General features: G+C 39.9%; 3 protein-coding genes across 4 annotated transcripts; 1 reads left to right on the forward strand and 2 right to left on the reverse strand.

Moving 5' to 3' along the window:
- Positions 1–1,355: 1,355 nt before the first annotated feature.
- SCYL2 (SCY1 like pseudokinase 2) lies at positions 1,356–32,320 on the reverse strand. 2 transcript variants are annotated; one of them, XM_086470658.1, is made up of 18 exons: positions 32,144–32,320; positions 24,549–24,706; positions 21,506–21,650; positions 20,769–20,918; positions 19,940–20,161; positions 18,975–19,091; positions 16,616–16,741; positions 14,961–15,137; positions 11,392–11,403; positions 11,136–11,258; positions 9,774–9,887; positions 9,136–9,268; positions 6,167–6,285; positions 5,405–5,505; positions 4,583–4,649; positions 4,366–4,455; positions 3,201–3,320; positions 1,356–2,612 (listed from the first exon to the last, which is right to left on the reverse strand). In XM_086470658.1, exons 1-18 carry the CDS (start codon positions 32,318–32,320, stop codon positions 1,962–1,964), a joined length of 2,802 nt encoding a protein of 933 aa, XP_086326784.1. In that variant the 3' UTR covers positions 1,356–1,961. The 2 variants fall into 2 exon arrangements, with proteins under 2 accessions (XP_086326784.1, XP_086326777.1); XM_086470651.1 differs by lacking the exon at positions 11,392–11,403.
- Positions 32,321–36,862: 4,542 nt separating this feature from the next.
- Positions 36,863–49,444, forward strand: DEPDC4 (DEP domain containing 4). Its single transcript, XM_086470666.1, has 9 exons — positions 36,863–36,947; positions 37,844–38,270; positions 38,810–38,964; positions 39,511–39,697; positions 41,769–41,995; positions 44,825–44,967; positions 45,195–45,320; positions 46,751–46,829; positions 49,227–49,444. Exons 1-9 carry the CDS (start codon positions 36,863–36,865, stop codon positions 49,442–49,444), a joined length of 1,647 nt encoding a protein of 548 aa, XP_086326792.1.
- A 4,929-nt stretch (positions 49,445–54,373) lies between these two features.
- Positions 54,374–63,713, reverse strand: ACTR6 (actin related protein 6). Its single transcript, XM_086480081.1, has 11 exons — positions 63,512–63,713; positions 62,788–62,905; positions 61,034–61,102; positions 59,780–59,903; positions 58,853–58,988; positions 58,706–58,762; positions 57,919–58,017; positions 57,655–57,733; positions 56,779–56,950; positions 55,703–55,841; positions 54,374–54,902 (listed from the first exon to the last, which is right to left on the reverse strand). Exons 1-11 carry the CDS (start codon positions 63,577–63,579, stop codon positions 54,773–54,775), a joined length of 1,191 nt encoding a protein of 396 aa, XP_086336207.1. The 5' UTR covers positions 63,580–63,713; the 3' UTR covers positions 54,374–54,772.
- Positions 63,714–72,089: the final 8,376 nt, after the last annotated feature.

The following is a 72,089-nucleotide window of genomic DNA, read 5'->3' on the forward strand; positions in this document are numbered from 1 at the left end:
CCCTAACAAAATGTAGCTTTTGAAAGCTGACATAAAAGAAGACATTAGTGTGATTGAGAGTATAGAGTACTAGTAACCGTAAATGAACTTAAATAGTTTAACAGTTCTAGAATTGTCTTAAGTTTACACAGATATCTTAACATAACCTACAATGTTTACCATGAATTTTAACAGCACATAAGCATCACAATGTGTTAGGTATTGTTTTCTAAACCACAATTTCACTGGTCCCAGGTATTTTAAAATAATAGGACTAAGGCAGCAGCTATAATACATAAACAATTCTTTAAGAAATATGCTTAATGGTATTACCGCTTAGAACTGTGGAAATATAACAAAATACAAGTCACATTTACAGCATAAGGCCCTTTGGTTTCTTAAGCAGCAAATGAAAGAACAATTTCTTCAGTGAAAAGCTTTGAAAAATAAAGCATGTAGGCTTTCCATAAAAAAAGGTAACTAGCTCTTTCCTTCTCAAAATAGCCAGCTGTAGTCTTCAAAATATTATGTAAGAAAGCTCCTGAAATTCCTAGGAAAGAAAAAGTTAAAACCCAACAGTAGTATCTGGCAGAGCAGAGATTCTATTATGGGCAAGCTGAACATACACCTTCTGGGAAGTAGAGGAAACTACTGTTTGGTTTTCTGGAGAGCTTTATTAAATTTGCAGTAATACAATAAAAAGGATCTGAAATACCTGTGTATTTACCATATATCCTAGAGCTTACAAATCTGTTTTTGAGAACTTGCTTCATAATCCATTTATCCTTCGTAAGGACTTCAATTAGAACGAAATTAAAATGAAACAGTTTATTCTAGTCAAGGCAATTTACGGCAGTCTGCTTTTTCACACAACCACGTGCAACTTGTACGAGGCGATCCTTTTCCATCTTCTCAGTGGAGCCAAAAACTACGAAGTAATTCAAGATATTTCTGTGTAACTAAACGGTGTGTGTTTAGTTACACAGAACTGCTTAGTTACACAGAACTGCTTAGTTACAGAGTTGCGGCAGTCAACACGTGAATTTTACAGACAACATTCTTTTTAGGAGGTTCCATAACTACTCATATTCTTTTTTTCACACCAGTTAGAAGCAGTATCAAATTAGCCAAAACACTGGAATATATAATAAATGTGATCAAGTCACCACAAGTATTTTTAAATCCTGCTTAAGTGGTATGTTCCTTTTGCTATGGAGCTGGTAAGAAGGATCTGGCATTATAAACCAGCTGTAAACCAGCATGACCATTGGGAGCAGTGTTCTTACTCTGTCACAAACTTGCACAAAATTTTAAAACAACTTCTTACGCCTCCTGAATCTTGTTGTAGTTTATCACCACATTAATTTTAATTATAAGTGAAGAAATACAAAGTATTTTCTCAGCCTCTTACACAGTTACCGATTAGAGACCTTTCTATGTAACATGACTAACAAAACTTTTTGAGGCAGCGTAAGAATTTACTTTTTGCAAAGTGTCATATGGCAAAATGAAAGTTTGTGACAAATTCGGGCAACATAAATCATCCATAAGAATTCAGCAGACACTGAAAGGACTGGGCTGCAGGACTGCGTTCACTAGCGTTATTACCCCCTAAACATTGTTGTTGAACTTAAGAAACAAAATTTCATAGGAAATTTCATAGGAATTGATTGAGTACACTTCTGAGTAATTTTGAAATACTTAGCTGCTTCTTTTTCAGTTGAAAATATGCATCCTACCTTCAGTGCTCTGATGTTCGGTAAAGAGACAGGAAACCTTTAGCACGTAAGATGACTTTGCACTTAGGCCATTCCACTGCAGTACCAGGTGAATGCAAAGTCAAGTCTTTTTTTCCAGTGCAAAAGCCTTTACTTTGCTGGGTTGAAAGTTTCCCTAAGTCATGCTTTTACTAATCAAAAACCCGATGTTAATCAGCTTACCCATGATCCAAATTTTGTCGATCTTTGAAAGAAGAAAACATTTTACCCAAAAAGATCTTTTAAGTCATTACTAGCTGAGCTGCTGTTTGTCATTGTGTTTGCCGGTTGTGCAAAGTTCTGAGGAGCAAAGAAAGGATTACCCTGTATACCAAAGCCAGGCTGTCCTATCATGTTCATCTGAGGTCCCAAGACTGAGCTGCTCGCACCTGGGGACCCTTGTGGGGGTACAAACTGATTAACCCACTGGCTTGACTTCTGTTGAGCCAACTGTTTCATACTAACTTTGGGTTTTTGAGGACCAAAAAGATTATCTAAAGCAGACATATCTGGGGGTCTGCTTTGTTGTGTCAGTGGAGAGATGGCAGACGCAGCATTCATAGGACTGTAATTTGGCATACTGGCCGTTGGTACAATGTTCATCTTGGTTGTTCCCGTTGCGCTTGGACCACTGAAGAAATTCTGAGTGGTGGGACCAGCTCCCATACTGAATCCAGCAGTCTGAAAACCCATGTTAGTATTCAGTCCGTTTGTTATATTTCTCTTTGTGTTGTCAATAGGTGATGAAAATCCCATTCCAACACCCATAGAAGGGCCAGAAGAGAAGCTGTTTGAAGATGCAACTTTAGCTTTGTTGATAGAATGGCTAGTCAAAGATGACATATTATCTATCAAGGTATCTGTCAAGTCTTTTGTCTGCAAAATATGTAAAATGCAGTTAAATGCTTTTCCTGTACAAACGCTTTAGCAACAGTCTTTACCACTGCTCCTGCAGAAGTGGCATTCATTTTTCAGAAATTAGAATTTACTGCATGAATTGGGCATGCAATGTAATTACACACAAAAGCAATTATGTTATTTTCATTCTTTGCTACTTAGGATTAATAGTTATGCAGCTTTCATCTGACAACTAAGTACATGAAGTACTACTGTGACATTTGCTTACATGTCCCCATTCCTGCCCCCAAGCCCTTTATATATTTAGTTAACAAAATCTTCACTGCAAAACCTCTTCTAATATGTGCCTCTTCCTTATCTAGAACAGTGGCCTTCCAATAATAATTACTCCTTTGGAAACTCCTGCAATTTAAAAAGTGGGAAATATTGCTAGTGATGCAAATGGAAGGCAGATTATTTTTCTCAGCTGTGCCATGGTACTACCAGTACTACCACTGAAAACAAAGGTGACTCCCAGGAGAAAAAAAGAGCTAATGCACACAGCACCTGAAAGGGAAAAGCATCACAGCTCCAACACAAACACTGCAGTAGCTTGTTCTTTCTCACCTGCTTCACTGGAGGTGTTATTGCAGTTGCTTGTGGCTTAAGAGGTTGCTGGCTTTTCAGTTTCTGTGCCTGTTCTTGTTCTTTAGCTAACTTTTGCTTCTCTTCCAGTGTAAGTGATGCCTCCAAAAGGGAAAGTATTGACATTAAGTTGCATAGAATGGTTACTCTTACATCGATATTTTTCTTTTATAAATAGCACTGTCATTTCAATAATACAAAAGAGAAAGTAGATAAGCACAAAATCTACTATAGTATTTATCGTATTGCTAAAAAGCACTCAAAGCAAATAAATACAGTGTTAAAAGTAGCATAATTTTAGCTTTGTCTTCTTACTGTTGGGCATAAGAATAAGTGTTTTTCACAATTTTCGGGTTTGTTTTTATATGGTTACCAGCTGGCACTTGATACAGAACTGCAACTGGAGCATGGAGTTGGAAAGGGATTTTTATTTTAAGATTGCTTAAGAGGCTTTTCAGGATTTTAACTCTACTTTTGTTAATGCTGAAGGATAAAATCATAAAATCATTCCCCCTCAGTCTAAAATTAGTGAGAGGGTTCAGGTAACTAGAAATGGAAATGAGAAAATATATAGATTCTGAGGAGCCATAATTAATAGCATGAAAATAATTTCACAATATTTATGCTCATGTTTAATACTCTCTGTCATGTCATGCTTTTTATTTGCTTCTTGTATTTATCCCCATATTGACTGTTCATTTTCACTTAACTTTGAGTTGTACAGTAAATGTTAGTCTCTGCTGCTACATAAAATTGTGCATTTTATCTTCATCTCTGTTTGTAATTTTATCATAAAGTTGCCTTTTTTGATTTTCCTATAAATCTACTGCTGAAGTTTCAGTTTCATTGAAATATAATTAAGGAGGAAAAAAAATGACCAAAAATTTATAATCCTAATTGCTGCCTAGTTTGTACAAAGTGATTTTCAAGGAAAGGCTTTCACAGAAATTCAAGGATATGATTTGAACATTTTTCAGTGGACGTTCACATGTGACTATGTATGGTGCTGTGCTACATAAAACAAGTCAGTTTTTCTTTTAAAGCTTTAAATACCATAAATATTTACATATACTCTTCTTACGCAACCCTATCAGCCTTGGATTAGACAGGCGGATGTAACAGAATTCCAGAACAAAGTAAAACACACCTTTTTCTGTTTTGATGACATCTCATTCTCTTTACTATCAGATCCACTAGTTAGAAGGTCAGTTCCACTAGTATTAAATACCTTGTCAATCTGTTAAGTTCAAAGGAAAAAAAATTAGTTATTTGAAAGGTACTTTAAGGTAACATTAATATTGACCAAGTCATTTTAAAATTCTAATTTCTGTATGTAAGGATCGCAATAAAACGTTGTCGCTTACCTGATTACTTGTACTACTAGATCTTGCCTCTTCAGACACACTCATTTGGTTAGCTATATCCAAAGATCTATATAGTGCAAAGTATACATATTACAAAAAGACGGCCTTACAGTCACATCCACAATACTAATTCAGCAACATAGATTATTATTCTGCATTTAAATAATATCAAAAAATTGCATTATGAGAGCACTGCCATTTTTATAGAATGCCTGCAGGAGACTGGAAAATGTTAATGTTCTAAATTGTAAAAGTTTCCTAATGATCATTTCACACGGTCTTAGTTCCTCCTTTTGAACGGGGTGACACAGACTTTGGGTAGTCCCTGTTAATTTGACTCAGAAATCTCACCTTGTATCAGACTCCATAAAATAGCTCTAAATATCTTCCAATATCAGTGTTTCCTAAGAGGCTGCAATGTTTATGTTTCTGCAGTATGGTCAATGTTCTCAACAACTACAGAAAAGCAAGTTAGCTTATAGAAGCAAGACATAAACTGTACTAGTGGAGCTCAGTATGAACTCTTACATTTAATGAATTAATTAAAAAATATTGGCTTAAAATAATACACTCTGAACTGTATAAAAGTGAAGGATTTTACTCTATAAAAAAACCCACTGACATGACAATATTATTGTCGTTCTAGTAGTAACAAATCTTTGCTGACAACTCTGCTCAGCTGAGGTAATTCTCAACTACTGAAGTAAGAGTTACCTAGATTTTTTATTGCTATCCCTAGAGTTTTCTCACATTTGCTAAAAAATTAACTGAAATCTCTGCTCACTTGTTCCTTCTCTTATACACATATAAATAAACACTTACTTCTGTTGCTCTTGCATGACATGAAGTTGCTCAAGTTTTGTTTTATGCTCTGCCTCCAATCTATTAAGCATATCTTTTATAACACAAATAAAAGAATTAAACTGTAAAAGAAATATACGAGAAGTTTGGATTTTGCAGTGATGGAACTCAGACATGCATAACTTAAAGGGTAGTATCTCAGAAAACTTACAATACATAATATCAGATAAACTGCAGATTTTTAAATCATTAAATCCACCTTCACTATCTTCCATTAGATACAACTACAAGCAGAGTGTATACTGAAACAGTGAAAAGATGTATTACTAAAAAAAAAAAAAAAAAAAGGTGGGGCAACCCAGATAAAAAAAAACAACAGACAAATATTATCAGATTACTTAAAAAAATCCCCCAAAACCTATGATTGCACTTCTACACAATCTACAACATTTACAAACAAGAGAAAGGGAAGAAACATTAAGATTGTACTTTAGCTCTTAATTTGAATTGTAACTATGTTAGAGCTGACTGCTTTTGCAGGATATTTGGAAGGTGATAGTATTAATTTTGAAATTTTATACCAGATTAGTTAAATCCACTGAAAAATAACAAGCTTTAAACATGTAAATACAGTAATACCAACAGGGTTTTTTTTGTTTTGTTTATTTGCTTTTACAACAGCTACAGACATATAGTAATGTATGAATTTTTCTCTGATGACAGTTTAAATCTATTCTCTGCCAATTTATCAAGTAAAAGCACGAAATATAGTCATGTTCCTACCTGATTGAGATTAAGATTGTTCTCAATACTAAGAGGAATCAGATGGGGCAATACTTTTCCTGCAAGCTGTTCTTTGGTAATTCCCAACTTCTTATGAGTAAATGTACACTTGTAAATACCTGACATATAACATCAAAACAGCAAAAATTGTTAAGTCCGGTAAACAATGTGAACAAAGTAGCACTCTCTATGTGTATTGATCATCTGAACATACCTTGGCTCTGCGTGCAAGCAGGGACAAACATGATCAACAGAACGATAAAAGCTAAGTACTCACCCACAACACAAATATACTATAGCACTTAAGTTCAGAACACGAGGACGTCCAAAGTAACACTTTGCAGCTATGAAACACAGTATTAGGCATTGTATTGTCCTGGTCAATTATCTGAGAGTACGTGGCTTTGAACATAGAACCAGAGAATCACAGAATGTATTGGGTTGGAGGGGACCTCTAAAAAGGCCATCTAGTCCAACCCCCCTACAATAAGCAGGGACACCTCTAACCAGGTCAGGTTGCTCAGAGCCCCATCAAGCCTGACCTTGAATGTCTCCAGGGGTGGGGCTTCCACGACCTCTCTGGGCAACCTGTTCCAGGAATCCATCACCCTCAAAGAACTTTTTCCTAATGTCCAACCTAAATCTACCCTTTTCTAGCTTAAAACCATCACCCCTCGTCCTATTGCTACAAACCCTTGTGGACAGTTCTTCCCCTGCTTTCTTATAGGCCTCTTTCAGGTACTGGAAGGCTGCTATAAGGTCTCCCTAGAGCCTTTTCTTCTTCAGGCTGAACAACCCCAACTCTCCCAGCCTGTCCTCACAGGAGAGGTGCTCCAGCCCTCTGATCATTTTCGTGGCCCTCCTCTGGACATGCTCCAACAGGTCCATGTCCTTCTTGTGTTACAGGCTCCAGAGCTGGATGCAGCACTCCAGGTGGGGTCTCACCGGGGCAGAGTAGAGGGGCAGAATCACCTCCCTCGACCCACTGGCCACACTTCTTTTAATGCAGCCCAGGATGCGATTGGCTTTCTGGGCTGCAATTGCACATTGGTGGCGCATGTCCAGCTTTTCATCCACCAGTACCCCCAAGTCTTTTTCCACAGGGCTGCTCTCTAGCATGTCTTCTCCCAGCCTGTATGGATACCGGCAGTTGCCCTGGCCCAGGTGCAAGACCCTGCACTTGGCCTTGTTGAACCTCATGAGATTCACCTGGGCCCACCTCTCCAGCCTGTTCAGGTCCCTCTGGATGGCATCCCATCCCTCTGGCATATCGACTGCACCACCCAGCTTGGTATCATCAGCAAACTTGCTGAGGGTGCACTCAATGCCACTGTCAGTATCATTAATGAAAATATTAAACAACACTGGTCCCAGTACAGACCCCTGAGGGACACCACTTGCCACCATTTTCCAGCTGAACATCAAGCCATTGACTACTACTCTCTGGATGCGACCATCCAGCCACACCACGAACAACTGAGTTACCACAAACTGACAAATCACGTCTGAGAAATTAAGCTGCGTTAACTAAGGATGTGTTCTCTCCTGGCATACTGAAGTAACTATCAGAGTAACTATCACACTGCTATCCAACTGCATTTTACAAAGATTCTTACCTAAATGTTTGGGGCTGAGTTACACATCAGAAATCATGCATAGCCTTTATCTGTTCTAAAATCCCTGTAAAAAGACTACTGGCAGGCATGAGGGATCCAGCGTGAAGCCTACAAGTTCTACAGTGTTTCTGACAGGAGGATTCCTCTGCTTAGGTAGTGCACCTCTGGTGGCAAACACTGAACATACTAGCATAAAAGAAGCAGCAGCTTTCCTCACTTTCTAATACTAACCACAGAATAGAGCTGTCAGCTGGCCAAAGAAGATACCACACACAAAATGGAAGGTATTATGATTCTGGAAAAATGGAGAGCCCAAATATATAAAACTGACTTCAGGCCATCATTTCCAAACTAGAGTTTACTTATCCACCTTATCCAAGCAGAATTCGGGAGTAATGCACCTAAAGTAAAAGATACACTGTCCCTCATTCTCAGACAGCAAATACAAGTCAAAGCTGCAAGAATTAAAGGGAACAGGCAGCTTTAAATTAGTACTGATAGACGCCCTCTTGCTGATTTTGAGCAAATCAAAATAATGCTACCATCATACATTATCACAGTGTTTAATGAGGGCTGATGCCAGTACAGTCCAGCTTGTTAGAAATGGTCTTCTGTCTACTACTTTGCTGTCAGTAAGAGAAATGGTGACTCACTTCCAGACTTGGCCATACAGTCACACCTCTTTCTTGGCAGTGACTCTGGTCATCTGGTCTCCCTGAACCCATTCAACTTGTTAAAATCACACATCCTGAGTTAGGCAAGCACCAGAGTGGCACAAGGAAAGCACAACTGGGAGTGAGGCCTCTCCTTCCAGAAGTAACAAGCCACTAGGTTTTGTCAGCTATTTTGTGAAACCTCACCCACTGTGCTCCATTTCAGTGCAAAAGCAGCCATGTTTGCTTAAACGTCCAACAAAATGAGTCTTAACAAAACCTGCAGTGAAGAGCAGTAGATTTGTAGCCAATCATTTATAGCATATGACATGCAAGAGCAGTAAGAGAGGGCATAACATCTTCAAAGCTCCAGCAGCATCTGAAAGAAGACACATCATGTACTCCTCTGAGGAAAACAGCCTCTCTGGCTCTGGACCAAATGGTCCGCGGAAGCGTCACAGCCCAAGAACTGCAACGAGTACTCAGAACTGCATTGGGCCTTCACGACTACAAATATATGTACTGGTGTTTGGAAGTACCAGCAATACACAAGGTAACTGAACAGGGGGTGCTTAAGAACCAGAAACAGAAGTTTTTAATAGTCATTTTAGCAATTCACTATGTAAACGTTATCAATGATAATACAGAAAGCTTTCAACATCAAAGCACAAAAGAGGAGAAAGTTGACAGTATCAATTACCTAAAATTCCCATTAGCACTGCAGGTTCCTTGGATGGAATTTGTTGTAGAAAAGGCAAAATATCATCAAGCACAAACCATTTATCCAAGTACTCCAAAATCTTGCCTAAGCACACTAGGGAGTTTACCCGGACCTGTGAAGTATGATAAGAATTAAACAAACTCTATACTATATTTTTTGCCTAAGGAAAAAACCCAAAAACTTAAAAAAAAATAAATAAATCATAGTTAGAAGAAAACAGGTGCTACTGAAACTACAACCCTCATATCTGAAAAATCAAGACAAGTTAAAAAACCCCTTGTGTGTCAGGAAAGGAAAATACACATAGTTATACACCGCTCACAAAATCTTGGCTTTTCTGCAGGACAAACCCCATTAACATATATTATTGTGGAACACACTTCAACAATTTTTACAGTATTATTATCACAATTAAGTTGTTAACATCTTTAACTTTTAGAGTAAAAAAGTAAACAGTACTTTTGTATTTGTAAAAAGTAAAAAAAAAAACAAACTCGGAAAGAAATCAGGGCACGTTGACAGGCTTTTCTTTAAAGACACCACATCAGAAAAACCAAAGTAATTAAAGGTAATAACATTTTCTGAGGACTGAGAGATGAAATTATTAGGATACTTACAGCAAGAGAAGAAGTTTGCAAACATGCATTTTTAATTCTTGGAATTAAAGAATTTTTCATTGATGGGTAATCTATTAAATTGGCAAATGTGGGAATTATGTTTAGGCAAAGCTCCTATAAAAAAAATTCCACATAAGTTTAAAAAGCAACATGTATATTTATTATAAAATTAGTACTAATATTACTCAAGATCAAAATTAGTTTTAAAATGTCTTCTTTTGCCTTCCTTTTAAGGAAATACTTAAGGAAATATCATATTCAACTAAGCTGACCTTAATCTATCAGACTCACTTAAAAATAGCTAGAATAATAAAGCATCACAAGATGTATATAGAACCTTGGGAAAAGGATTTAAAAAAGACTATTCATAAATTTATAATAAAATATTTGGATAGTAAGAATATCTTGCATTTTCACAAAACACCTTCATAGAAAAATCAACTTCTATTACTTCAAACTGTAACATCTTCCTACATAAGTCAAGCAAATCTGAGTAAGCACTATCAACAACACTGCAGCAGCACAAGGATAGGCCGAAAGATAAAAAAGCCTATCAAGATTAAACACACTTAAGCAACAGAGTCAAAAAAACAAACCCAATTTCAGCCTAATCTCAAAAAATAAGAGAGACAGGAATATTAAATATATGTTGCGAGTAAATACCCGAGTAACCAAACTACTGATGCAGAAAAAAACTCATGCCAGGTATTTAGAAACAAAGACCTTTCTCCATAATATTGCAAAGGCTTTGCAAGGGTAAAAATCACATCTGATTATCCAAATCCTTTAAGAAATATTTTGCCTGCTTATCTCCTCCTCCCACTCCTGAATATCTTTGGGTAACCGGAAGTTAATTCCAGTAGAACGGTTTAAAAATAAAAAAGAACCTTAGAAAGGCAGAGAAAGCGTAAGGAGAAAAATCAAAACATGGATACATAAAAACATCACCAGAAGGTATATTAATATGATTTTACAGCAAATCGGGTCTTCCAAGGTAACTGTCAACACACATGTTCTTACCAGTAGGAACTCAGAATAAGCCACCTCTCCTTGACTGGTAAAAGCATGCCTGCCTGCACAGTTTCATTCACTTTTTGCTATGGCGGCTAGTAAGAATTTAGGATAAGAGCATTAGAACAACAGTCAAGCGGTTACTCCCTGGAAAATAAGGGAACTAAATTTTATATTACTAAAACAAAATTTCTTTAATAAAACATTCACCTCTTTCAACATTCAGGAATATTGCATAGCTTTATCATTTTTTTTTTTCAAGTAAACACACACGAGTATAAAAAAAGTTGGCACATCAGTTTAAAGAAAAGAGAAAAAAATTGTTTTAGATAAAGACTGCAATAACTATACCTGGATCTGAATTGAAGGTGCTTCCAGGGCTCTATAAACCATTGGTAGGACACTGTTCTTTATTTCATCTGGTGGTGTTTTGGTTAGAAGCAAGTCCATTTTTTGCAAGAAGATCAACAAGATCTATGAAAAGAAGGACAATTCAGAAGCCAAAAGTTTTAACTCCAGAAACACAGACTTACAATTTAACGTGTGCTGTATCATATCATAAAAAGTTCAGAAGTTTTCTTGTAACTCAGTAAATGTGACCACTTACCATGTTGCTTGCCTGAAGGCATGAAAGACAAAAAAAACTTTGACATATTATTGCATTTTAAAAAAAGCAAACACAAATCAAACAAAATATGCATGTTTAGACTGATCCTTCTGAAATAAGAAATCATAATGGCTAAGGAAGGAGTTCTTGTTTCTATTTATAACATGGTCTTTGGTTAAAATCTACCCACAGAAAATCTTTATACATCAGTATTGAAAAAACTAAACTTTCAAGAAACTATGGCTTAAATGCTGTCCTCCAAGCATTTGACGACAACTTCACATATAAAAGCTGTATTCCATCTGTATCTGGGAAAAAAATAGGGACAGAATGAAAAGAATATTACAGCTACTATAGGGACACAAAATACCTTTATTCTATTTCACATGGAAACTGTGTATCATAGAATGAAAAATCCCAAGCAAAAAACATTCACATCACGTTAACCTAAAAAGCAACACTAGAACAGCACATTTACACAGTGGGATTCACCTCACTTAGGCTTAGCCATCCAAAACTTAGCTGCTATTCTATGTTACCCATCCAGGCTCAGTCTCCAATACAGAGAGCTACATAACTCAAGACTGATGTCTCATCTCAGATAGGTGAGACAACTTGCTACAGGTGACACTGACTATCCATTGGTGTGTAGACTCCTTTTGAAAAATCGGTTAGACTAGATGGATAAATTGTGGTAAATGGTATCATATTAATAATAAAAAGCCAAGTGTTTTATGGAAGGAAAATATTTCAATTTTTAAGTCTAAAAATACATAGCAATCAGTGCTTGTATGTTTAATAAATAGAAGCATCAAAGTGTAGAAACACAAGTCTACCAAGACCACATTCCAAGTTTCCCCCTTTCATTTGCTTTCCTTTACAGGGAAAAGAAATAAATTCTCTTACACTGCATCTAATCTGTGTTTTCTATTGTTTATTTATAATTACCTAAACTGTAGACATACACACACAAACTCATTCATTTATTCCAGGAACACTGATTCTGATGCAACATCCCCAAATTTGGGAGAATTAAGGTGAGATGGACCAGATCAGTTTTAGACTTTGTAATTATTCTTGAATAAAGAATTTTTATTTGTCCTAAACTTGGCTTTTTGAAGCCTACATGCGCTCGTAACACTGTTCTCTTGTCTAGCAATCCTGTAATACTGTGGCATGACAGTTTCTGTACTAGTTAAATGTATAGTTTTGGAGAAGGATCAATTGATATTTTTTGCAAATTTGAAAAGGACATGAATGAAACGTTATTTAACTAGAAAAGCTCCTTTGAAATAAGAACCAGATGTTGAACAGGTAAGAAGCTGATTTTAAGTTAAACACTGTACTGTACAGTCATTTAGATTTCACAGAAGCAGTTCATCTGTTTTCCACTGGCTTTCAATGCTTTTCAACTATGATAACATAAAGCTGAATCGTTTTTGATCTCTCTCTCTAAATGTTCCAATGAACCCCTTTTATTTTTAGCCTTCTACGGCCATATGTAATACTTTTTATCTATGTAAGTAGAACCTACGATGTTACAGTCACAGATTCACACACCCCACCTAATAAGCAAGCAGCAGCAGTTGCACTCTCAACAGTAATGCTAAGGACATGCTTCATTGAACAATACGGTACTTGCCAGGATACACTCTGGTGTACTGAATTAGAATATGAATTTACAGCTAACTCACTGTGGATTGCCCTAGATATAAATTAAGCACTGAGAAGCTATGTCAGAGTAAGCTAGGATGTTAATTTACAGCACATGTTACTCCACGCCAACTCCCAACTAATTCCAAGACATGAATGAGCAGTTTAACTAAATATTCCATTTCCATATTATACATTCCCTTGTGCAAAGACATTGTAAACATTGGATAACAATTTCTTCATACTGAATTACAGCAGCTTCCCTATGATACATTCACTTCCTAACTCAACTATCCTACGAAAGCCAAGCAACAGGCCCCTCATAAATCTAAAACATCTTGAGAGGGCGTTCGGAAGAAACACAGACACCTTCCCCATCCGCCCCTCTTCATGAGTTACAAACACACAGGAACTGGATGTTTTTGCCTTGCACAAAGACAGTCAGACCTGGAATTCTGTCCTCTGGCACTCTGAAACTTTGTATTTTTTTCCAGAATTCCTGGTACATTAACTGTCCTAGATTACTTAACCAAACTTTGCCATACTAAAAACACCACAGAAATAATAGTGGAATAACTCATCTAGTATTTAGTGTGCATTAACAAAAAATTAACATAAGAATTTAATACATAGTGTCTAGAATGCTACAGAAAAACTTCACAAAGCTCACGCTTTATGAGTTGACCCCAAGTCTGTATTTTGCTTCCCTCGTTTCTCAAGAAATAAAACAGCTCTTGTGCCTGTTATACTCCAGATATAACTCTGAGACAAACTTCTTGCAGTGAGGATTGTTTCACAGATTTGACGTTAAAGGTAGCAAAACACAATGTTACCTTTTAGTATGAAACAGCACAAATAAGATGTTCACTGGCTTTTGGTCGGTTAGATGTTTAATTCTTTCAAGACAACAACAAAGGTAACATAAAGCCTAAGTGTACCAAAAATAAACTGCATTAAGTAGTTCTATTTTATGAGGTATTCTCAGTTACACAGTTGTCCCTTTTCCCCCCTTCCCAGTATAATGAGAGTTTTATGATCCCGTTTTCTGAAACCCAGAAATAAAAGGTCTACTTGCTTATTCCTATGTGTATCTTCCCCCTTAAGTGCTCTGCAGAGAAATAATAGCATCCAGCAGTAAACCAAGGTGAGCTAGAAAGAATGTGTAGCTGCCTTTTATCTGTTGAGGCACAATGCCTCACTTAGTGACAGAATTCTCAGGAATCATCATGCACATAGTGTTGACAAAGGATGAAAGTGTTTCATTCCTTTACAGTAATGATAATGTCTTACTACTTTTATGCATGTAAACAACAGAAAAAACCCAATATTTTACTTACATAATACCTTTGCCAAATAAAATGAAACAAATTTCACAAATTCGTGCACAGCCCTCAAACAAACACTGGTTTATATCATCAAAAAATAGCACTCTTAAAAGAGTGTCAAAGTTACAACTTTTCCACCTCATGATCCCAGTGTCAGCAATCTGGATACAAGGAAAAATTATAAAAAATCATAGGTTCAGCTACTGGTTGAATACACGCAAATATTGTACTGTACAACCTCGCTCAGATTGGCTAGATAAGTGATAAAATGTTTACAAATAACCTTCTACAACCAATCCAAAATAAGAATTGAGTGATAAAACTAAATGTTTTCTTTTTCGCCAATCTAATATCATCTATAAATGCAAATACACCCTCAGAAATCTCATCTAAAAAAGCAGGGGTAGAGGCTTTGTGAATTTCCTGGAAAAAAAAAAGCATTTTATATGAGTCAAGACTGACTGCCTGGACAGCTACACAGCAGGTTCGGCAATCTGTGTGAAGCTGGAAAAGGGAAATAGAACAATTAGTCATTTTCAGGGAAAAAAAACATGGAAGAAAAAAAATGTAATCTGAACAATATTAACATACCTGGATTGGTTCTTGCTGCTTAAAAACAGGACCAAGATCAGGCAGAATAAGCCTGATATATTCTTCTTTGGTGCATTCCTCAGCAATTAGGAGAACATTAGGCAAGACAAAGGGTACCATATCGGGATTCACAAATTCAGAAGTCAAGCAAGGCAAAATTCGCTGAATGATAACGCGCTAAAAGAAAAAAAAACAAGCATGCATCACATTGTACGGCATTGCGGTAAGTTACTACCGGGCGTGCCAGCTCAACTGTTTTTGTATTAACCTGAAGTTTACAAAAAAGCAGACAGACAATTTTCAGTTTTGATCTCCTATTTTCACAGTATACTCTAGGTAATTTACACTGTGCTACTTTGCTTACATTTCCCTCTTTGCACTCAAAACATAACTGGAGACTATAAGGTCAACAAAAGGCAACTAATTGTACAGGAAACAGGACTCTCAGCCACATTCATGAACTAGTTGAACCTTATTCTGTATGCTTTCTTTAAAAAAGACCCTAAAAAGACCCTTAAAAAAGACCCTATCAGCCCCCTGCCCCGATCAGTTTTTCAGTACCCCATCACTCACTGAACAAACACATAATCCTACTATATACCTCCCTGTAAAACTCCAGGTACATTCCCTAAATGCTATTCTGCTGATGAAACAGGTATTTACAATGTGAATGCCTATTGTAGAGTTAGACATCCTTAAATGCTTTTAAAGTCAATAGAGACAAATACACAGCTCAAGGGCACAGTCCCTTCCCTCATAACTTATAGTTTCAAGACAGAAAAAAAATTCATGCCCTAAAGATGATTAGGTCAGTAGTATCTGTCTAAAGTTAGGTGATATACATCCCACCTATTTCCAAATTCAAAGTATCCATGATTTGTGATCAAAGGAAAAAAAATACTAAATTAAGAAGAAGAGAGAATTAAACATGGAAGTCTGAATTTTGCACTGTGTAGTTCAAAACAGATTTAAAAATAAAGAAATTTAATGCAATTGGTTGAGAAGCTCAGCTATTCTGTTATATATTAAACTAATACTATTTTTTTTCTATCACATCTGTATTATGCCTTATATAAATTAAAGAATACCACAAAAGGAAAAGGAGTCAGTCTAGACATAGGGTCTAACACTACACAGAAGTCTCTAATGACAGACACTTGCCCTTGAGGTTTCTGGGCACTGCTAGCACAAGAAAGCACTTTGTTGAGGGAGGGAAGCTTTGCATTATTCAACGTTAAAGTACTGTCTTGCTATGAAAAAACTTGAAGCAATCTTACTGGGAGAAAAGGTGGGAAGATGACTTCAAAGAGCTATGATAGCATCTGGAAACACAGGGAAAGCCTTGCAAGTGGAGAGAAGACAACTCCCTTTCAAAGCGGGATGAACTACAAGGGAACACGCAAATGATGGTTCCTTACACACACTGATAGCACAATTTGCCTTTTTCCATTTAAAGAATTATTGATGGCTGAGTAATATTTCCACATCAGTTATTTTCTAATCTCCCCTTCTTTCCTACTACTCTATTTGGACAGTCTCATGGCAGTCTATTACGGCACAACGCTATACAAAGCCCAGCATTCCAGGATTTAGAATGTTAATAGACGGTCACATATTTTTTAAACTCACTATTTCAAGACATCATACAGACATACCTTAGGTAGTTTTGGCAGAACCTTTGGTAGCCCTTTAAAAAACTGTGATTTCTGAAGGTTATCCCTTTGAAATAATGAATCAAAATACTGAAGCGTCATCGCTCCTACATCATCAAAGAATGGTATCTAAAAATAGGATAAAAAGCTTGTGATCTGGAGGGAGACAACATTATCACTGTTAAAAGATTCCAAAAGATAATAATGTATTTACCTTTTCAATGCACTACAGCAAACCTTTACATGCCTGCAACTAACAATTAGAAAAGTACATTTTCACATACTAAGTAGTATAATATTCACAGATAAAGGTTGATTATTAAGACAGAATTTTCCTAGCATTTTAAAGAAATGCATGAATGTTATTTGTACCTAAGTTAACTTACTGAATATGAAATAATATTTTTCTACAAAAAATGAAATAAAAAGTAAAATCCTTGATTAAAAGTTCTCCTATGAATAATTATGCTATTTAATATTACAACAAAGGATTACCTAGGTAGGCCATCCAGATCTAGCTACCACCCCTGGAAACTTACAATGAATCAACAAGCATTTATATGCAATAAATGTGTAATTATATAAGTTTCTCGCCAATGTTCAGACCCACTTGTATATCCTATCCGCTACACTCTCTCACATGATCTCCCACATTTGTGTTACTTCAGCAAACAGGGCAGAGGCCTCCTTAAGTATTGCGTAACAACGTATATATAGACTGGGCTTATAAAGATGGCACCAACGAAACACCAGGGGGTTTCATCGATAGCTGTGGTATATTATATTAATACTGATAGAGCTGCTTCATTGTTAATGGAAAGACTGATAAAAATGCATGATGATAACAAGATCGTTTATATAAAAATCCATCCCCTAATATTCAACTTTCAGTTAGCAGATGAACGGAAAGAGTAGACAAGTGTCTATCCCAGACGTACACAGACTGGAATAAAAAGTTCTGCATTAAAAAACTCGCAAGGGTAAGATTCCTCCTTCCTGCTAGCTCTCAGTTTTAGGGAGGGATGTATCAAACCTCACAGGCTCGCAACAGGTAAGCTAAAAAGCACAGACTCTCAGACTCTTTAGACACTTGTTTTCAGTTGAAAAATTTGCGCAAAAAGAAAGGATATGAAAATGTTTAAAGAAGCTCTGCCTTAAGGCACAAAGGGAAGCCAATAAGAGTTGGGCAATAAAGAGAATCAGAAAAGCAGATCAGAGTAGAGCAATACAGAAGAAAAGAATCTATCAGCCGGGAATTCAAGCTAGTCTGCACTGTGGACTTACATTCTGTCTTCTAGACCACACACCAAAACGTATGTGACCGTGGAATTCTACAGAGGTTAACACAACCTAGTTAAAACTTGCAAGGTAAACTTGCCCATGTCAAGCTCCATTTTAGCTCACGTTGTGCTGGCCATTACAAACTGCTTTTAGAACTACCCTAATTCAGTAATTCAGTCTGCAGTGCAGGCATGGTAAAAGAGACCTAACACCTTTATAAAACCATACTGCTCAATACAACCATTTACAGATTTGTTTGTTGTAGTCCTTCAGACAGGTAGTTGATACCCGAGTAATATTTGCCAATTTCCTCACTTCCCATCTTTCAGCATACATGTCAGCAGAACCATTACCTGCTCCCCCTCCCTTCTTCATTCACTATTTCTTCCAACTGTTAAGACACTGATTTCTCTCTCTGCATACAATCTTTTTATATGTCAGGAAAAGAAGAAAATTGTTCAGCTAAGCAAATCTGTAAGTAGGAACCTGAAAGGCTATCAGATATGAGAAAACAGGGTGTAAGACAAAGAAAAAACCATGCTTTGAAGTTGTACTTTCAGATAGGAAAGCAGAGGAAGAGTTTGTCAAATTGAAACTTAAATTACCCTACTTTGCAATTAATTTTTGCTTTATTATGGCAAGTAACCTCCGAATATATTTTAAGCTATTCTTCAGCATATTTAAGAACACACTGAAAATCATAAGCCAAAAGTTAATCCTTGAGTTTATTGCCCTTTATCATTTTATGGCTTTAAAATCCTTCCAATACAGTTTTAAAGACCAAATTGTATTAAAACATAGCATAGAAAATACTTCCAAATGTACTGGAAAGCAACAAAATAGTGTTGCATTGAAAGATTATTCTAAATTCTGTCTCGGCACCCACTTCTTCCATAGTAATAAAGGTCAGCATAAGGACAACTTTTTGGCATCAACATCATTATTTCCAAAATAGTTAAAAAATATTTAACATTTCAACAAAAATTAAACAGAAAAACACTTTAAAATAGCTCTATTTTTTCTACAAATCAAACAGTGTTTTCCCTCCTTCCTATGGCTACGGTATTTTCCATGAACTGACCTTGGTCATTTGATCTGCGTCTGGTCTGACTGCTGGAGCTACATTTAAGAGTAGCTTTACATGTTCACGCACCTCCTCTGGTATATTCTGAAGAGTACTGGCGCTTAAACGGCTCAGCTGCATAAGTAATTTAAGCACATGACCATGAAGTCAGAAAATCCTGCATATAACTACTTTCAATACACAATAGGACTATACTTTGTCCTCTTGACGCTTTCTCTACCCACACCTTTGATATCCCTCCCTTCTACCCTTTTACAACAGATTTGCTTCAGATCCCTCATAGTCTTCTTTCTGTCTCCCAACAGCCTACTTGCTTCAGGTCACATTCCCCCACTTCCAACTTCTCATTGTGTTCACATTATCAGAGAACACAAACCCAGTGTTTTTGAACAGATACATATTGTTATGAGGTGTTGCCTACAGACATGAAAACAAAGTACACACAACTACAGCAATGGGCACCCAAAGAAGTCATGACAAAGAAAACTTGCATATGAACTTACATTACATCAGCTGATCCAAGTAACTGTCTTGTTAATACTCACAGTCCACAAAGGATGTAAAATAGCTAATAGCTAAGTGGATACCAACTACAATGTTAAGTGATCAAATCACTCTGAACTCAGCCATCTTCAACGGTCCTACATAGGTCATTCAGTGCCTTGTGTTTCAAATTGTTCAGCCCAACAGGTACTTATTCCACAAGACCAGCATTCAACAGGTTTACAGAGAAATCAGGCAAAAAAATTGAATTTGAAGTTTATAAAGTTGGTACATGTAAACTTCTCTATTTTTCTAGGATACTTTTTTCTTGTTATAAAGATAGCATGCAAGGTAAGATACTGTTACTGCATTGTTTATGTTGGAGCACAAATATTGTGTTCCAAATATTTAAATCTTTTAAAACAGTAACCTTTCAAATATGAAAATCAATGAATAATAGTCACAAATAGAATAAATACCTGATCCAGTTGTCTACTAAAGCTTTTATAAATATCCTGCTTGTTGACCTCAAAAATTGGTTTCCCTTTATTAAACACTGCATACATAACAGCTCCTAGAGAGTACATATCACTGGCTGTCTCACAGCTCACAGAGAGAATATATTCTGGTGCCAGATATTCAGGATTTGGAAGACACAAGGATGGCAAGTTTGGATCCCATTCCTTACAAGGGAACTTCGGCTACAAGGGAAGTAAAAGAAAGTACATTTATTAGAGATTTTTAAAGAACATGTTAAACAAGAAACTCGAGCAGCAAAAAATAATTAAACTATTCAAATTCAGTTATGAATGAAACAGAAATAGAGTAAGGCAAAACTGTTTAAATCCTGTGTCTGTAGCTTAGAGTGATTAGCTGATGCAGTTAAGTCTGAATATTAGAGCTGGGAAGCGTAACGTAAAATCAAAGCACTACAGCAAGAGGGAAACATGAGCTATGATGGGAACTCATTTGAGGAGGTAGCAACCAGGCACTGAGTGGATGCAACAGACTAAATTAGGTAGCTTTGCATGTCATCCAACATGCACAAGCGGCACAGGCTTCAGCCTCTGTCTGAAACCATCATGAGTCTATTTTGACTCCACTGAGCCAACTCAGGCTCTTTTTCTGTGATGACCAAAGGCAGCACTTCAATCCAGACCTGTGCCATTTGTTCAGACTTCCTGCCAACAAAATATAGAGGTAAATATGAAATAAATGATTCTGTACTGAAATGCAAGGTCATGAAACTGGTTTCAGACAAAGATCTGAATGTGAAATTTAATGATGATAAATATAAAGATCTATTACCTCCTGTTCAGAAGGATTTGTTGACTGGATACAAAAATCAAAACCCATGATTTTCCATGCTCCACTCTTATTCAAAATTATGTTTTCAGGAGTAATATTTCCATGAACCATTTTCACACTGCTATGCAAAAAAGACAAGCCTTCAGAAACCTGTTAATAAAAGATTATTTTTTCAGGTTAGATGTTTCCCCAAATATCCTAGAAGACATCTACAAAAACTCTGTTCCTGTGGTCATGGTTAAATTGGAAAGTCAATTAAGAAACTATTTTTCACCACTATTTTAGACTATGTCTTAAAAATTATGTATGAAGAAAATGAAACACAGATGGGTAATCAGCAGATGAAATTACTAATGCCAATTAACTACCGCAGCATAAGAACAAAAATGCTTTTCAAAGCTGATCAATATATTCACCAAATAAAACCTGGGAGCTACTGTTCCTCCACAGAAAGTAAAGAAAAGATTCACATATGAGAGGCAACTGTAGCATAGACATTTACATGGAAAATAAAATTTATTTGCTTTTGTATTTTCCATGCCACAATAAGCAAAACCAGCAGCAAGTTAGAGCCTCCAGTGTTCATCCTCTCTCATACTTACAGTGATCAGGGCACTATTATCTCTCACTTCCCAATTGATTTACTATAGGCAGAAAAAACTTTGGCAGTTTACAAACTTTATAAAACAATTAATACTAAAACCACAAGAAAATTGTAAGGACAACTTGTGTCACACCTGAAGCAAACCATATTTGGTCTCCACATCATAAAGTTTGTATTCTTTAATGTCCGTTGGTAAAGGAGAAGGTAGATTGTCCCAGCTGCCAAGAACGTTAGCTAAACTTGCACAGACTGGTTCTGTACAAAATGCCAAGCAATCCCTGTAGGGGAAATACATAAAAATATTTCTTGTAAATAAATGTTATAAATCTCTTGACTGTGAATAATGACCATACAAACATCATATTACACATTACCAGAGCACTTGGTGCTACCTAAAACTATGTTATATTTCAGGTTTTGAATTCTTTTAAGTAATACTATATACTAAAGAGAAATACATAAATATCTGAAGTATTAAAAAAATATTAGAATTAATTTATTCTCTAACATTCATATACATCACTAATGGTGGACACAATGCTTCGTAAAAAGTGTAGCAAAACAATGCTTTTCTTGTCCTGATTCAGGAAAATCAAACACATAATTCTTACTATTATTAAAACTTGTAAAACGAGGCTTTTAGTTGTGCCTAAAACTGTCACGTCCCTGACTGAAGCAATACTTAATGTGGTCAGACAACGATCAGAAACAAAATTAACAAAATGTAAGGTAGCACCTTATACATTTAGTTACAGTTAAGGTATGGAGGATAGAAAATACCTAGGGAACAGTTATTCAGTGTTTTTCATAACATAAACTCTCTGAATTCTGTTGTTTTGGGGGAATAAAAAGATGGTTCTTTATTTCTTATTTTAGGAGCTAATTAAATAAGGACTTAAACCAGAATAACGGAAGGATGGGCCAAACCAAATTAAAGCATGGAATACTGCAGATGCTGATGTCTGCCATACAGTGCAGCTTCTTTAACAGTTCCCTGAACAATATCAAAATGAAATTCAGAGTAACATAATAAAAAGAAAACAAGTTAAAAATAAGTGATGGCCAAAAATGCATACGCTTTGGGAAAAACTGCAGCATATGGAATGTCTAGTAAATTAAGTATCTGCGACTCTTCACACTACTACTATTTTTAATGGGTAGTAATGACATTATGAGTGAACCACTAACTTGGTTTTTTTTTATCTTTTTCTCCAATAACAGGTTAAACACAGAACAATACTGCTCATCTGTGGTGCTAGTTGAATTCAAGTCCAGCTTAAGTAAATGTATTTATATAAAATACTTAGTATAAATTAAGTTATTCATTATATAAATGCATGTAAAAATGTAAACATCTTAATATATATAAAATATATACATTAAATATATTTAATTTGGAGTAGAAACATTCTATTAATACTTGAAAAGCTACCTCCACACTACGGTCAGGAAGGTACGGCCTTTCTTTCTATATTCACTTCAGCTGTGCAGGTACACCAAGTATCCCTTTGCCTCGCAAAGGAGGAATACGAGGTGATTTGCAAACAGTTCAACACAACTGTATGTTACTTTGGAGACGCAAAAAAAAAGCAGGTACAGTCTAGCCAGACAGAGCTCACAACAGAGTTCTTCAAGAATAAGCACTCTGGAAAGACCCAGCAATTCAAAAGAAATCTCACAGCACCCTTGCACAAGGTTACACACATAAATATTCTAAGCAAACTTTTATGAAACCCCTACAAAATCCGTTACACCAATTTCTGGCACAACAAGCAGCTGGACAGGTTTGGTGCTACTAGTGTTTTTACCAGTAGCTGAGTACAGAGAGAAGAACAATTGGAGCAAAGCATAGGACATTTCTATAAACTTACAAACAAGAACTCTGACATAACTACACTGTTTATGTTATTCAAAAGGCTTAAATTCTTCACAAGAAGAACACCAAAGCTTTCTTAAAACACCAAGGTATGAAACTAAGCCTTTTCTTCCGAAGTGCACAGTTCAGGGAAAAAAAAAATTACAGGCGCAGTTGCTGGGTCAACTGAAATAATATGACAAATTTAGGAAGAAGCCTGGGGTATACTCTAGGATTCACTTGTACACTATGACTGAGATCATCCTAGGCCATTTAGCATGTAATACTTTATATACTGTTGTAGGGTACTGAAAGTTCTCTTCAACTACCTAATTAATCTTCCTTAGGCTTTTGTGAGGGGCATACTGAACCACAGGGGCAATGACAGCTTTGAACTTTTGTTAACACAAAACGTGTTCAGTGCTGGAGGAAAGACATATATGAATACGCAAGTGACATTTAATCCAAGAAATCTTTCCCAAACTAGGCATCACAAAGATGAAGAAGCATTCCTACAGCATTCTCAGCTTCTAGAAGCCACTACATTTGGAAAAATGCAGGTTAGCAGACACAATCAAAAATGTAGACATTCGAAAGGTAACGTACACAAATCTTTATTAGGCTACCATCTAGAAAAAAATACTTCAGAAAAAAACCTCTAAAACCTTCATGATCTTCCTCGGTAGGATCAGGAGCAGCTTTCTATTTTAATGTGAAACCTTCATTTTGTTTGTTAGATTTCAGTGTGCCGTTATCACTACAGCTGAATGATAAATCTGTAAGACTAACCCATTATTGTGCCTAGTGACCAACCTTGCAGAAATCAAACAAGCACTACCAAAACACACTGAATTTTGTCTCCCTCAATTGCCATTTGAGGACCTTTTAAACATATGTGGCCACAACACATATAAATTACTAAAAAAATCTCCAACTTCACACATACTAAGTACATACCACTCATAAATGGAACAAATGTATGAACAACCTTTTGAAAGAAAACAATTTTAAAGAGTTCTTTAAAAGTTGAATTAATTGAACTACCAAATTCTCATCTGTAAGGGTCATGCAGACTTATAGGTGCAACTGGACTAAGATCATGCAATAGGTTATTAACTAGATCCACCAGATTCCTATCAGAACTGCATCCTATGGCATGGGGGAAAAAAAAAATCTGAGGTAAGGTGAATACCATTCTCACACAAGTCAATACAGCGAACTTGAGTTTCACCAGACATAAGTGTTGGATGTTCCAGATATTTTACATCCAATAACAAAACAATGATTAAGAAAGTCTGTTCTCAACTTCACGACAGCTTACCTGGATTCTTCTAATGGATGTTGAACAGTCAGTAGTCGAGGGTGTCGAAGCCTGGTTAGCTGTTGAACACCTCGTTTTAAAGAGTCAATAATCTGATCCTTTTCAAATTTTTGATACTTGTCTATTAGCTTCTTATCAAAGACAAAAACAGCCACTTCCTAGAAATAAGCAATGAAATCCACTCGTTATGTAACACAGCCAAAATCCAAGTCTATAGACAATTACATACACAGACATTTTTTGAATCAACAGTACAATCCCAACAATGCAATAAGTATACGCATACCGTCCTTACTTTGTCCCAGTCATAATCACAAAGGTTACTATATATAACCTCTGGAATATATATTTTAAGAGTTAAGGTACTACTGCTCCCTAGCTTACAAACAATAATACATAAACTATAACCACTATCCACACAGGAACAAAGCAGCAGATCCACAAGACAGAAATCGGCTTGATTTTAAGTAGATGAACGCATTTACATCAACAATGAACGACTACAATATTCTCAGCATATACGCACCCATTTGGCATTAAACGTATCAAATGGTGCTTTACTAAACCATGCACTTTCTCAGCATTCTGCTCCAAACCAGTACGATCTGTATTAAACTAGACATTCAAGAAAAATAATTTATAGTCACAGTAATCAATTAATCTGATCAGATCACTCACGTGATAGAACATTAAGAATTTTTTAATACTTAAACATGTGTAAAAAGAAGTCCCAGAAATGTAGTAGATGTTAAAAATAGAGAAAATAGTTATTCCAACCAACCTCTCCAAACGGAGTAGGAGAAAATTAAGAAATGCATATGAAACTTTGAAATTATAGAGATGGATGTGAAATAAAAAATTAGATTACATCACCATCTTGGAAGCCATTAGAGAGAAATAAATCAATTGAAGAAAATATGAATTAAAAATTATGCAACAGAGACTTTCTTATACTCCTACAACAGCATTACGAATAATAATAAAGGTTAGAAACCAGTAAGATATAATATGAAAACACAGTTTTCAGTCCCAAGAGGAAGTCTATGCTCTTGTACTGCACATTTTATAACCATTACTCTAGTTAAAATCTCACAGAATAGTTGATTAAAAAAAAACCCAAAAAACTTCTAGAAATAGGCTATATAAAAAAGAAAATTGTCCAACACACCAAAAATTGGTTTATATTTTTCAGCCGGTACCTTTTTCATTAAGGCATTAGGAGGTGAACGTCTATAACTAACACAACGAAGTACATTTTTCCTGCTTCTCTCCATACCAGCTCCCTGCTCCAGCCCTTAAGTGTGATGGATCAAACACTAACATTGACACAAGGCAGGGAGGAACCAATGACAGGGGATGGAAGACATACATTATATTCACTATTTAAAAAATACACATTTTCCAGTACAAAATGTGAATGTATTGAGCAGCATGTGACCAAGAAAAAAATTTCAAACTCAGCACTTCTGAAAGCACTTCTGTTTAATGACAAGTCAAAAGAATTAGAAAGTGATTTTTTTAAATTGGATAGTATAGGACATCAGCTATGGTTTGCATATTTTATGATGGCTATAAATAAGTCCTATTGGTGCTTGCTGCAATCCTGCATAGTTTGTTTGAAGTTTGACAGAATTTTTACGTATCCAAAATTAGGTCACGTATAAGTATATATATGAAATTGTAGTATTCTAGGTGTGAAAATGATTGCTATCACATTGATTTTGTAGACTTAGTTATTGTGGACTGCCAAGAATCAAAATAATTTGAGCTGTGTGACAACTTGTTCTCAGTACCTTCATCTAACACACCTGACACAAGAAGAAAGCACACAGCCATCTCTGTCTGCTCATGGACACTAAAATATTCAATGTGTTCTAACATTAACAATTCAAAATACGTCATTCTGAAATTCAGTTCCATAATCCACACTAATTTTTATATGCAGAATGCCGTATTAACAGTATAGTATCTTAATCCCCGTAAATCACCAGATATTATTGGACAAAAGAATGCAGAAGTAGCTGAGTCATGGGCCATAGAACACAGCCTCAATGCACAAAAACTACTGAAACTATATAGTACGCTTGGAAACATTTTAAAGTGTTCAAGGGTTTATGCTGCATGAACCAAAGAACACTGTCAAATTTTGACACATTATTTCTGTTTTCCCTTTTCTGTTTTTGAAGAACTGATATTCAGCCCCAAAAAGAAGGGCTACTGACTGCAGCTGATAGGGATTCCATTTCCTGCAATTACTTTCATGAAAACTTACTGAGATGAGAGCCTGCAAAACTTACATAGTTACTACTTCTTTCCACAGAAAGGTCTAGGGGAGCTTCCACTTTATTTTCTCCACTCCATAGCTTCGAAGGAAGAGTAACTTCCTCCTGCAGATGACTACTTGTTATTTAATTCTGCAGTTGTGTCACAATTCCAACTTTATGATAGAAAAAGAAATTCAACAGAAAAAGACTAAAATATATTTAAAAATATGACTGCTCTGCACAAAGGAAGTGAAAAACTAGAGATAAAACAACCCTTACCTTTAATGACACAAATTTTCATTCATTATGTGATAGGAAGTATACACACCTGGCTCAGCACGCTCTTCTCTCAACACAGTATACTGGTAACGCTACTACCTGGGTCAGGAAGCACGGACAAGCATGAGGGGACTAGTCTGGCCACTCAAGAGATCAAAGTTTAACTCTCAGTTCTGTTCACAAACATGAGATAGTCTGCACCTTCTGCCTCACCTCCCACAGGTTTAAGCCAAGTGCTTTACTTCTAAGTGGTGTTAGGTAAAGCTCAGTGATTACACTGAGACAGTTGTATGTTATGATGTACCAAGTAAATATTTGCCAGGATGAAGACCATCATGAAAATATCTGTTGTTACTGCCAAGAATTTAGATTTTTTAACATGACTCACTGAAAAGATCAGTCTTTAAGTTCTACAATGCCTTTGCCAAGAAATTAAATGTCATCTGTGCAAATAGGAGTAAGCATTGCCCACAACATGCAAGATATGGGACATGGTTTAACTGGGCTATAATACATCTAGAATACTTTTAGACACTGAACAGAAAAGTGTAAATCAGTTCTTTCTGATTCTGCTTGTATATTTCAGGGGGATCCTGTTGACCATTGTCCCAAACACCTGGTATTTACTAATACAGCCCTTCATAAAGTTTTTTTATCCTTGTAGTTCTAATCACTAAATACCACAACTTCCTTTTCTCAGCTTCTTTGGGCTGTTTTCCTTCATACTGGGTCTGGCTGAGATGCAGTTAACTTTCTTCATAGCATCCCACATGGGCTGTGTTTTAGTTTTGTGGCTAAAACAGTGTTGATAACACACCAGTGTTCTGGCTGTTACTGAGCAGTGCTTGTACAAGGTCAAGGCTTTCTCTTTTCCCTGCTCTGCCCCCACAGTGAGTAGGCCATGGATAGGCAGGAGACTGGGACGGGACAAGGCCAGGACAGCCAACCCTAACTAGCCAAAGGGCTATTCCATATCATATAACATCACTCAGTGATAAAAACTAGGGTAGAGGAAGAAGGGGGTTTTGGGCTTCCAAGGTGGCTGTTGTTTGGAGACTAGCTTGAGCATCGGTCTGCCTGTGGGATGCGGTGAGCAATTTCCTTTGGTTTGCTTGGTTTTTCCCCCACCTTCCATCACCTATTAAACTGTCCAGACTTTGATCTATGACTTTTCTTGCTTTTCTTCTTCCTATTTTCTGCTCCCATCCTGCTAGGGGTGAGGAAGTGAGTGAGTAGCTGCGTGGGTGCCTAGTTACTGGTTAGGGTCAACGTACCACATCCTCTGTCCATTTGCAATCCTGCATTACTTACGAAACACACCAGTTTGAAACACACACCGACAGTTTAAAATTCGTGTCCTTATTTACCCACATAGACACATTATAAACCAAAAAGAATGCAAAACTCCTGCTCCTATCTTAGCCAATGCAACTCCTAAAAAAAAGGGGGGGCAGGGGAGTAAGGGGGAAAGAGAGAGGAAAAAAAAAAAAAAATTCTCCCTAAACAGAAAAAGGCAGCCAAGGCATGTCACACTTTCTCTCCTGCCCCCAAGAGGAAGGCAAGAATTCAGAAACACACTGGGTTCGCATGTCAAAAAGAGATGCAAACATAACTATAAAGTATTCCTTAAATTAAAGGCTCTAAAAGCTGTGGAAATGTAATGATAATGGAACAGCAATACCTCTTCCTATTCATCGCACTGCATAGTGAGAAATTGTGTTAACAATACCTGTAAAACATTCAAGCACTACAGTGATGAATGCTACAGAAGCTCAAACGCTTCTATTTTCAATGACACATTGAGTAGTGTGGAGTAATAATGCCAGAGACTAAGCACAGAACAAGGAAGGAAAAAAAACACAAACCATAAAATGTTTAATAACTACAGTTCACCATGTATCCTGTGAACTCAATGATCTAGTACTGTCATGAAAAAAATTAAATCATGAGACTAAATGATGAACATAAAAGTAAAGGAAATTTTAAGGTAGCAGTCAAGAGTGCTTGAATTTAAAACTTTATGTTTGTTTTCCTTTTCATTTTTGTTCTCTATTTTACCCATACGCACTCACGCATTTTTTTAATGAATACTCAAATTTAACTCAATATGCAAACACATGTTGTTTTACCAAAGCCTCCCACTGTGCAAAGCAAAATAGTCTCTGAATTAAAATACTGGAAAGCATTCCAGTATTACTCCGGTCTTTTGCCAGAAAAAGATTTTCTTCCAGCTTTTGGGAAGCTTATTATTGGAAGCTTGTCAATGTTTTTTTACAACCCTACTTTCCCAGCAGCTTGTTGCAGTCATAAGGTATTGTCACGAATGAGTGCACTCATTCACGACAGGTACATGATACAACTATTTCAGTTTTTAAATGAATTAGCCTTTAAAGTTTGAATAGTAAGAAGCTCTCATATCAAAGCTACTATGCACAGACAAAACAACAGAAAGCTGACTTACCTAACATTAATATATTTCATACTACCTCAATAAAAGTTAAACACAACAGTGTAAACCATTATCTCCTTAATTCTGTGACCTTACCCTATTTCTTTATGATTGCACTCTCTAAGCAGAAGTACAAATGCCATATTATGCCCCAAAAAAAAAGTGCACAAAGACTAAGTTAACAAATCCAAGATGAGCAGAAACACATACTGTAAAATTAGCAACGTGTTACTTCATGTATACACATTTAATCAGAAAGACTCATAAATCTTTCAATAAAAACAGAAGCAAATCAGTTATCAAATAGCACCAGTCAAACATATGCACACAGGTGATTTCCTCACATTCTGTTAGATTATTATGCAGTCACCTACAAAGTAAGCAAGAAAAGACAAGACACATTAAAAAAAAAATGTAAACATTCAGAAATGGAGGAAAACCAGCAAGGCAGGAACCAGGCGGAACTCTGAAAAGAGGAATAAAATCATACATATCTACTGTCACAGGAGACGGAACATTTGTAACTGTCCACTGACTTAAAATAGGAACCAAATTATTCTTAACTTTGTGACCAACTGACCAAAGCTGACCAACTTCTCTAAGACTGCTGACCTCCACTTGTCCTGAGAACAAAGATTCCTGATCAGCTCTACTGCTGTAACGTTAAATTTAGCTGTTTTATCTGGCTACGACGACTTAAATTATTACTTGTGGTGTTGTAAAGTAACAACAACATGGGCAATTAAGATCTTACATCTTCCTCATCTGATTATAATACACACTTTAGGTAAAAAAGATAAGCGCTCATAGTTTCAAATTACATATACGCACTTGGAATACAGCAAATATGTGCATTACTTCACAAAAGTGACTGCTACCATCAGAAAATGACAGCCAGCCACTTCCGTATTGCCCAGCCAACATTGAAAAGTACATGCAAAAGAAACACAAAATAATGATGAAGAACAGATATATTGCAATACAACACAACATAAACTGTCTGTACTGCTGCGTAGTTTTATTTTGCAATGGCAAACTGAATGTTGACATGACGTTACCTGACTGATAATATTAATAATGAATGGTAATTGCATGTCAAATCACCAGCCATTTAAAATTCCCTGCAGTACAACTGCTGCTGTATTTTTAAGGAGTAATGATGTGGTACAAATGTACAGAAGTTAGTCAGAGTTTACAGAGATAGTGTAGGATCATATGGCAACACTTGAGCTAAAACTCTGCAAAATCAGTGGCCAGACCACCCATTCGAAGCTTGAAAAACACGACCGACAGGAAATATGTTACATACACTCTGTCAATTAGGCAGTGAAAGAAACTTGCTACAACTCTCCAGACCTTAAAGCTACACCTGCTACAGGTCAAATGCTTACTGGGCGCAGAGATTGTATAAAACCTATCAAAACTAACATATTTTCAATGTTAGCACTTCCTTGTATAGTTGAATAAGATTAAATACCCCCAAAACCTACTGGTACATTGGGTAAATTCAGTAAATACTAGATGTATAGAGTTCTGCAACAGCTAGATAGATGCTTGAGAATATGGCAAAAGTACCTGCTTAATATTATTCAGATTCTGTCACAATCAGATCACACATCGTCCACAGATTATTTATGCTGTATAGTACATTTCTTCTCTATTTGCTGCAGCTTGTTTTCCTACCATCTAACAGACTGTATATATATTTTCCAAAGTTACTCCTTTGTGTCCATTTCTTTTTGGTACACCTGTAGCAAGCTAATTCATTGTCTAAGTGGCTTCACATTACTTCAGCATCAAGTTTAACTGAAGGCCATAACTTATTAACACTCCTATGTACTCGTTGAAAACTGTATTTCCCCTCCAAGTCTGAAAAAAGACTTTTCACATTTCTCCAGTACAACAAAATCATTTTCTATAACAGTTCTTAAACTCTGTCTCTGACAAATCTTCTTCCGAAGTCACAATCCCATCTTCATTTACACATGTGACTTCAAGTGAGCCAAAAGTTTATATACTGGTGCTCTAAACCCTAATACTTTAAGGAAACTAAAAGTGAACAATAGTGATCTGAAAGCAGCACAGGGAAGGCACAAATCACTTCCTCCAGAACCTCCTCTATCCCATGCCTTCCTGTTACTGCATCGCATGACTTTAACCCCTCAATTTCTGTATGGCAGCTGAGCAAAAAACTAGTCTCTTTTGCTGAGAACAAATGATGGCATACTTCAAACTGTAAAAAGCCAGTACTGCTGCCAAAAAAAAGACGCAAGGTAAAACAAATCACGGAAATGATCCATGTTAAGACAAACTTCTTCCCGTCAGATCACTTTTAACTTGGATTAATTCTTGATCTTGGTCTCAAATCGCATGCTATGAATGCAGAACCACTTCTTTCCCCAGCAGCGAAGGCTTAAAGCAATTATCACCTTCGTAGCTGAGAGCATTACATTTAAATAATGTTGAGTTCTCCATTTCATTTTACTTATAGTACTACCCTTAGCATTAGTCTGCCCAGTTGGATTTCAGTTTTAAATGCCACTTACCAACTGCTACCTATCGGTCTAATGCTTATAAACTTAGGTCTTTACTTGACAACCCACCTGTTTTGTTGATTTTTTAGTTCCGTTAAATATCTTCCAAGCAAGACCATTACCACCACTGGCAATATGTCGGCCAACATCAAATTCCCTGGTAACAGGATTTCCCATGACTGCACTGGTGACATCAGCCGTTACCTTTGTAACGGTACTCTTCAATTTATTCAACATGGACTCCATTGTCTCAACTGTGCACCACGATATTATCCTACAAAGACAAGAAAAAAAAAAGCTTCACAGTCCTCTCACAATTTCTGTTAACATAAGACACACGTTGAGAACTATCACATCCAACCAAGGATCCAACAGGATACAGGAGCAACCCACAGGAAGAATACCGAAAAACACCTTCCAGGGCTTTGCAGTTATACATATTCACACTGCATACGCATATCTGTGTGTGCAGGCCCGGGGATGTCATTGCTTCTACCCCTTCTCAAAAACTTCTGAATCTCTTGATCATTCTTCATTTGATCTACAAAGCAATTAAGGACTGAGAAATTCAACCATTTCTTGAAAACAGGCAATTGGATAAAGCAGAGAATCTATAAACTGCTCCCATGATGGGAAAGGTTCACACCTTGTCTATCAATATCAATCAAGAAAGAGAACCATATCTGAAAGAAACCAGGCTCCTTTCATTCCAGTGCTCATGGAAGTGCACGTTTTCTGAAGGGAAGGATTGCTTAAAATCCCAGACCAGCAAAAGAATAGATGTGCGTTACACAGAAGACAAGTGTTCTTTCCTGCACTCTGCTTGTCAAAATACAAGCTCAAAATTCAGTATTTTACCCATCAGACTGCTGACATTACTATTTGTATGATCGAAGTATTAATAAGCTTAAGTATTAATCAGTTGCTGCAGGTGAAGGAAACAAGAAACCATCTTTTTACTCTTTATTTTAACAAAATTGTACAAGGAAATTTTTTACATCACCTTGCAAATATAAGAGCTAAGACTGTGGAAGCTTACAATTTCCCTGCAGTGTGTACTTCCACAGTTCCCTAAATTGTCATAATTGGTTCCAAAAAATCTGACTTGCTTATTCTGCCAGATAGAAGTTCTGAAGCCTAGGCATCATTTATACAATTGTCTCTCTGATAACGGATACACAAGAAAGAATGAAGACAGGATACAAACAGTGGGGAAAAAAAAAAAAAAAAAAAAAAAAAAAAAAAAAAAAAAAAAAAAAAAAAGAGATGGACATTCATCTTCTTTATCAGTGTGAGCAAAGATGAAGAGAGAATGCAAGAAGAAATTATTTCCTGGAATATTACATGGTATATTAAAAATTAACATTTAAGGATATTTCTTCATTCTCTCTTTCAAATAAGGTGAAGAGCACTATTTCTTCAACCTATAGTAAAATAAACCTAAGCTAGCACATGAGCAAATGTACTGACACCTTCAGAAATACTATTTTCAATTAATGGCTTTATTTGTCATTGACGTGCAATTTGTGTAAGACTACTTCTTTGAAAAATAGAGAATGTCATTCCTATGCAAATGGTAGAGACAAGGTTCTGTTGTGATAAAGATGATGTTTGCGAAGTCATGGTAAAAGAAGACCAAAAGAAGCAAAAGGCACTAACAAATAATCCAGTGAGCATAGGGACTAATCAGCCCCAATGTCCTTCTGATCAGATGTGAGGTGCTCACTTGTACAAATTAAAGCTCTTCCCACTGTATTATATACATTTATAAGGCAATGTTCTGGTCTACATAGACCATCTGGCATCTACTAATATATGCATTTATGCCACAGCTTTTTCTGCATTCAAGGCACAGGTGGAGTTTGTTTCCTCTTCACAGCTCCTCAGTCTCAAAAACCTGCAGCAACTTATTTTTGACACCTGTATACCTCAGTCAAACTTGACTGAAATCAACCACACTAAAGTTATTTAGACTTACACACCTTCTCCCCCTGGTACTAGAGATCTGATTCCTTTAGAAATCAGGACAAGTAATCTGATCAGTACTAAATTTGAGAGACAGGCTTGTTTTCTAAAAGAAGTAATAAAGATACTAAACAAAACTTCTTAAAAAGTTATATGAGTTACTGAACAATTCACTCCAGTGCAGATGTGTGTAACTGTATTAACGTAGTCCTAAGCAAGGTCTTAAGAATAATTATCTACTTGCTTGGTATGTATTGTTTTGTTGAAAACACAGCTGGAAATAAATTATGGAAACATAGAATTCCATTATTAAGTAATTTTACTACAGTATGTGACATTTTATTACAGTATATTAATTTTACTTTATGAATCGTGCTATGGAAAAATGCACGCCATTCCTAAACTGTGCAGCACAAGACCAAACAGCTCTTAGGCACCAGCTAATATCCCTGTATAAAGGAACTTTTCATTAACCTGATAGATAGGTAGAAACAAGGATCTTTATATAAATGTGAAAGGGAGCTTCTCTATACAGCTGGTGGAAAAATGGTGTAGTATTGACTAAATCAGAAGTGCCCTCTGCTGTGGGTGACAGACTAACTGCAGTGAGAAGCCTGGAAAAGCCACTAGGTGAGAATGTTAACAGCATTCCAGTGTCTGAAGGGGTAGGATTTAAAATCAAGCCTGGTAGGCCCTGTCCAACCTGTTCCTCTCCAGCTCGACAGTATGCAAACTACTGTTTAATTTAGCTACTGAGTAAGCAGTACTGAGAAACTTACTTCTCAATAAGAAGCTTGGGTTTTAAGTTGACATCCATCTAACACTGCACATTTGTAGAAATCTTCACGTCAACATTGGACTGTCATCTAAAATAGTGTATTTTGCTTTATAAAAACGATTGTTATTACCAACTTAAACAAAAACTTAATATATGTCAGCAGGAGCAATGTACCTAGAAAATCCATGCCACAAGAAATGTATCTGTTTTGGGTAATATCTGTAATATCACAAATCATGATGGTTTAACCATATCAGAAATATGGTAAAGTTGCATAAGGTTCTCAACTGTACGAAAATTGATTTGTTCAGTCTTAAACTCAACTAGTATTTATAGTAAATCTAACAATCAGGGGATAAAAAAGTCAATCACCCACAATGAAACTTTCATTTCAAGTTAAAAGGTGATAAACGAGAAAAGTACAGGATCTTAAAATCTTTTATTTCTTCCCGTTTGAACTTCATGGCTAATACTGATTCTACTGATACTAAGTCCATAAAACCTAGAACTAATCCTAAAAGAAATCTGGATGGTCAATGTGTTGTTTTCATGAATTCCCCTCACAATCCATAATGGTCTTTATGCTGATGTACATCAGCAAGATGACGACTTAATCACTTGGCAAGGTAGTAAGCAACGGCCAACACGGCAATAAGAAATGAGGCAAAACATTCAAAATGTCAAAATAAAGGTAAATCCAAAACAAAGATTCCTCCCCATTCTTTAATTCTCATTCACGTGAAACAACTGCATGATTTAAAACTATTAATTTATCATTGAATTAATTCATAGCTTCAGCCAACGTATGGATATGGGTGCACACTGTACAGCAGTGCCCCATATACTCTGCCAGCATTTTGACCTGTAACAAGCTGGGATTCCCGTTTGTGAACCAAGGCAGCCGGCAGGTGCATGCTACTTCATGCCACCCAACCCAAACTTCCATTCCATCCATCTGCCCCCCAAAATGATGAACTCAGAAGAAACAGGTGCTAGAACAACCGAGTGTCACCAAACAAAAAAAAAAACAAAAAAAAAAAAAACAGGCACAATCAACCTTTTGCGTTTGGTACAAAACCCACGGAAGGATCGAATGCACGACGCACTGTGCACGGCGCAGCTGCCCTCAGAGCAAGTCACCTTCATGATTTCTGTTCAGCATTTCGGTACTGAGCTGCAACTGAAACCCTACCAAAACCTCACGGAACGAGACCCATGCAGGGGGATCTCTCTGTCGCCTGCTGCCAGGTGAAACCTAACCTACACACCGCACGAACCCCCGGACTGTCCGTCTCTTGCGGGGCCAGCCCTCCCGGACGAAGCATTTGCTGGTATTTACAGTGAGACCGCACTCGCGCCGCTCCGCCGAGAAACCCCCGCCGGCGGCGCGCAGGGAATCCCGTCCTTCCCGCCGCCCGCGGGGCCGACGGCCGCGCTCACAGCTCCGCGGGGCAGCCGGGAAGGAGCCCGCCTGGGGCGGGCGGCGGCCGCCGTCAGAGGTGAGCGGCGGCGAGCGGCCTTTGCGGGCAGGTGATCCGCGATCCGCCGGCTCCGGCAGCTCCCGCCAGGCCCTGCTCAAGCAACGATGGCGCCCTCAGGGCGACCCCCCATTCCCCTCTGCCCCTCAGCGCCGGGCTCCCGGGACGCGAGACCACCGCCCCCCAGCCCCTGCGGAGCCAGCGGGCCGGGCCCGTCCCGCGCGATGCCACTAGGCCACGGGCAGCCGCTCCTACCCCCCGCCCTGCCCCGGGGCGCGGGGGAAAGGCCGTTTACCTGAGCCCGCGGGAAGCTGCCGGCGCAGCGCCCGGCTGCCCGTTACCCTCTGGGCCCGGCGGGCCGCCTGTCACGCCGGCTCCGTCTGTCGCCCCGGCCCCAGCTCGGTCCCGCTCCAGCTACTCCATAGCGACGGCCACAGCCACAGCGCCGGGGGAGGGGGCGGCCGGAGCGCGCCTCACTTCCGCCCCGGAGGGGCGGTGTTGGGGCGGCGGCCGGGGAGGTGGAGGAGGGCGGGAAGTGATGCACTCGGGCGGCTTCCGGCCGCGGCCATGGCGGTTTATTTGACTCCGCGGTTCAGGAGGCTCCGGAGTCAGAGCGAGCTGGAGCCGCGGCGGGGGAGCGGGCGGCGGCGAGGTGGGGCGAAGCGAGTTCTCCCCGTCCCTCTGCTGCCGCGGCCGCTGTGGGGCTGGCGGCGGCTCCGCGCCTCGCCGGGGCGGCGAGTGCCCGGGAGGGACCTCTGGCCTGCGGCGGGCGGGCGGGAAGAAGCTAGTGCGGGGTCTCAGAGGAGTGAGGAGCCTCCTCTGGCTGCGCCCCTCGAAGCCGTCGTTAAGGGAGGGCACCGCTGCCAGGGCTGGGCGTGGAGCGACGCCGAAGCGTTTGGAGCGAAAGGCTGGGGGACGGGGGCGCTTCGGGTATCGCTAGTGTTGGTTTGTCGCCTGCTGAACTGAGGGGTCGTAAGTGGAGGGGAAACTGGGGACTGGAGGAGCGTCTGCCCTGGACGAGGCTGAGAGCTCAGCCTGGAGGGGAGAAGGCTCGGGGGGTTCTCATCAATGTCTGCAAGTACCCCAGAGGGCGGAGCCAGGCTCCTCTCGGTGGTACCCGGAGACGTTGTGGACGCTCCGCCTTTGGAGATCCTCAAAAGCTGTCTGGGCAACCAGCTCTGGGTGGCCGTGCTTGAGCAGGGGAGGTTGGACCAAATGGGCTCCGGAGGTACCTGCAAGCCTCAGCCATTTTGTAATGAATTAATGTGTATGTGTACATACATACAGTATGTGTGGTAATAAAAAAACTTCACGTGGTTTTGGGGTTTTTTTTTTTTGTTCCTCTCTTGACTCTAGTGGGTGTGAGTCAGCTTGCAAGAAAGACTGATTCATGAGGTATTGTCTTTCCCTGCCTCTCTAAAATTAAGCTGATTTCTGGAGAATTTTTAAATATATACGTAACTAATTTCACAGAGTAAAAATATTTTTTAAAATGTTCAAGTAAAGCTTTATAAATATCTCTAGAACTTCTATATAAATATTTTGTAGATTGTGATGGTCCTTTTCAAGCAACGCAGCTGTGGAATAGTATTATTCATGCTCTTCACAGTCAGGTGGAAATCAAAAGACGTAGACAACATCTGAAAACATATAGAAACTGTTTCACCGGATCAAATGCTGTTGATGTGGTACTGAGCCATCTTATGCAAAGCATGTACCTAAACTGCAATGATATTTCTCGGCTGAAGGGAGTCCGCGTATGCCAAGCATTAATGGATCACAAAGTGTTTGAGCCAGTTGGAGCAAAGCTTTACATATTCAAGAATGAGAAAGAAACGGAGTTTGAAGACACAAACACTAGTCTCTATAGATTTGTAGATAGCAGTCTTACTCCTCTTCTTATGAGAAAGAATAAAGACAATAAGAGCTTGTCTCCTGAGCAAAGCTGCAAACAGAAGACAAAAAGACGTTCCAAGTGAGTTACTCTGAACTATTCTGATTTCCTTTTTTTTTTTTTTTTTTAAGTGAAGGTGGGTTAGCTGTAGATGAAGTTATGTCTGTCTAACCCAGGTATTGGAAACTTTTGAAAACTCCGTGCCAGTTTTGAGAAATACAATGCCTACATATCAGATGCTACCTAGTATTTCTTGATAATGTTAAAGTACTTTTGATCTGCCCTTTGTTACTTAGAATAGAGTCTGGCACAGTAGCGTAAGCCTAGGAATCATTTTGTTTTGCAATCAGTTGTGCTGAAATCTGAGAATTAGTGTGAATGAGCTACTTGCTGGAAGCTGGTAAAAGAAATGAAACTAATAAACAGTATGTGGAATCAATATCCTTGCCGATTCCACAAAGTGGATATGGATGATTGTTTTTCTAGCAGCAGGATAGACCCCAGGTACAATGAAGTCCTAAAGTCCTGATTTAACAGCAATTTTAAAAGTGACAGAAAGGTAAATGTGTCCTGATTGTATTTATTATACATCGGAGTTGTTGGTTTTTTTCCCCCCTAAGCAGAACGAAGTGTGAAACAACACTTTCAAACCCCTTAGCGTTAGAAGCAGCTGATAAAAAGAGGGTAGAGGAGCTTCTTCTATCAATAAATGTTCATGCATCTTTACCTCCAAAGATCATGGTTAATGAACCAACTCATCTGCTTTCAGAAAGAGGTGAGGATTGAATTTTTCTTTTTAAAACTTGATTATTCTTCACTGTAGCTACTTGGAGTAAGTACCTGATTTCTGTTAAACACTGTCCCTGAGAGTCCTAAATCTAACGTGTCACAACTGACAAATTAGCTAAATGAGTGCTAAATGGGTAAATGCTCTTGGTAAGTAAACTGAAGGAAATAAAACAGGATTAAGTTTTTGCATGATAGTGCTATTTTATTTATGCAAATACCACTTCAGAAGGAAACAGATTTTAAGACTAACTACATCTGTATTCTGTGATTCCTTTGCTAGTCACTTGTCATTTCTTGTACATATTACTAATTACAGTAGGTTATTACTAATTCTAATATGATGGGGGAGAGAGATGTTCTATTTAAAGCCTTCTTTCTTAGCATTAGTATTTTGATCCCTTCTTCTCCAACACTGCTGTTACCTTGTTTTCTTTGAACTCTTAAAACATTCTTGAGTGAGTAAAAACAAAGGTTAGTGTTTCGTGTAATATCTCATATCTGAGGGTATGTGTGTGTTTGTTTATGGTATCAGTAATAGAAGAAGTCTGGAAACAGCAAACTCTGCTACGACTGCTGCAGTTAATTGATGTTCCGCTTCTAGAAGATATCTTGGTGTCTTCAGTGAAGACAAAACCAGACTGTTTTGGCAAAGAAGAGGACCTGATTATCTCAAATACTTTCCTGGACAGAGAGGTTGCACATAGCTTAAACTTGCCTGAGTAAGTAATAAATCTATGAAATAGATTTGTTAGTAAATGCTTTATTTTGCTCTTGATCAAAGAATTTTAAGTGAACAAGATAGAGATTGTTGCACTTTACTTGTAGACAGGGGTGGCATTAATGTACTTTCCTTTGACTTCTTTTTAGAAGCGGTAGGGGAATTTGCAAAAAGTGTATGTTTAGGATTGGACACTTGAGGATTTTAAGTGTGCATTAAAACTTTAACCTCAAGTGTCAAAAACACTCCTAGTTTCTAGACCAGACACTTCACTCTTAGGTCTCTATAACAGATATTAGAACTTGAAAAAATTTATTTTGAGGCTTTTTGTTTTTCTCACAGTTCCTGGTGGTGGTGGTGGTGGTGTGAAGATACAAAGTCAATGACACATCTATTGTTAGAAAAGGAGAAGCTAAGCTGTAGCACTGAAGAATGCTTATATCATGAGAGTATAAAAGTGAAAGCGGCTGCATGTCATCAGTGCTTTTTTCCTCAAATGTTCTCTTATTTTTGTAGTGTTCCTGTTGATTGCGCTCACACTGATTTCTCTCTTGGCATGTACTTTTAGTGAATATGTCAAGGCATGTCTTCTCGTGTGTGTGTGTCTGTTTTGCTTATTTCTGTCAAATCAATACAATTGTTATCTGTTTGTGAGATTGAGGTCAATCTGTGTACCTAAAGAGACTCTTTCTTACAGTTTTTATGAATTCTTGCTTTAGGGAGAAAATATTAATATTTTAACAAATATTTAGAGTTTTATATAAGCTAATGACACTCCTGGTTCCAAAGATTAGGTTTATTGCTGGATAGCATCTTAACTCCCAGAATGACGTAATGAACACTGTTTCTGTTGAGCTTTATACTTCTGTTGTCCTCGATTCTTGAGTGATTGGTGGGTTTGTCTCTTGAAATACGTCGTATGTGGTTCTTACTCTCTATTATTCTGTGTTAAGTGTCTCTAACATTTGAGTCTTTGCTAATATATAAGATGAGTGTTAGGAAAATTAAATGCTTGCTTCATTACTTTATTCTGCAGTTATTTAAGTGGGGAGTTGGAGTAGCATCTTTGTAGACAGTATGTTATTCAGGTCTGGTTTATAGCATGCCTGAGAAATGGAAAATTCCAGGTGTGAAGCAGAGCCACCAGTATTACAAGGACTTGTAGGATTAATTGCCCCCAGTATGAAGGCAGGGGTGTATGCATAATTTATATCTCAAATTTTCTGTCTTCAGTTTTCAGACAGTCATGTTATGCTTGAAATAATCAATTACTTTCTCTCCATGTAGGTACTTAAAAACTGTAATTAAATCCTGCTTGCAGTGATTGCACTGCTCATGGGATCATAGCTAAAGAGAGGTCATGATCCTATTTCTACTTTATTACCCCATTTATGCATCCAAGAGTTATATGATCCTTGCTGGCTGCAGCAGTTCTCACAAAAGTTCATGTTTATCTAGCTGTCCAGCAGCAAGTTCAAAATCCTTGTTTCTGCTCTTTACTTTGACAGAGAGGTTACGTGTAGCTTAAACTACGTAAGTTAAGAAAACTCAGGTCTTTATAGTAGGTCATGTAATGAACTGCTTCCACAGTCTTCTGAGATTTAACTATTTTTATTTTCCTGTTTTTTCAAACTAATTGCCTTGTTTCTTCTCTGTAAACATCCAGACCCTTGCTTTTTCACCCTAGTTACCCCTGGTGAGTTTTCATTGTGTGGGTTGGAGTAATAGTGGGGTGGTGTTTGGTTTTACATACTAGCTGAATCAGGCAAGTGTCCTGGGGTCAGTGACAGTCTGGCATGATTGCACCTTGTTTTGAGCTGGGTGAGTCGGATCTCAGGTGTGTTGCCTGTAGCATAGGAAAACCATGGAAGTTGCTTATTTTGAGCGGGTCCTTGAACTATTGTAGTGAAATAAGTTACATGAACTGTTTAATGAGCAACAAGTTTAATGCTGTGGTTCAAATCTGTGACTATAGCTGCATGGTTATTTCTATCTAGTTTTCTGTAAAGGATTAAATGAGAATAGGCAGAGCATTTTAAAGTAAGCACTAAAACTAACCTTTCCTTCTACAGGCTTGACAAATGGCTCTATGCTGCAATTGAATGCCTGGAGTATTTCCCAGACCAATTCATAGTGATGGTTAGTCAGCAGTTACCTCAAAGCACTAACAAACCCAGCAGTCTGAATACATACAAGAAGATTCTTTTTGACATTATAATCAAGTATTATAGTCAAAAGAAGGACTCCCTTCTTGCCACTCAGGATCTCGATGTTCATTCAGGAATTATAGAACTTATAGGTAAGAGCAACCTGGAACAAAAAATACAAGTGAAAGCTGTATAATGGATGTAACTTACTAAGTGTTAAGTCACTGAATTATAACACCATTTGCAATGCTATTGCGGATGCATGTTAATTTATAGGTTGGAAGGGAACGCTCAAGGTCACTAGTCAGAACCTCTACTCAAGGCAAGGACAAATTTCAAAGTTAGATCAAGTTGCTTAGGGCCTGCTCCAGCTGAATTTTGAAAATCTGAAAGGGCAAGGATTCACCAACCTCTGTGGGTAACCTGTTTCAATACTTTCACTGTGAAAATTTCTTACTGCTAATCAGAATTTCTCTTACTGCTATTTGTGACAAATAACATCAAAGGAAAATCATTGCTATAACAATTTTCTGGTTAGGCAGAATAAGGTTTTGTAAACTCTGGACTTTGGGATTTTTTTTTTTAGTAATAGAAGTTACTTAAAATGATAAAAGTCGCTGTTGAGATTGTGATTCAGGTTGTGATCCCCCTCAAAAAACCCTCCCTACATATGTTCACCACTTAAACTGAAGGGTTTTATTTAAATACAAGTTTAAGATCAGTCCTGCTTTAGATAGATAGGCTCTGTTACTCCTTCAGTTCTGTAGGGTTTATGGAGTGTTACCAAAAGTTTCTGGTTTTAGACAACCATGACAAGTTTACTGGCATAGGAGCACAGTTGGCCTCTGTAAAAAAATTGGAGCAGAGTGGTGGATCCTATGGCCAAAGCTGCATGAAAATACAAAAGGCAATATTTTTATCAGTAGTATTTTGCTGAGGAGAAAAAAAAAATCAACTTATAATAGAAGTCATGAAAGGGAAACTGTTGCAAAATTACATAACCCATCCAAAAGAAAAAAATGCTAATTTGAAATAACTGACTTTTAGCTACTGGTAACTTCTGCTAAATGTTCACTTAAATTAAAGATGTTATAGTTTATATATGCACTTTAAATACAAAACTGATATAAACCAATATTATAGAATATTACTAAATTAGAGAATCAAAACAGCCAAATCTGTAGGCAAGGGAAAGGACAGTGTCATAATCCTGCTGTGTTACTTTAATGCTTTAGTTGCATGTAGGTCTTCCTTACTAAGTATCTGCTTGATCTAAACTACATGACCCGTGTATGTCCAGGGCTATTCTGCTTCCCTATTCTTGCTTTAATTTTGTCATCTTTCCAACTTGAGTAAGACTATCTCACAAGCAGTTTCAAATGCTTTATTTCTTTTAGGTGATGCAGTAGCCATAGTTTTATCATTAGGAAATGATTCTCTGTTTGAATCTGTTAGTCTGTGTTCTTGGGTCCTCAGCTGTGTTCCAGTTCATACTAGATCCCTGTTAGGAGATTGTGCTCAACTATTTTACAACCATTTTTCTGTCTCAGTGCTATGGAATAGATTACGGTCATCAGTGCCTAACAGCTTGGATTCTAATAATAATTTTCAAGTAGAACCCAGTGCAGTTAACCTTACTTTGATAAAGTGCTTCTGTTCTGAGAGCACTCAAATTAGCTGTGAACATCTACATATTTAAAACACTTTCAAGATTAATTTGAGATGTGCTGCAGTTGGCTAAAGTATGACTTCATTTTGTTATCAGAGTATGTACAGTTATAACTGTATTTTCCATAGTTGTTAAACAGTTTGATTTAAGACGGCTGATAATACAGATCTGTTGTGAAGGCAAACATGCTGCTGTGCTTGTTGCCTTTAAAATAAACAGAACGAGAGTACAGTTGGTCAAACTAGTGCTTGTGGTTTGTTGAACCTTTTTACACTGGTGCGTTTTTTCCCTACAGTCTTCTGAAGTAACTCAGTAAAGCTTTAACCACAGATCATACAAACTCTTAAACTTTACTCTAGAAATAATTTCACTTCCTGTCTTCATATCTACACTTTTACCTGTCTTGATTGTGTCCTTTTGCAATTCTTTTTCCTGCTTTTTTGTCTGCCCTTCTTTTGGAAAAGCGTCACTTACTTGTGCTTTTGGTGTTCTTTTTGAACAAAGATGGCTTTAAACGGCTTGTGGTAGACCCTTGAAAGTCCTGGATTATTTTTGTAAAATACAACCTCTGTCCCAGTAACAGGACAGAGGCAAGAAAATCATACATAGGCTCTATTCCTGTATCTGCCCTCATCCTTGATCTTTCCATAAGAAAGTTACTTGGCTTTTTGATACTTCCTCACTTTCAAAGTGAAGATAACTAGAATTATCATCTAAAGGGGTTTTTGTAGGAGGTTATTTCCACCTTATCACATTTCCTTGAGAAACTTATAACCTAATGGCTTAAAACTGGGGACACACACACCAAACAGCAGCAACAACAACAACAAAACCCTCACCCCTAACCAAAACAAAAAAAAATTTTAATTATCATCATTAATTATTTAATACATGATAATAATAAAAAACCAATAATTAAAAAAACCCCAAACCTCAAAACAATGAGGAAGTTTCAGCCCATTAATTACTTTGAGATTAATCCTGGAATATAATACAAAGATGTGTAAACACAAGCAGTGCAAACGTCACTTCAGCATTTGCACATTGTGCACAGAACACAGTAATGTCCTGTATATATTGTCCAAGTACGTCTGTTCCCTGGCTAGCTGTGGGACAGAGGTTTTAAGCTTATATGGATTTAATGCTGTATTGGGTCTTGTCAAAAGGTTTTAGAAGTCACTGAGATAACCTGCTTTGCTTGGAGGGGAAAAAACCAAAAAAACCCAACAGGATTAATATTGGAATTTAAATATGTATTCTTGGCTCTGAAAAAGAACAGCGGCACTGAATACACTGTTTTACTCCATTGCAGAAAAAGGAAAAACAGATCAAGCTCTAGAGGCATCACAACTTTATTTAAAATTGTTAGCACCAAATATCCGAGAAGAACTACATAGACTCCTGGCCTTCATAGCCGTTGCAGCGGAATCCGAGGGCTACAAATTACAAAAACAAGTAAGTAACTGTTATGCCTAGTGTGGGTAACCGCACTTTCCTATTGTAAAGCTAACTTTTTTTTTTCCCCCCAGACTTAGAAGTATTCTGTTTACTGCCTTCCAGTGTGATTTGTTTTAAAACAAGTATCAAGATGTTCTTCCCACCGATAGCATCCTGTTATACTTGGTCTTTGCTGACACATTGCAAGTAAATCTAATGCCGACTTTGGGTTCTTCTTGGTTTAGTTTGATAACAGATCAGTGATCATCAAGACTTGCACAAAGTTCATCTTACAAAATAAGATGTTGTCAAAACCTCAGGCAGAACTGCTGACTCAGTTTCTGATGGACAATCACTCCGAGCTCTTCAAGGTAGCATTTGCCTTACCTTATTTGCTTTGTTGTTTTAACTGTTAAATGCTGTGAAATGCCTTTTTGGAGATAAGAGGTCTGAGGAGCAGAGTTTAACATTCCATCTGTTAGTTTAATGGTACAGTCAAGTAGGGCGAGAAGCTGTTTCAGACTGAGACTTTGAGAGCTTTGCAATCCTTCACGTATAATTTCCTCTCTTTATTTGCATAATTTGTGTTAAGAAAATATTTCAAGTATCAAGAAATTTTTGTAGAGGCCTTTTGATACCTTGTTTCTGATGGCTGTCTACTAAATTTTTAGGGGTTTTAGTGTCTTTCTCCTTTAGAAGTCATCTGACATACTGAGTGATACATAAGACAACATGCACTGGTGCCCCAGTGTATGTGTACAGCTTTGACGACTCTTAAGAGTTCCTTTTGATATTTTGAAATGTTAACTTATAAGTTAAAGAAAATAAATAGAATCACAAAATGAAATGGCCTTTATTTAACTTGATCAGTTATGTGAATATACAGGTGTATTTTAGTCACCTTTATTTACGTTCCATCATGTTATCACACATGTGAAAAGATGCAACTTTCCCAGACCCTATGTTGGCTTTCTGAATCAACCAGCGCATTGAAGTTGTGATGCTTTGCTACTGTTTTCCTCAACTATAAAATTCCTCATTAAAACACTAAAATAGAGATGAACTAATTGTCTAGAGCATTTTACAGCTATCTTACAACAGCTGAGACGTTTGTTGTCTGGTTACAAATAAGCCTCACAGAAACAATGATTTGGTTTCAGTAAAATATATATTTATTTTTTTTAGTTCTTATATAACACATTCATTTCCACTTCTGACCTCGGCTAGAGACACGTGGGAGATTTTTTTTTTTTCAGTTGGCTCCAATTTAGTTTGAAAGTATTAAGTGGTTACTGTGAGCTTTATATGTGTTAATATACAGCCAAAACCAAATACTTTTGTTGTTGTTAAGTGTTCCGACATGAGGGTTAGGGCTTTGATTCACGGTTGGAGATGGAGCCAGATCTGACAAGTGAAGTGCCCGCTGCTTCATAGCAATGACAGCAAGTGGATGGTGGCTTGCTCTTTCACAGCTGCAGTTGAGAGCCTTTTGTATTATATCAGCTGAAATCAGTTCAGGGTTTACACTACAGTTTTTGCTGTAGTTCAGTGGAAATCAACATCTAGAACATCTTGCTTCCTATTTCTGTGGCCAAAACTATAAGGAATAAACATACCTGTATGTGTGTTAGTGCAACTTTTTGAGGTGTTTTGAATGTATACCTAAATAAATGTAGGCATAGGTTTTTTTGCAGTTAATTATGTGATTTTTTTTTTTAATTGATCATCTGAAAGCTTTAGATTCTCAAAATACAGAAGTATTGTTTTTGTGACTCTTTTCTTTGTCGAATTGTATTTTCAGACTCCTTTAACTCTTTTGGAACTAACTAGTAGGAGACTTGAGAGTTTGCTAGAAGGGCAAGATCCAGATGTCGATTCAGGTAGATGGTGATACACATTTTTTATATAAACCTTTGTACACAAATTGACTTATCAGTTGACTATAATTTTGCATAGACTATGTTCTTTTCGTTTATTAGAAGTGAAGCATTAAAGTGACTATCAGCTAATTTGCCAAATAATTAAATTTTCTGCAAAACACTGACCTCTGAATATCAGAGAACAAGTATTCTATTAATTTTCTTAGTTTGAACACATTACAAAATTTTTTTACCAAATGATTACTTCTGGAGGGATTGATGCGAAATGTGCTCCTTGAAGTGACTTGCTTATAATTTGGTTTGTGAATTTGGTGTGGTTTCTATTTAGGAACAGCATTCTTATGTTTCTGCCACAAGACATTAAAAATCCTCATAGAGCTCAGTAGTTCAAATTTCTAATAGATGTCTTGAGCATAGACCTTGATTGTTTAGTATTTTGAAGAACTCTCTTCCTTTTCTGGGGAAGCACAAAGTTTATTAAAGAGTTTAAGACTTACAGAAGGGTAACGTGGCCTAAAAGGAAGGCTTTTGACACTTGATGTGTATGTGGGATTAGTGTTTTCCAGCTCATGTCTTTTACAAGCTAACATTCCCTCTGGCCTTGCTGCCAAAAATATCTTTCAGCACTGTGATTAAAAGGGTTGGCTTAAATAATTGAATGTCTCTCTGACTCTTTAGCTTCTTCCTTTTGACTTCTGTGTTGCCAGCGCATTATGGGCTTAAACATTGAAGAGAAACCATTAGGGAACTGAGTAATACTGTAAGTTGTTGTGCTGTTTATTTAATAGAGCAGCTGTCTGAGAAGTAGTTTTGGTACAGAATCTTTTACCATCTGTGTTGGGTTCTGGAATGTGTCCAAATTGCTTCCAGTTCAATGTTCTGTGTAGCCAAAGAATACAAAGATGAGCGACAGAGGAAGGAGTTGCCTCTCTGCAGCATTCTTGGAGCCTGTGTGATCTCCATCAGCACTCTGAACAGACAGCTAAAGTACAAACCCCATACTGTATTCTCCCTATTAAGTTTGGGAGTTTCAATCTGTAAATGCACGTAGATTCCATCTACTTGTTGACATAGCTAGTCTGATCTCATTGCAAGCTCTCCAGCATGGCATATTCCTCTTGTCCTGTGTGCCTCGTATTCTGGTGTCATTTTCCATTTTCTCATGGAGGAGAACGGAGGACAATCATCCCTGAGAGCTACTGAGTGTTCTTAGCTGGCGACCTTCTGAAGTGCAGGAGGGAAGGCTGGGGGACCCTGATAAGAAAAGGAGTTTATCTATTTCAGGAAGGTAATCGTTAGGTCTGCTGCAAATAAACATTCCTAAAAACACTGAGGGTACTCTGGGGTTTGTTTTAATCTAGTAAGCCACTTGAAACCAGGGGACTACAAGGATCCACCCTGAAGTTTTAAGAGTTCATCTCTTTGCCAGAAAGTGTTAAGCTTTCCCTTTTGAAAGAGCTATGTCTTCTTGATCTGCCTCTACTAAACTCTAAAAAGTATTTCTCATTTGGTATTTGACAAACTCGTTGTAAAAGAAGGGAAGGACAGGTCCACCTGAAAATTGTGGCAGCTCAGGTTATTACCACTCTCTGTGTGAAGCCTTAAGAAGATGGTGCTTGTACAGAAAGAATACCAAGAATTTTTTCCCCTTTAGGCAATTGACATTTGTTCAACCAGTGTTACTCACTAATGTGTGGAGTAGCTGAATGCCAGTCTTTCCTCAGGGTAGAACTCACCTGTCCAAAGATGGAGCTTGAATCCTTGCAGGGCAGTACTCTACTGCATAGGTTCACAACTTTTTTTTATAGCTAAATAGTGCTTACGTTGGCTGTCTCTTGGACTCAAAGTTCCTTGCTCTGCCCTCACCCTGAACTGCTGCCTGTTCCATCACCTCAGCTTCTGGTGCTCAAACCGTGCTGAGCTGTCTAGTCCCCTGGAGAAGTTCCTGAATTGTATTCCTGCATCCAGAGGTGTGGTTTGGAGGCAACTGCTTCTGCGGAGTATTCATTTGCATTATGTACTGGGCCTTGCTACGGATCCGATTCACTTGGGGAATCGCTGGATCACGACAACTGCAAGTGCCATTCTTGTCAGATGGCGTTCTTCATTACGGCTTCTGTTTGCAAGAGCCATATTGGCTCTTTGTCTTGCAGGCCTGTTAGCAATACAGAGTCACCGGTGATACCGCAATTATAACACTGCTTTTCAATTTTATTTTTGCAATTAACATTTAGATGTTCATCCATGCTAGTGGGGGGCTATATGTTTCACATTATTTGTAGAGAATTGTAATCACATCTGAACTGGAATATCAATATGCCTATGTTCCTGATTTTTTTTGATCAGGCTTTTATATGGTGCATTAAACTTAATCTGAACCTCTGATTTCTTAAAAAGGCTTCACCTTCTGTCAGCGTGTGACAACTAAAGAATATGAAGATCAAAAGCAACAAACAAATCAGTATCTTCTCACATTGGTTCAAGAGATGGATAATGACCCCGCTATTCCTTTGAAGCAGAAGAAGAAATTAATTAAAGAATTAAGAAAATGCCATTCTCTTATCTATTGTAGTGGTTGTAAAACTTCATGTGAATTTTGTACTCTAAATAGTTAGCCATCAATCCAGCCATTTTTTTTAAAAAGAGGGGTATGCATATGAAAGTGGCTCATGATACAAACCGTTTTCTTATGTCCTTCATCTTCAGTTACACGAAACTGCGACTATCAAAATTACTATGCTGCTAGAAAGCATTAATTCAAATTAATGACTCTTTTTAAGCAAAATGTACTTAATTACTGTTAATAACAGCACACTGCTTGTGTTGCTTTGAGTTCAGGGTTTGGCACTTTTTTTCCTTCTGTCCCACGACCTGGCTTTCTAGCTGAGCCAAGTCGACATTCAGAGCCATGCTTGGTCTGATCACCAGGAAGGGGTTTAATCTTTTCTGTCCATAGTTCATAATCTAACTAATCTAATTGTAAACTCTAGATTATGACTCCTATGAGTATTGTAAAACTTGTACAGTGTTTCAAAACTGTTAGGAGCCGGTCAGTGGGTTTTGAATCTGTGGTGGACAAGGTTCTTTAGGTGGGGGAGCTGCATGTGCTTGCAGTCAGTAATTACAGCCTGTTACTCCTTCCCCACTCTGGCAGACTGAGCTGCTGATGATCTGGCAGTTATGCAAAAGCAAGTGAAAAATTAAATTTTAAAACAAAATGAGGAATAATAATCTTGTTTTAGATCTCTTGGTGTACTTAAGCAATTTATTTTAATGTGAGGATACTTTGATAGTGTCCAGTTATGTCATAAATACTTTGATAGCGGCTATGGATTGATAGGGCAAAGGTAGAAAGCACACTGGGCTGTCTTGACATGTTGATGGTTAACTGTACATTGACAAGGAAATTCTGATTCAAATAATTGAATAATTATGCAATATGATGTTATAGGGGTTAAATTACTACTTCCATCCTCATGGCAGACATTTAATTTCATCATGTACGGGACATAGAAACGTAGAATTGGGATTGGAAGGGACCTCTGGTCTAGTTCCACTGCTCAGCTCAAAGTGGAGTCAATTAGTATATTCTGCTCAGGGCCTTTTCCACTTGAGTTTAGAATACTGCCAAGGTCAGAGATGCCCCAGCCTCTCAGGTGAGTCTGGTCTAGCGTTTGGCCAGCCTCACAGTCTTTAAAAACAAAACAAAAATCAACCAAAAAACCCCCTTTACATTTAGGCAGAGTTTCTTGTGTTTCAGTTTGTCTCAATTGCCTCCTGCCCTTTCATGGAGCACCGCTGAGAAGCGTGTGGCTCAGTTGTCTTTACTTCGTCCCGTGAGCCTTCTCTTCTCAAGACTGAACAATCACAGATCACTCTGCCTTTTCCTTGTATGACAGATGCTCCAATCTCTTACTTTCATGGCCTCTTTGCTGGACTGGCTCCACTATGCCCATGATTTTTTTATTGTGAATATGCTTTTTTAGGTATCTACATCCTCAATTGCTCTACAAAAGCATGGTCAAGTTACCAGGATACCAAACCTTTCTGAAAACAAGTGTTTTCTTTTATAAATTGAAATGGTTACACTGTTCGATATAACCAACTGTGTGTACAGGTAATAGGTTGTGTTAACTGGCATATTTCATTATTTAAATGACTTGGCCCTATTAGAAGTCAGGGAATGTAGTTGAAATCTCTGTCCACACATCCCTGTTTATGCTCTTGTTATTTAACAGTGACTGTCCAGTGTAAAATAAGTAACTTCTGGAGGAGGAAAAAAGACCAGGTTTCACCTTTCAGAGGTGAATGCCCCAATTACTAGACTACAGGGCCACAACAATTTTTTTTCTAGCCCTGTGGGGGGAATTTGGTCACTCTCCCAGAAAAGGGAGCATGTACAGAAGTAGGTTCTTGAGAATTGTAAACAGGAAAGTATTTCCTGATTAAGTGTTTCTGGTGTTGAGTAGTGGGAGAAGGGGATTTTAGTTTGTTTGTTTGTTTGTTTTTCTCTCCAGTCACTTTACTGGATCTTGCTCAAAATACTGAACCTGGTACCAGGGAGGGGTGATAACATGGTAATTTGTAGGCTAGATGGACTGGGAGTTGCTTTGGGAAAAACTGTTATCTTTAAAAAACAAATTCTTGCACTTTGACTTGATTAGAATTTTCTTGTGCTAATTTAAAGTTGATAATAAAGCATTGTCTTACAAGCAATGAGTCAGTCTATCACTTCATAGTGCTTTCAGAAGGAAGAGGCAGCTCAATGGGTGTAGAACCAGATATCAAACAGTAAGAAAATGCTTCGAGTGGACAGCAGGAGTGTGTAGCTGCCCGGTGCTTTCCTACAGTTCGTGGCACAAGAAGTCAAGATTGATCTAGTTCTGCAAAGGAAAGGAAAAGCTCTTGAGAGCCCTATTTTATTCACCTACTCTGACAGGAGGATCTACTGATTTTTAATCTCCTATTGAAAGAAATGTGGTTTACATTTAAGTATACGGGCCTGCTGAACAGAACAAGTTTGGTGAGCCACAGATTACTGGTTTTCATTGTTACACTTTCATTCCAAAATTAGGAAAACTTTATTGGATTTTAGAAAGTCCTGTCACTTATTTTTAACAGCATTTGACACAGAATCATTGGTAGAGAAACTTGGACCTCTCACTCATTTTTGATTTCTAGCATAGATCTAGCAAATTAATTGCCAGTATGAATTTGTATTTGAAGTATAAAATTTCCAGAGTTTAGTGTAGAGGTACTTTCTAGTGCAGTCTTATCAAAGAACAAGTGATGCCACCTTCAAAGTAAGGAGATTTACTTCTATTCATAGAGCATTCCTGTTTGCTTCTACCAAGAAAAAGGCTCATTGGTGCTTTTATGGGAACAATGTGCCTATTTTCTTATTTTAAGTCCCAGCTAAAATGTGCCGATAATTTTGTGAAGCAGTTATTTAAAAAAACAAGGGATTGGACACAAGGGCTTCTACCTGTGGGTATCAACTGTCCTGTATTTTCTTACACAGAGTAATAAAACAGCTGTGTCCAAGAATTTGTAGGTGGTGGTCTCATGCATTAATATCCTAGCTGCCTCCTCTGTGGCTCCTGTAGCTATTAACAGGAGGAAGAGGAGGGTACCTCTTCCATTCTATTCAGCATGTTAGACGGGGGGAAAGCCAGCATGAGCTGTCAGTCCAAAGTAAAAATCATATTCAAGAGGTAAAACCCCAACTGTTTACTTGGGGCAGCTCATCATGAAGATCTCCCGTCCTCTGGAGTGTTGGTTTCTCTTCTATACTGCCCTTATGCTGAGACCTGGGGTAGCGACAGGAGCAGCTCACGAGAATCTGGAATGTTGATCAGAACAACGTGGCTCTAACTCCATATGCTTATCTGAAGTAGAAAAGGAATGGAAAGGGGTGAGGATATCTGTGTCTTAATGCTGTCAGTGAGGAGGGAGGCTGGTGGTATTCACCTTTGTTTCCCCTGTTCGCAGCCCTGACTATTCAACTACATCAATTACCCCTGGGTCACAGATGGTCACAATTTTCCAGAAGGTGATAGTATCCAGGTGTGCTTCAGGGTGACCCACTCTAGACCTTGTCAAGGGTCACTGGAGGGGTATGAAATCCAGTGAAGCCGCTGCTTGATCCCTGTCATCAGCTGCCCCAGTCAGTCAGTGCTCTTTGTTCCAAGCTAGGTAAGTGTAGTGCAAAAGTATGCTTACTGGTTTTACCTAGGGGCAGATGAGAGGGAACGAGAGTTCAGCCGAGAATAGGGCGCTCCTCTGCGAATCTCAGACCACCACGTTATCACCAGCCCTGCTAAAAGAGCGATTCCCCTGAGGGCATGACCTGCATCAGGTCAAGATCAGCGTGCCTATTATCCAGCCTGTGCCGGTGCCTGCCTCTGTCCTGGCAAGGACGCAAGCCGGGTGGGGCACCCCCCTACTCCTGCAGCCCTCTGAGGCTTCTGTCTGGCTATTAGCCAGTACTGATGCTCTTTCCCCTCCTGCATGCAATGCTGCACAGGCTGATGGCACAGTAACAGAGCTTCTGATGTCACCTTTGCTCTGTAAACAAGTAACGGGTACAGGCTGGGGCATTTGTGTTTATCTAGAATGCACGGACAGGATGCAGGTGGGACTACCCAGAACGTAGCTGCAAGCTTTCTTCACTTCAGACAGCTTCCGATGTCACCTTTTCAGAAAGGTGACAGGAGTGGCAGGAAGCTTATTTGCTCAGCCCTTGTTTAAAACAAAAACCAAACAAAAAATCCCACAACCTACTGTGGTGGGTTGACCCTGGCTGGACACCAGGTGCCCACCAAAGCCCCTCTATCACTCCCCTCAGCTGGACAAGGGAGAGAAAATACAACGAAAGGCTCACGGGTCGAGTTAAGGACAGTTTAATAAAGCAAAAGCTGCATGCAAAGCAAAGGAAAACAAAAGATTTATTCTCTACTTCCCATCAGCAGGTGACGTCCAGCCACTTCCCGGGAGGCAGGGCTTCGGTATGTGAAGCAGCTGCTTCGCAAGACAAATGTAAATAACGAATGCCCCCACTTCCTCCTCTTTCCCCCTAGCTTATATTGCTGAGCAGACGTCCTATGGGCTGGAATATCCCTTTGGTCAGTCTGGGCCAGCTGTCCTGGCTCTGTCCCCTCCTTAGACATTGCCCACCCCCAACCTACTGGGGTGGTTTAGGGGGGTGGGGGGAGTTGGAGAAACAGCCCGGCTGCTGTGCAAGCCCTGCTCAGCAGTAGCCAAAACGCTGGTGTGTTACCAACACCTTTCTAGTTACCACTACAAAGCACAGCACGGTGAGGGCTGGTATGGGGAAATTAACTCCATCTCAGACAGACCCAATACACCTATGAACCCAAAACGCCTTTTTAAAAAAGAATTGTTCAAATTACCCTTTTCTTAAAGCCTAAGTATACTTTCAATAGCAGTGGTCACATTTCAAGTATATTCCTCTCATGGCTATTCACTAAAATAACCAAAAATAAAACTCACTTATTCCTTTCCAGGACAGGCAATCTCAAAGAGACTTTTTGAGATGTGTTTAATGTCCATTCAGTTGCACACACAAGTTAGAATAACAATCAATTTGAAAAGAAAAATAAAATCTTGATACTTTCTCACTACATATTAATGTCACACCAGTACAAGCATTCAATATTTTTATCGCCTCCTGCATTGAGGTTTTCTGCAATAAGAATACAAGGAAGCTATCAGTGAAAGATGAGAACATTATGAAACGACAACATATTATTCCATAGTATTAGGCTTGTAAAACTTTATTTTTAAACTCTGAAAATTATTTTTTCCCAACCCACTTAAATACAGGAAAGCTAAAACACAATCCCAACTGACAGAAAACAGGTAGCTCAAAGAGTTCCATTCTGAATAACACAATGGAATAACAATGTATCCAACTATGCTACCTATATATCAAATTTCTCTTCACAGATATTGTGTCCATGTTCTTCATAATCTTCTCTAGTTACTACCATGTCTTCAAAATCATCATTTTCAGAAATTAGCTTCCCACCTTCCCAAGAATAAGTAATAGGGCTGAAAAATGAACAAAATTGCTGTTACTCATCTGTAAGTTCACTTAAAATAGAAGTATGCAGCAATGATCTCCAAGACTTTTTATCTATTTAAAAATATATTTTTGATTGCTAAATCAAACCATCCAGCTCCAGACAAGTTACAAGACAAGGTGTGAACTTTTAGCAGGGCTAACTGACTTTGCTTTTTATAAAAAGCGAGTGCCTCTTTGGAGGCAGGTGTGAAGAGGGCAGGATGTGGCGATGTCTCTGTATTTATTTTGCACAGATAACGATTTTTAATAATATTTAAAAATGCTCTTTAATAATATTTTTTTTAAAAGTAGGGGTTTTGTGCTTTCAAGATATACTTGTTTTGTCTCTACTGCACACTCTCTCTCTGCAAAGATGCTACCCCTTCCAAATCCCTGAAGTGGCTATTTTAATAATGGCATGGCAGCATTCAGATGCTGAAAATTCTTCTAAGTAAAAGACTAAACCCTAATCTTTCATGCTTATGTATCCACTTAATGTCAATACAGTCTTATTTATCTATATACAATAAAAAGACTGATCCTAAAAACTCTTAATAATATGCTTAACTTTATTAGCCAAGGTACGTGGCAAGCAGGTGGTCTCCAATTTGTTTGGTTTGTCTGATAATACACTGATTTAAAACATTCTTCTTGTACAATTTTGGTTCACTTAATATTTAAACTAACCTCTTTACTCAATCTATCTTTTTAATCAGCAAAAGAAATCCTCCTTTACAGTTTATTCTACTAGAAGGACAAAGCTTGTTCTGTACAGCTTAGAACTTACTTTTCAGGAAGAACAACAGAAACATCATAATCAGTTGGGGTAAGACATCGAACTTCAGAATAAACCCGATCTCTGAAGCCTGGAAAAAGGGTGTTTCCCCCAGTCAGAACTATGTTCTTGAAGAAATGAGGCTGCATTTCTGTAAAATAAGTAAGTAAATCTATAGTTAGAGACTGAACATGTATTTGAAGATTAGAGGTTATTTCACGATTTTGTTATGAATTGGAACAGAAGTAAGAAATATGTATAGAAGAATTTTATGATCATCTAATGATCCCATCAATTAAATAGTTTTATTGAAAAATACAAGCAAGTGATCAATCACCCTCTGTTCTTTGTCACTTTTAGAATTTGGCTTTGATAACTACCGTCTTCTTGTAATGTCTACTAAATTTCATGTCTGCCAACACAACTCCCCTTTCAAAAGCAACCATAAATGATACAATTTTTTTAAGAGTACAAAATAATAGCCTCCATGCCACCGTACTTATGTGGTATCATAAAACCCATGAAAGTCGTCTTTGTAGTAATAACCTCGATTACATGTATATCATCTATAAAATGAAAGCTTTAGTATTACTTTGGACAAACAGCAGTCAGAAAGGTTTTACACTTTGATGCTTAAATTACTGAGTTTGGCCAGTTTCATTTTTCTCATCAGTTTGATTTTTCTCTTCTTCCAGTGAAGAAAGGTATTTTAAAACACAACTAAAACTAATTTCAAGTATATTCCATCGGCGGTGGCGAAGACAGATAGGTCACATTAGAAAAGGGTGCGAAGAGGAATTAAGTCTACAGCAATTAACCGAAACAAGAGTAGAAACCAATCAATGAATCACCACAGAACTGTGTTTGCCTAACAGAGAAGCCTGTAGACAACCAGTTCTAGAGTATATATGTAACACACAGGAGAAGACAGAACAATTCACAACAACTCAGTAACTGACTGCATATTGAGAGTATTACCTTCTTAAGAGACTTCGGATGCTTAAAAAACCAAAAAGACAAAACCAACAACAAACCAAACCAACAGTGTCCCCCCCCCTCCCCCTTTTCAAAATACTTTTAGGTTATACCTTCAGGTAAATTCTGAATAGAATAAACGATGGCTTCAGGAATTCCCATCTCTTGAATACCAATATCCGAAGGATGGAAGAGTATTTCTGGAACTGCAAATCTTTCATTTGTTAGACGAAGTATTTGTTCGCCAGTCTTGTATTTTCCACTTACCACCATCTCTTCCCTTGGCTACATTAAAGACACGAATAGTAGCCACTTCTTAAGAAAAGAAATTGCATCCTAGAGTATTCAGCTAATCTTTTCACGTACTACAGAGGTAGGCAGTATATTCTATGTTGAATCATACTATCAACAAATCTTTTAAGAATAATACATACTCTGGTATTAAATCTGAAGTGACTTTGCTCTTATCAACTGCAGTTTTGCCTGAAGCAAAATAAAATAGCTATGCATGAGAATGGCCTTAAAATATTAGGACTGCTTTCAAAACTATGGCCAACTCAGTACCTGAGATAAAATTGTTAAATTGTCTTCATTGGTGTGAAGACTTTTCAGACTCTTCTGTAACATGACTTCGAACTTCTACCTACTAAGGTATTTAAATGAAATTCAGAGAGACTTACAAAAAAGTATCAAAGCACAAAAAACATTCGCTAACTTAACTTTAAAAAATCCCCAACAATAATGGTATGGATTGGTTGTATGACAGAGCACAAGCATAGAAAGCTGCAAATATTAAATAATAGAATATAAAATGCTGTGCTGGTAAAATGGTATTGAAGTTTCATCTCAACTGCCTACGGAAAACTTTACCAATTAATGCAACAGAAACAAGTTACAATAAAGCATTAGAAAAAGTAAAGTCTTTTTAACCCCTCTACTAGACTTCTGCAGGGGAACAGTCCAAAAAATACTTCAAAAGCCATCATTACCTTACAAAATCCTTTTTTGATTGTGCTGAAGTCTGGCAAAACATAATCTACCATTACAGTATTTTCCTCTCCTTTCAATCTGAAAGAGAAGAATGTAAAATACAGCAGCATAAACGACAAGTTCTAAATCCCAACTACTTTATACTGACAAGACTTCCTTTGACTTAACTGGAGAACTCTGATTTAGTGTATGGCTTTATTTGTTTGTACAAATAGATTATTGAGAAGTACCAACTTTTGCATTTAGTACCACTGTATACGTACTTGGCAATGTCCATGTCCTTGTAAAAGTCTTGAGAAACATAACACACATCTTCCTTCACTTGATTAATTACATGCGTTTCATCCATAACATGTAGCTGTCTGTGAAAAACAAAAAAGAAAACCACAGAAGTTTCAGAATAATTAAGTCCTGGCATTACCTATCCAGTTTTCCACTGGAGATGAGCAACCACAGTTTTCAAATCACACAAAGCTACTGTCTCAATATCTAAAACTTGTATTCAATTTACAAAAGCAATCGTGGCCTACTGCAGATTAATGTTTTTCTATTTCAGAGTTCAGTAAACACAAGTATTTACCTGTGTTTGCCCAATGTCTTCATAACAAGGACATCCATAATCCTGCAATTAGCTCTGCTAGCAAAGACCTTTACCTAGATAAGGTTCCAAGCTAAACGATCCTAATAAAAAGTTGATCCCATGGAATTTTATTTGTGGCACTGATAGAACCAGTTGGCAAACTGACCGATGATCTATGGAGACGTCTCAGAAAACATGTAAGGACTTGTGTTAATTGTGAACACACAGGTAACCTCAGCAAAAGCACTGGCACTTTAAAACCCAGCAGCCTCATTCTTCAAAGAGCTTAAACTCATCTTAATCCATCTTGATTAGCTAGCTCAAGATGGCAGCTAGCAGATTATAACAGACAAAAACCCCCTTCTCCTTTCAACAACTTCTCCTAAAATTCACAGAACCAGTAAGAATATCCCCACAAACCTCTAGCTCATTTCATACCAGGTCTCAAGATGATGATGAGTATGCTTTACCTGTAAGAGATTATTTCCTTCAGATGGTTGGTTAAAAGTTTTCCTCCAACATTAATCCTACAGAAAAGGAGTAACACAAGGAATTCTGTCATTATTAAATTCAGCCATAGCAAACAGTTCTTCTAGAAAACATATACTGCAGTTTACCTGATGATTGCCTCTTTCTTCTTTTTACTTCTGCAATAAGGTACAATGTGTGTAAAAGAGTACCCACTATCCACAATGATACAACAGAGCTCAGATGGATTATCCCGGAAATACCTGTGCGCGCTAAGAGCTCCAGCTGAAATACAGAAATTTCATTCAGTTTTTATATGAATATACATGAATATACACATTGATATGAAAGTGTAATTGCTTCATATTTTAAATACCTTTGACACTTCCAAGGCCTTAATACATAATACTATAGCCAACACATGAATTAATTTCGACAGTGAATAAAATTAAGTAACATATATGCATGCCCCCATTTATTCTGTTTCAATGATTCCAGCCCGTGTTCAGTTTCCTCTCCTGAAGTCCAAGCTGACGGATCACAACACAATTTATCAAACCTATCTAAAGGAGTATCCTATGTCCAGCTGTCTTTCAGAAGGGCTGTGATGTTGTTTACACATTCCCTGTAAGATACTTTTCATGATTGTAATGCTGCATTTTATTTGCTAATATAAAACAAAACCAAACAAAACCCCACCCCCACTCTCCTCCAAAATAGGAAAGCTATCAAAGACTTCATGCAAATTTTTGGTAGACTTTCTCAAATGCTATCCTGTTTCAAAATCCATCCGTTATCTCTATCATCCTGACTCTCCTCAAATTCCCTTTAATTATATACCATAACACACATAAGAAAGGAGTACAAGAACATAGCTGGAATTTCTAAAGAAAAAATATTTAATCCAGTTAGAGTACATATAGGAGCGTATCACTCAAGAGCCAGGAAGGAAATGAAGTCATTTCTTTACTATCTTTACACGTACATGCGTGTGCGCACACATGCTTATTTATTTATTTATTTACAAGGTTAACCTTCAAAATACATATGTGCAAACTAGAAGGAGGCAGACTCACCATTTACTCTAAGAACTGCTTGAAACTGATATTCTTCGAAAAGAATTTCATTCATGGATTCTTGTATTGAACTGAAGTTAAAATAAGGTTCCGTAATAATAATATTGGTATCTACAAAATCCACCTATGGAAAATACGTTAGGGTTGTCACCACACAAAACCATTACCAGATTTTGCAGCAGTTGAAGATCATGTACATTTGAAGGCACGACTACCACTTGCCATATCTGTTTGTAGAGGCTAGGCTTAGAAAGTCTTAGGGTTTTTTTAAGAGTTCATGAGCAGTGATACAACTTTATCGCATTAACGGGTAAACACATAATAGAAGGGAACATCTTCATCCATATTCTGTTCCTGTTACCATCCTTACAAATCGTAACCCAGCATTTTGAAGAGATACCCACAAAGGAGCATCACAAGACTAATGTAAAATACGTTACGCTAATCCTGTCAACTACAGGAAGATAAGCCTTTTCAACGGCTCAGCACCTGCACCACAGAATTACTTATCTAATAACCAAAGATGAAGTCCCGTGCAAAGTAGAATCAATAATAAAACTCCCAGCGACCTCTAATGAGGCCAAGAAAAGATCCTGGTCTTCCCACATTTACTGGTATCTCAGACTCCTTTAGAGAGGACTTCGGAGGGTTACTTCAATCATAGCTGGATACAGCCCTAATCGTATCACCAGCTGTGTCAATCTGTAGTCTTCACTCACGAAAAAGAATTAAAAACAAATTCTCCTTGAAACCATGACTAAATTAAATCTAGTTCCAAAACTAAAATGAAAGCTCAGTAGCAAAAGCCAACACTGTATATTTTTAAGTGTGGAGACTAAGATATTTTGAGGCATTACTTTCATGCTCGGTACCATTCTGCCTCCTAGGTGTTAAAAAACCCAAAAACTTTCAGAGTATATAACTTTTTTTTTTAAAGAAAAAAGGGAAGCCTGCTTCTTGTGCTAAATCCAGTTGGTGTGATAAAGAAGAAAAATTAAGTATCAGATATTTATATATTGTACATTCAGCTTACTCATAGGTAGAAAATGGTTAGCCAAAGATGGTTAATTAATGTGTACGTCTTTTGGCCTACTGACCTAGCTCATCTCTCTTACATCCACAGTTTCCTGATCTCTAAACCACACTGTATCTGTCTATAATTATTTTTTACTAACTTGAACTCTTAATTTACTGAATTTCTTAACATATGTGAACTGAACTCAGCATGAACACACACAAGATTAAGGCTCTTACTTGATACATTTCTTTTCCAAAAAGATAATCCCAAACCTGTCTCTGGACATCCCAGTTCACCAAGTAACCCTGTAGGAATTAAAAAAAACCAACAAAATTTACCCTATTTAGAAAATAAAATCATACTTTAAAAAAAAATTACTAGAAATCAAAAAATGTCAAGTGATTGATAGACTGGTAATATAAATAAACTTGAGAGCCAAAATGTCTGAACTCATATTGCTGTGCTAAGGAGTAGATGTTACACAGGATAAAGAATGTTACAAATATTCCCCATCAATACGTTAATTACTACGCCACAAAAACCAATGTAAATCGTGCTTCCTATATACATTACTCTCTTTGACAGAAGCCTGTCAGTGTGACCTCAGTGCCGGGGAAGGTTACGGAGCAGATCACCCTGAGTGCCATCACATGGCACGTACAGGACAACCAGGTGATCAGGCCCAGTCAGCGTGGGTGTGTGGAAGCTTGACTAATCTGACCTCCCTTTGTGACAAGGTGACCCGCTTAGTGCATGAGGGAAAGGCCGCAGATGTTGTTTACCAAGACTTTAGTAAAGCCTTTGATACCGTTTCCCACAAGATTCTCCTGGAGAAAATGGCTGCTCTTGGCTTGGGTGGGTAGCGGATGGAGTTCAGTCCAGCTGGTGGCCAGTCACAAGTGTTCCCCAGGGCTCTGTACTGGGGCCAGTTCTGTTCAATATCTTTACCCATGATCTGGAGAAGGGGATTGAGGGCACTCAAAGTTTGCAGAGGACACCCAGTTAGGTGGGAGTGTTGATCTGCTCAAGGTCACGAAGGCTCTGCAGAGGGATCTGGACAGGATGGATTGATGCGCTGAGGCCAATTGCATGAGCTTCAACAAGGCCAAGTGCCGCGTCCTGCACTTGGGTCACAACAACCCCACGCAGCGCTACAGGCTTGGGGGTGAGTGGCTCTAACGCTGCCTGACAGAAAAGGACCTGGGGGTGCTGGCTGACAGCCGGCTGAACATGAGCCAGCAGTGTGCCCAGGTGGCCAAGAAGGCCAACAGCATCCTGGCCTGTATCAGCGATAGTGCGGCCAGCAGGGGTAGGGAAGTGATCGTGCCCCTGTACTCGGCACTGGTGAGGCCGCACCTCGAATGCTGTGTGCAGTTTTGGGCCCCTCACTACAAGAAGGACATTGAGGTGCTGGAGCGTGTCCAGAGAAGGGCAACGAAGCTGGTGAAGGGTCTGGAGAACAGGTCTTGTGAGGAGCATCTGAGGGAACTGGGGTTGTTGAGTCTGGAGAAGAGGAGGCTGAGGGGAGACCTTATCGCTCTCTACATCTACCTAAGAGGAGGTTGTAGTGAGATGGGGGTTGGTCTGTTCCCCCAAGTAACAAGCGATAGGACGAGAGGAAACAGCCTCAAGTTGCACCAGGGCAGGTTTAGATTGGATATTAGGAAAACTTTGTTTGCCAAGAGGGCTATCAAGCATTGTAACAGGCTGCCCAGGGAAGTGGTGGAGGTATTGAAAAGACGTGTAGATGTGGCACCTGGGGACATGGTTTAGTGGTGGACTTGGCAGTGCTGGGTTCATGGTTAGACTTGATGATCTTAAGGGTCTTTTCCAACCTAAACAATTCTGATTGTTAAACTTCACACTGCTGAATTCGATTCTTGTATGATACTGCATATAACCCTGCAGCTGGGGCATGCTGTATGAAAACAGTTCCTTAAAGCACCGATTTACATATGGCTATAAGGTTAACTCAGGATATCTTACTTACTTTCTGAAAAGGGAGAATATAAAAAAGACCAGAGGGATCTTTAATTTCATCCAGTTGATTGGCCGTGAAGGTTTTCAAGCGTGCAGTCTTTGATCTGAACTGACAGTTGGGAATAACGCTGTAAAAGATTGGGAAGTGTCCTGTTCATCCCGGTAAGAGACACGGTCATTGTCTTTACACAACTTTCATAAACAGGATATTCCAGTAATACCTTTGCTGCTGCGTTTTGGTTTTAATCCATTTATTGGAGCCAGTGACGAGGGAAAGCTCTAATCGCCGACACCTCCGGCGCAGATGAGGAAGAACCACCCCACCACCACCCTCCCCCCCGCCGCTAACACAGCCAAAAGGCCACTGGGGGCTCCTCCGCGCTGCAGCACCGCTACCCCCGGGCCTGATCCCTGGGCCTGATGCCCCGGGCCTACACCACCCCCCCCCCCCTCCCCCGGCCATGGGGGGGGGGGCGGGAGAATGGCCCCGCCGTGCAGGCCGGCGCGCGCCGCATGGGCGGGGCCCGGCACCAGCCGCAGGGGCGGGGCCAGGCCGGGCCTCTCCCCGGCGAGCGCAGGCGCGCTGGCGGCCCCCTCGCCGGTGAGGGGCTGAGGGGGAAGAGGGGCCGACCTCCCGGGCGCCCAGGTGCCGGCGGGAGGGCCGGCGCGCCGGGAGGCTGCCGGCGGAGCGACAGGGGGACGCCCGCCCGTTCCGCCCCGTCCCGGGCCCTCACCTGACGTTCGCGTGGCTGTAGCCGATCTTGGCGTTGTAGGCGCCGTTATCCAGCACCAGCGTCGCCATGTTCCCCACGGCGCCACGGCCGCCGCCGTCCCAGTATTGATCCGCCACCGCCGTGGATCTCTATGGTTACCATAGAGTGGAGGAACAGCGCGCGCGCGTTGCCTGATGGGACGCAGGAGTGCGGCGGCGACCGCTTCCGGCAGCGCACCCGCCTCTGGCGCGAGACGCTCGCCGCTCACGTGGTGCCGGTGACGATTACGAAGCTGCGGAGCGTATTGGTCCGGTGTGACCCGGAAGCTCTCCCCAAAGACACCCGGGGCTGGGGCGGTGATAGGGCGTCAGCCGGTCGAGCGCATGCTCCGGTGCCGTTCCGCGCGGCCCCCGTGCGCCTGCGCGGCCAGCGCCTTACCCGGCGTCGGCTGCGCTGCTGCCCATCGGCGCCGGGCGGCCGCCGGTCAGGGCCGGCCCTGCGGGGCGGGGGCGAGCGTTGCGGGGGGGTGGCGGGTCGCGCCCTCCCGGCAGGGGCACGGCGGCCATGGGGCCGTCAACGCGAGAGGCCGCGGGCGGCGCGAGTCCCTCTCCGGTGTGTTTGGCGTGTCAGACGCGCCCTGCCGAGGGGGGACCTTGCCCTCCGGTGGGCCGCGGGTCGCGTCGCCGGTGTCCCCGGCAGTTCAGTGCCGCGGCCGTACGGGAACCGGGGAGAAATGGCGTGAATGGGCGTCGCTTTGTGCGAGAGCTAAGCATACGAGGCGGGCCTGGTCCGTGTGAAGGCGTTACAAGACAAAAAGGGAGAAGACTCTAAATTTCACCGTCATTGTTTTACTGTTGTTCTAAGTGTGGTGTAATTAACACTCTTTGTAATAGAACCCTATAAAAAGCCGTGATGGTGGTGTTCGCTGTTGCTGACCGGCTCTTGTTTTACTGGAGTTTGTGTCGAGTAGCACACAGAACCAGGGAACAGCCCAGGCTGGAAGGGAACAAGTGATAGAAACAAGAGGAAACGGCCTCAAGTTGCGCCAGGGGAGGTTTAGAGTGGACATAAGGAAAAATTTGTTTGCCCAAAGAGCGGTCAGACATTGGAACGGGCTGCCCAGGGAGGTGGTGGAGTCACCGTCCCTGGAGGTATACAAAAACTGTGTAGATGTGGCACTTTGGGACATGGTTTAGTGGGCATGGTGGTATTAGGTCAATAGTTGAACTTGATCTCAGAGGTCTTTTCCAACCTTAATGATTCTATGACCTCAGAAGATGATCTGGTCCAGCCTTCCTTGGGAAGGGGAGCTGAGATAAGATGATCTAGGTCTGAAGCTGAGAAAATAACAGCTCGGTGTTATTAAGCAGGTATTCTCTATTGCGGCGCTGGGCAGCACAGGGGATAGCTCCTTCCATACGTGTGCGCCCAAGCGTTAGGATTCTTGCCTTATATTTACAGCTTTCATGTTTATTCATTACATTTCTAAGAAAAGGTTGGGTTATTCTAATTATTTCCAGGAATTCATTAACATAAGTTCCTCCCATAGTCCTGCCTCAGTCTGCCCAAGTTACGCCTCCTGTCCGTGGCTGTTGGGGATGAAGGTCCAAGTCTTCCTCATGGTTGAACTTTTGAGCTTGTCCTGTGGTGCATGCCCTGTACCATCCTGGGTCTTTTCCAAACTGCAGGACCAGCTCTTTCTAGCTGCCCTCCCTGTCTCTCCTGCTTAGTCTTCTGTGTTCCTTGAGCCCCACAGTCCAATTGGAGGATTCCACCTGGTGTCCTTCGCTTGGCGGATTCTGCTTCATTCTTATCTTTAAAGTGTTTGTTCGTTAGTCCGCAATGGATATATGCATAACAGTTAGTACAAATTGGGCTCCCTCCCTGTTTCTAAAGGCTGGTCAGCAGTTCTTTTCTAAAAGCCAGTTTTCTAAAGCCTAGTTAGCCATTCTTTATTACAGCACCCTGTCCTCCTCCAGCGACAGGGACTCCGCCACATCCGTGGGGAGGTTGTTCCGGTGATTGATTGTTCTCACGGTGTCTCAAGATGAAACTTGTCCTGGTGCAACTTGTACCTGTTGCCCCTTGTCTTTTCGTTGTGAAGAGAGAGCCCCCTTCTTCCTTGTAGCTGCTTTTTAAATACTGGAATACTGTGATAAGGCCCACCCTGGGTCTTCTCTGCTCCAGGGCAAAAAGACCTAACTCCTGTATTTCCTCATAGGACAGGTTCTCCAGCCCTTTGATCATCTGCATGGCCTTCATTTGGACCCTTTCCAGTCTGTCCACCTCTGTTTTGCATTGTGGGGACCAGAACGGGGCACGGTACTCCAGATGTGACCTGACAAGCGCTGAGCAGAGCGGGATGATCACGTCTCTGTCCCTGCCAGTAATGCCCCTGCGGATTCAGCCCAGGATCCGATCTGCCTTCGTCGCTGCAGCGGCGCGCTGCTGACTCCTGTTCAGCTTGTGTCTGCTGGGGCCCTTTTGGCAAGGCCGCTCCCCACCCCCCCACACCTATCCTAGCCTGCGTGGGCGCTTCAGTTGTGCTGTCTCAGGTGCAGGATCTCGCGCTTGTCTTTATGATGAATTTTGCATTATTTATATGTTACCATTGCTAGTGTCTTTGTTGTTATCCAATAAAACAGAAAGTGCATTACTTTTGTAGCTGTATGTAACTGGCTTTCCCAGAAATATCAGAACTTAAAAAACAACCGCTGCTCTCTCTGATGACTTGTTACCCTAACAAATGTCAAATGTCTTTCACTAAGGCAGGGTGTTAAGCAGAACGCGTGGCAATCTGATTTTAGACCAATCCTCTTTACGCGCTTGTCAGTATTTTAAGGACAGCGTCTTTAATCCCCGCTCTAGCAGATATACTCTTCTTGAGGAGAGGTCACAGGAATTATCTCAAAGCCTGTTTTTCCAGTTCAGGAGTTTCTAGATTCTTTTAAAGAACACTTTGGTGTTGGTTGTTCTTCTTTGCCCACTGACAGGTGCAGCAATAGTAAATTTTGGGTTGTAATTAAAATCCAAAACACACGAAACATAGAATTGTGACAAATGCTTTAGGTATTAACAGTGTTACAGAGAAACATAGAAACATGAAATACTGCTTTTAAAATCGGGCATTTTTTACTTTATCCCTTTACTAATGATACAAGTTCTTCAAAGCATAGTTTTGACACAAGAAATCCTTACAGCTGTTGCTAACTTTTGCCTTGTGAAAGAAAATACAGGTGAAAGCCAGAGTTTAACTAATGACTTGTTCTCTTCTAGATACGAGCTCCAGCTCTATGAGACTTCGTCTGTCACCGTTCAATGACTTGTATGGAATTCACAGTTACTTTTGCTTTTCTAATTTTTTCGGAACCTACAGGACAAGTGCCAGAATTTTAACAGTTCACTTACATTTATGCGTAGTGGTTGGTATACATAAATATTTAAAATCTCTTGGAACTAAAGTTGGAATATTTACATCATACTGAGGGCAACTCACATATTTATTGAGTTTGTTTACATATTCACCCGTATATTGCAGTGACACTTCCAGTGATAACACTTTCTGTTGTTGGTGACAGAGTACCTAACAAAGATGAAGTCAGTAACGTAGCAAGGACACATAAATAGGACTTTGGAATGTCCACATGGAGCAAACCTTGTACATTACCCCTTGCAGTAGCGTAGAGCTGATATTTTGCGATGCTCTTGAACGTTGGGTAATGGTCTGTCAGATCACTTAGGCCTTGCCTGTATGTATTTGAAGACAGAGCGTGATCTTTTGTACTATCCGTTTGAAGCCACGTCAAATTTCTCATTCTGCAAGTGTGAAACAAAGCACCCACTGAAACTGAATCAGAACTTCTTAGGTCTCATTCTATTTGTTTGGGTTTTTTTTTTTCCACATTTCCTACTCCTTTATTTAATGGGAAATACAATGAAAATTTTTTGTTAATTCTGCGACCTTCAAGTTTCTGAAGTCGCTTGGGCTCTAGTTGGTTTTGGTTATTTTCCCCCCTCAACTCCATCCTAGTTTTCACAGTTAAGGAATCCACGTGATGACATGAAAACTCGAACACTGCACACCCTGTGCAAAGCACACAGCTGCTTATTTGCTCTGCTCTGTGGGAACGTGCAGCCTCAGAATGACTGAATGGTGCCAACGACAGAATTTGCAGGTTTAGATCATCTGAAGAAAGTTATCCTTGAGGAAGAAGGCATTGCATCCTTTGACCCTGACACAGTGGGGCATTATCCTGGACTTAATATCCATAAACTGAACTTCATGCACCTTTATTTAGGTGACGGTGAAGAGCAGGCTGGTGGATGAGGTGACTGCCTGATGGGGAAACCCCATACATCCTTGGGTACTTGAGTCTTCTATTGAATTGGAAGAGTTCATAAATAGGCCCTGGAGATCACCTGTGGCAAATATAAGCCAAAATTCTTCTTTGAGGTCATTTCAGTATCCTGGATACACTCACAAGTGGGGCTCTTTCTTGGTGACATGGGTGCCAGCTGCTCTGTAAGGGAGGGAAGCCCGGAGCTGAGGGGGATACTGTGGCCTGCAGGGCAGGACCTTACCAGTCAGGGCCTGTCCCGCCAGCCAGGGCCTGTCCCACCACCCCCAGCCAGGGAGCAAGGCAGGCAGGGGTCGGGGGGCAGCCCAGAGCCCAGGTCATCAGGCAAGTGTGTGATGATGAAACAGGTTTGAGGTCAAGCACCTAAGTCAATCCTCAGGTCAGGGTCAGGTCTGGTGGGGTGAACAAGGGCCAGACATAGCCCAGGGATCACCAGGGAGGTCCATGGTGACCAGACAGATCTGAAATCTACATGGGAAGTTGGTGGGTCATGGTCCAGATGAGCAGGACCCAGATCAGGGGGACCTATGTCAATACATGTGATGATCTACCCTTACAGCCGCCCCTTTTCTTCCCCTGTGACACAGTTTCTTCTCACTGGGTGGGGAGTCATTTTGGTAAAGCAAGATCAAAGAGCCTTGGTTGCTAGACGAAGAAATCCTACATAGCAATGTTTGTAAGTACGGAGTAGTCAGGAAGGCTAAGCCACTCTTTCCTCTTTGTGGTTACCATGTTAAGGTGACAGATGATGACACTCCCTCAAGGGTCTTCAAAAATGGGTGCCTTCCTCTGTTCAGAGCAGGAGTCAGCCTTTGGGACTTTGTGCAAGCACCATTTTCATGTAGCCGTGGTCTAATTATCATGAACACGCTAGCAGAGATTCATCTGCTGGCAAACATGCGACTGTTATTTGGAGAATTAGTCCAAAGTCTTAACATAGTTTGGGGATATCCGGATATTAATTTGCATCGGGCTCTAAAAAGAAGTGTCAGATACTCCGCTCAAACCAAGGGATAAGATGGGCTCCTTATCACATGCCCTTCTAATTACCTGGGGGGTGGTGTGTCTGTGTGATCTGTGCATTTTCCTCCGTTCCTCCATTCAGTGTGCTCCAGCAGATGGGGTAGAACACGGGGTCACAATTCAGATCAACCCCGCTGGACAGGAATATTTCTGGTTTCCAGTTCTGATGTCAGTGAAGAGCCTCTGAACTTTCCTTTTCTGCCAGAGCCACATTTGCAGGACAGTTAAAAGGGGACACACAGCATGGATCTGCTTTCCTCACCCCTTGTATTTTCTTTCTTGATGAGAAGCTGATCCATCATGATGATGAATATCGTTTCTCCAAGATACTGGTAGAACTTTTTCTAGTTGAGAGAATCAAACTTAAAACAGAAATAAAAGTGTTAGCTTCATACATAGCTCATTCCCACTTTATAAGTCTCTTTAAAGAATATAATGAGGTCAGTATTACACAACTGACTGAATTTTAAATGCCTGGAAAAATCAATTGAAAATGTCCATCTCCTGACCTATTTTTTCTGTTACTGCTTCATATTTCTGACTTAAAGGTCCTTGTGGTTTTGGCTCACTGCATGTAAATTATTAATCTGTTATGTGTATGAGAAGCAGAGAAAATAGTATCTGATGTCTTTCTTCTGCAGCTCTAGACTGTATTATAGAGGCAGGAAGCCATCCTTCATATAGAGGTCACATCTGAAAGGCTTGTTATACAATGGTTAAATTTTTTCTTTTTCCAGTTAATACTACTATTTAGGGTACTTGGTTACCCACCATTGAAATTCTTCGAGGTACCTTTTCTGAATGAGAGACCCCCAGAGAAGAGGGTTACTAGATGAACAAAACTGATACATTTATTTTTTAACTGACTTGGAAATTTTGCTGCAGCATGAGAAGCCATTCTCTCAAAATTAAAATAACTTGTAGGCTTTATACTTGCCACAGACACCCAGTGAAATGTAAGCACCTGAGGAACAACCTGATTTTACAAAAGGCCGTGGGTATGGGTAATTGCTAAGAAATTTGGGTTAAGGGAGATATTGTATGTGTGTATATACATATGAATTTATTGCCATATCATACTAAGTTTCTGTCAGTAAACTCTTCTTCTTTTTATCTGGCCGTGTTCCTTCCAGTAGCCATCCTGGCTTTCAGCTGGGCCAAGATCAGGCCCAGGAGGCAGCGTGCAGTTGTTTGGGCAGGGCTTGCTGCCTGAACAACTCTTTCACCTTCCTCTGAAAGAACAGATGGCAGGGTTGAATTTGTTGCTTCTGGTGTCGTCTCCTTGTTCAGCATGTTATTTTGGAATGATTTTGGGGATCCCAGGTGGAAACGAATTTGGGGATTGCTTTTTGTAGCTGGAAATGACTATTGCTTGTAAAACAGAGGTATAAAATGATAAATGTGTTACCTGGCTAGTCGAGGTGAACGTATTGTGAAAGAGCTAGAGTTGCGGGGTTTATCTGAAAAACTGAAAGTAACTTTAAATATTGCTTCGGTGAGTGAGCTCTGCAGGTCACTCGGGAAGAGCATGACATGCAGGTATTAATGCCAAGTATTAGTGCACGTAGGGAACTGAGCGTTTTATCGAGAGGAATTCTTGCTAAGTACTAGAATCAGTTGGGGTGTTGTGGTTTTTTTGTTTTTTTTTTTTTTTTTTTTGTGTGTGTGTTCTTGTTGTTACACGTAACACCTTTAAGTGACACTTTTGTAACAGATTTTCAACAAAAATAACTACCGGTATCGGGTGCAGGAGGAGATCGGGCTGGGCCGTGGGGGCGAGGGGGAGGCGGAGGCCAGGCCCAGGGGGGACTCGCTCCACAGGCGGGAGGGATGGAGCTACAGGCGGGGACACAGAGAGGCGCTTTCAGAGCTTTGGAGATGGGAAGGCTGAAGGGGGGGGAAAGAAGCAGCTGGCGGAGGAGAGCGGAGGAAAGGCGGGCAGAGACTGAGGGCGCTGCGGGGGGACGGCGGCGCTGACCGGGCACACCCCGGCTGCGGCGGGCACGGGGTCTGCGAGCAAGGGGAGGGGGGGGCAGGAGACGCCCCCACGCCGCCTCCGCCTGCCTGGGGCTGCCGCTCCCCGCGCGGGGCGGTGGCTCCGGGCCCGGCCCTCCCCGTTCCCGCCCCGCCGCCCTCCCCGTTCCCGCCCCGCCGCCCCCCCCCCCGTTCCCGCCCCGCCGCCCCCCGTCACTAGGCGATGCTGCAGCCAAGATGGCGGCGGGCGCCGAGTGAGCGCGAGTGGAGGCAGCGGCTCCGCTCCCGGCGGTCTCCCCTCCTCGGGCAGGGGGAGGCGGAGGGATGAGGCGCGTCCCCGGTACCGGCTGGTCGTCGTGAAGGGTGCGGGCCGGCAGACACCATGGCGGGGATTATTAAGAAGCAGATTCTGAAGCATCTCTCCAGGTCAGTGGGGTGCCGTGCCCCGCGTAGGCTGAGGGGTGTGCGGGGCGCGGGGGGGGTGGGGGTGGGGGTGGCGAGCGGCTCCCGTCCCGCGGGGCCTGGCGCGGGGCGGGGGGACCGGGCTCATTCAGCCCGCGAAGGGTGGAGCCGGAGCCGCCTCCTCGGGGTGACTGTCGGAGGCGGAGGGGGTGGCCGGCTGCTTGTGTCCGGCGGTGACAGCCGCATAAATGGCCCCTAGCCCCCTCCCTCGGTGGCCGGCGGCGCAGGGGGGCGCGTAGGCGCCCGGCCGAGCCGAGGAGGGGGCTCGGTGCGCCTGGCGCAGAAGGGAGTCACCGAGTGAGTCACCGCCGGGCTCCGGTCGCCTCCCCGCTGGGCAGACGGTGCCCGCCCCCACAGCCCGCCGCACGGCGCCGAGCCGGGGCGGGGGGCGGGCGTGGAAAAGAAGGGGGGAAAGCCCCAAACCCCGTCGTAATTCAGGGGCGGCGGGGGGGTTTGCACAAGCCGTCGCTTGCTGGCGGGGGGTGGGAGCTCGGCGTGTGCCCTTGCAGGGCTGGTCGCGACGTCTGAGCTTTTGCGGGCGCAGGTGAGGCCGGGTAACAAAAGGGATGCGTTCCGGTGCACGCAGAGGGATGAAAGAAGTTCGACGTTTTCTGGGTGACTGGAATCATGTCTGACGTGCCTCGTGGGGTAAAACAAAAAGACCTGTACTGTGAGATTTTGTAGCTGTCAATGTCGTGTGCTTGAAAGATGGAAAAGCTACAGGAAGCACTCAATCTGCTTGACATAATTTTAAAAAGCCACATTACATTTCTCCCATTTTC

The sequence above is a fragment of the Leptosomus discolor genome, chromosome 1 (assembly GCF_034619465.1).
Source record: "Leptosomus discolor isolate bLepDis1 chromosome 1, bLepDis1.hap2, whole genome shotgun sequence".
In the NCBI taxonomy this organism is placed as follows: Eukaryota; Metazoa; Chordata; class Aves; order Leptosomiformes; family Leptosomidae; genus Leptosomus; species Leptosomus discolor.

Bases quoted from the DNA above. Each gene is read 5' to 3' on its own strand.
- DEPDC4 (XM_086470666.1), top strand. From the start codon at position 36,863: ATGGCGGTTTATTTGACTCCGCGGTTCAGGAGGCTCCGGAGTCAGAGC. The intron at 41,996-44,824 runs GTAAGAGCAACC...ACTCCATTGCAG, and splicing joins AGGAATTATAGAACTTATAG to AAAAAGGAAAAACAGATCAA. The intron at 45,321-46,750 runs GTAGCATTTGCC...TTGTATTTTCAG, and splicing joins ATCACTCCGAGCTCTTCAAG to ACTCCTTTAACTCTTTTGGA.
- SCYL2 (XM_086470658.1), bottom strand. From the start codon at position 32,320: ATGGAGTCCATGTTGAATAAATTGAAGAGTACCGTTACAAAGGTAACG. The intron at 9,888-11,135 runs GTATAGTTATTG...TTTTTTTTATAG, and splicing joins CACCTTCAATTCAGATCCAG to GAGCTTTGCCTAAACATAAT. The intron at 4,456-4,582 runs GTAAGCGACAAC...TGAACTTAACAG, and splicing joins CTAGTAGTACAAGTAATCAG to ATTGACAAGGTATTTAATAC.
- ACTR6 (XM_086480081.1), bottom strand. From the start codon at position 63,579: ATGGCGACGCTGGTGCTGGATAACGGCGCCTACAACGCCAAGATCGGC. The intron at 61,103-62,787 runs GTAAGTAAGATA...TAATTCCTACAG, and splicing joins ATATTCTCCCTTTTCAGAAA to GGTTACTTGGTGAACTGGGA. The intron at 58,763-58,852 runs GTAAACTGCAGT...CCTTTTCTGTAG, and splicing joins AAGAAAGAGGCAATCATCAG to GATTAATGTTGGAGGAAAAC.